Source organism: Lynx canadensis, chromosome B4 (assembly GCF_007474595.2).
Source record: "Lynx canadensis isolate LIC74 chromosome B4, mLynCan4.pri.v2, whole genome shotgun sequence".
NCBI lineage: Eukaryota > Metazoa > Chordata > Mammalia > Carnivora > Felidae > Lynx > Lynx canadensis.
In genome coordinates this window covers 85,575,483-85,647,571 of record NC_044309.1, presented here as the reverse complement: position 1 = coordinate 85,647,571, position 72,089 = coordinate 85,575,483, and the positions used below count along the sequence as shown (strand labels likewise).

At 37.5% G+C, this 72,089-nt stretch overlaps 1 pseudogene; it reads left to right on the top strand.

Moving 5' to 3' along the window:
* The first annotated feature begins 20,909 nt into the window (after positions 1-20,909).
* LOC115518743 lies at positions 20,910-60,689 on the top strand (annotated as a pseudogene).
* Positions 60,690-72,089: the final 11,400 nt, after the last annotated feature.

The window sequence follows — 72,089 nt, the reverse complement described above, 5'->3', positions numbered from 1 at the left end:
ATCTTAAAGTACATGCAGCAAGTTACTTATTGGTTATACATCAGATTTTTCTCACAGTGAAAAAGATGTAAAATAAACACCAAATGGCAAAGTGCCAATAGCAGAGGTATACTATGATTTTAACTCTTGTTTTCATATTCAAAGAAAAATTGCCAATTATATGAAACCAACTTGGAAAGCACAGCTGGATATAAAATAAAAGGGGGGAAAGCTGTTAACAGGTACTACATGAGTCCTGTAGTTAACTGCAGCTAATTCACAACAAACATCATATAAGCAATGAACATGCACCATGTTTGAATACGATTCCAGAGTGAATTTTTCAGACCTTATACTCCTATGTGGCTTCTCTCTCAATGAATAAACCATTTAGATTTTCTGTTCAGAATACATCAGATGAGTGTGTGTGTGCGTGTGTGTGTGTGAGTGTGTGAGTGTGTGTGCATGCTCGTGTGTGCTCAGGAGGGAAAGGAAGAGAGAGGTAGAAAAGAGTTTAAGAGTGTAAAATATTATGAAGAACCTAAATAAATAATGCAAATTTCATTCATGTAAATATCTTTCTATTTTCAGCAGTAGGCCATTTATTTACCAATGTATGGATATCAAGGCATCAATTAAAGTTCCAATTACAGTATGATACTTCCTTGTTAAAAAAGCACTTGTAAACTGATAATTTCCCCCAAGGAGGCTGCTCACTAAGTTTCATGAAGGACTTTCTCAGTTTTGTAAGGCATCTGAAAATTCATTAGTAAGTGAGAATAAATATCATAAAATATAACATTAATAATGTTAACTGAATTAACCTGCACTTCTGAAAAATAAATAGTATTTTGAATATTCTTCTATTCCTTAGGGGACAATGACTATGGCAAAAACATTTTTTTATATCCACTACCACGTCCTTCCCAGAACTTCTCTTGCTATTAGGCATGAAGTACGGTTAGTAAATATTTACAATGGTCATGTCAATGTCACTATGGAAATAGGCTCAAGAGTAGTTAAAGAAGACCCGATGTCTTATCAAGCTATCTGCAGGATAGGGATAACTTATGACTCTTACACTGACATCCTTTAAATATAGACTCAGCGATACTCATGTATATTTATTGTAATGAAAGAATTATATACAATATTTATTTTCCTTTTTTTTTGGTGCTGGAAACAGAGAGTGAACCATAATATAGAAATATTTCAAATTAACTGGCTAAGATAAATGATGAAAACAACCTCATATTCCAAAAATAATTGGCAATTTCTGTAGAGATAAAAAAAAAGCCATATTAAATACTTAAAAAAAACGCTTTCATATGATTATAATGAACCAAATATTCTATTCAGTTAATTCTTTAGATAACCTCTATGTCCAGGTATTATTATTAATCCCTGTTTTATTTATAAGGAAATTAAGATGAGAGGGAGTTAAGTAATTTGCCAAAGATTACACTCTTAGTGTGTGGTTGAACTGAGATTTGAATGTGGGGGATTCTGGTTCCAAAGTCAATGTCTTCAAACCTTGGTACCCTATCTTTACAGAGATACAGCATGAGGCAACTCTCTTCACAGGTCTCTGAATGCACTTATGAAGATTTACTGACTTGATGTTGTCTTTATTTTCATTCATCATTAAACATTGTTTAATTAGGGGTGCCTGGGTGGTTCAGTCGGGTAAGCATTGGATTCTCGGTTTCGGCTCAGGTCATGATCTCATGCTTTTGTGGGCTCAAGCCCGCGTTGGGCTCCTCCACATTCACAGTGAGCAGCTTGCCTGGGATTCTGTTTCTCCCTCTGCCCTTCCTCCACTCACACTGTCTCTGTCTCTCTCAAAATAAACAAATTAAAAAAAACGTTTTCAATTATTTAATAGTTCAAGCACTAAAGAGTGCTTTAGTTATTGAAACAAGGATTCCACATAGGAAATGGAACAAAAAGATCATACTTTGAAACAAAAGCCCTATTTTGATTTAAGAATGTGGTGAATCAACAGAATAATGCTTCTAATTGTATTCCTATACTTGAGATTCTCTGATTATGTCACTATTTTCTGTTCTAGAAAGCCAAGAGGGCTTTTTAGTCTAAAGGGGTGGTCTCTAAGGCTTTGTTATTTATGATATTCCCTCAGAGAGAAATACTGTTTTATTCTAAAGAAAGACCATAAAATATGAATACACAGGAGTAGTCACTTGGGCACTAGCATTTTTCACTTTGTTTGCACAGCTCACACCATTTAACCAGAAGACAAAGTAAGAAATCTTATTGTAGTGGCATAATCCGAAATATAATTATTTTTCAACTCAGTAAATGGTCATCAGATAATTAGAACAGTATATAAATTAAGATTTAGGTCAGGTAAAATGTCATTTCCCCCTTTATTTCTAAATATACTCATCTTTTTAAAAATAGGAACAAATCATTGTTTGGTTTTTAGAGCAATTTTTAATTTTTATGTTTCCTCTGATGCTTCTGTTGACCCTCACTAGTTGCTGCATAATCTCAATGATGAGATCCAGCTCAATTCCCCCCTTAAGAACAGTGTGTATGTAAATACTCGGAAATGCTACGAATAGTACTGCAACTTTTTAAAGTATGCTTGCTTGATGTTATCTATGGAAGACACCAGTTTACCTAGTTACAATTTACACAGTTTCAAATTGCATAGACATTTCGTCTGAGTTTGAACAAAAAAATTACTGGTCATAATCAGTCAGCCTCTTAATATGTCTTAATTGACTAGTCTCATATTCTAGGGGCAAGTGACATAAAAGCAAACAGACAAAGCTCATGCTTCAGTAGAATTGTACACTAGTGGGGGAAGACAGACATTCACAATTGTTTTAAATGTTTACTTATTTATTTTGAGAGAGAGAGAGAGAAGGGAGGAGAGACAGGGAGAGAGAGAATCCCAAGCAGGCTTCACACTGTCAGTGAAGAGCCCAATGCACGGCTTGACCTCACAAAGTGTGAAATCATGACCTCGGCCAAAATCAAGAGTCAGATGCCACCCAGGAGCTCCCAGACATTCACAATTTAGGTAGATATAATTTATGTTTGTGATAAAATGCAATACTTAAAAATTAAAAAAACTGGAGTTATGGGATGGCGATAATATTTTCATAGATGCAGTTATCGGAACCCTCTCTAGTAGGTGACATTTAAGCAGATTGGAATGAATGACACTGGCTCCCTGACAAGCTGGGAAATGTGGGACAAGATAAAGCCCTATGATGAGAGACGCTTAGTGTCCAAACGACAGCACAGACACCAGGTGGCTGAGTAGCATGAGGTGAGGAGTAAGTTGTAAAAGATAAGCAGAATGATTTGAAATTTCATTATCTATCTATCTATCTATCTATCTATCTAGACTACATGACGAAATTCCATATCTAGATAGATAGATAGACAGACAGATATAACTATAATGCAAAGCAACCTTTTCAGTGACCGGTAGAAGGCTAACTTTGTAGTGATGGGATTTCTAAATTGTGAATTCATATCTCTTCCCATCAAAAGACACATAAAACACCACAGAACTCACTACTGGAACATTATGATATGATATGCAGACATCATAATTAAAGTACAACATGGAGAAAAAGACCAAATGATAATAGATGGGTACTTTTGATGTCTCTATATTTTGCAGACAGAGGTAAGACATGACTGAATATTCTAATATGACCTCATTTCAGTACTGCAGTATATTTTTAACTGGTCAGCATTCCTTCATTTTCTTCCTTCTCAAAAGCCACCACACACACACCAATTCATCTTTTTAAAGTTTGCTTTGGTAATATCTTTCCTTTGTAGAGCATATAGATAGAGGTTAAGACTTAGGTGCTGGTAAATGCAAATATATTGTTACAAAATACCACTTTAAATGTAAGAAACCACAAAAATAACATTAGCAACTTTTTAATATGATCTAGACACACTTTTAAACATTCTACCTGGGACCACATCATTTAATTCCTACAAAAATCCTATGCATGTAGTTTTAAAGACTGTTTTCATATCTATTTTCTACATGAGTGAACTGAGGCAGAGAGATTATCCTTTTTCCATGATGATATAGCTGGTGAATGATTGGGCTGGAATCTGAACCCAAGTTCTCAGACTTCAGAATCTGTCTTTTAACCACTAAAACACACAAACATGCATGTATAACATACAATATATATTATCTCTATAATACCACATTGAGTAGTCTACCATTCTTAATTATTTGTGATGTTTCTAGAATTGCAAAAATATTTTGTTTCTTCATGACGGTATCTTTACTCTCTCAGAACATTATTTTGAAAAAAAAAAAAAAGAACATTATTTTGAATAGAGATTCTAGACAATGGGGCTATAGTATCTAAACATACAAACATGCTTAAGTCTCTTGATACATGTATTGTTTACATTTTTTTGGCCTAGCATTTATTGCACATAAAGCCAGATGATAAATATAGGAAATAGCTATATTTCCTAATCATTACAAAAATATATGCTGTATGCTAAGGCTCATTCCCAGGATCTGGGCCAATCTCTGAGTATTCTACCATAGGAAAACACCAAGCAGGTGGTAACATGCGAAGTCAGCATTTAAGAATGAGTAAAACATTAATAGCTTTAAGGAGAGAAGTGAATAGTATTGCAAATTGAGAATTTGGTGCCTTTCTTCTGATTGTTCTCACTTCAGAAAACATCCACAGGTATCCTACCTGTTCTTTGATTAGATATCTCTATTCTCAAACGAGCTAGATAAAAATTTTAAGATCAATGCATTCCAAAATCACAATATTTTAAACAACCTTCTTTTTCTTGGAATGATCAACATAAAAACTAACTGGAGCTATTTTATGTATTGCCAGAAATATTGTTCATCACTCAGCCTAAATATATTCGTCTCCGTTTCCTGGCATGAATGCGACAAAATGTGTGCTTTTCCAGAATGTCAAAGCAAGTTATCAGTCTTTCCATAATTTTTAATATTTAATGTCTAGTGACTCATGTTGACTGATTTTTGTCACGATATATTATTATACGTGTTAAAAATTAAGAGTGGTACTGTCGGGAAGCCATGAAGCATTGAACATATGAGCTAATGCTTTCCATAAATACATCCATGCATTCACATTCACATCTTTACTTATCTCAGATAAAAGCCTATGGAAAGAACTTCATTAAAGCATTATGAAAAAGATATTTACTGAGAGAAAGGCAAAATGATTAATGCATAGCAGTCATGAAACACATTGGAGCTGATGGCCTCGCCATTAAAAGGAGCTATAAACATCACTGCTTGAAATGGTGGTCTTCGTCAATGTAACAGCGCCCTCTATGTTCGAGAACATGCAATATGGAGAAGAGTCATACAATCTGCATAGTTAATGAAGCCTGATTTTTCCGTATCTGGAAAATTTTACCTTTAAACATAAAGGTAAAATTAACTTCTTAACTTGTTTATCAGCCAATTTTATGGTCCACCTCCATAAAGCCAAAAGGATAATATTAAGATTTTATAAGAAAAAAATGAAACAGAATTTTAAATCCATAGTTGTTAATTTCTTTGGAGAACAACCACTTACCTATCGTGCTTGAATATTAAAAGCAGAAATGATTTTGAATGGGAAAATAATACATTTTTTAATACTGAAAATGTTTAAGACTCTTAAAAGTAACAGAAAAGTATTTGACTTTGACATAAATCATAAGCATAAATTATAGGTTTCAGTTATAAGGCATCTTCTTACAAATTATAAGGAAAGCCTGGCTGAATTACATAAAAACTTTCTACAAGGAAAATTTTATCATAGAACTAATACCAGAGGAACAGGTGAAATATACTCTTTTAGAAACTACTATCCAGAAAAGAAGACTTTTTCCTTGCTACTCTTTAGTATCCATAAATATCCATTAATTTCCCAATGTAAATCTTCAGATTATTTTATAAACTTTTCCCTCAAAGTGTTAAAGGCAAGATGAAAATTAAAATAGAATAGTCCAACTTTGTAAATAGGAATAGTTTTAAATGTTTGTTTTTATTAGTAATTTAAAATATTTGATCTTTTAAGGTACTTGTTAGCTTAAATTAATTACTATAGGCTATAAATACTTGTAAAAACTGAATTGTCTGACACAAAATGAAATGCGCAAAATGGAAGTTTTGGTTGAGGATTTTTATTCTAAGTTTTCCATTTATGCAACTGTAGTGCTAAGTATATTGTTAAAAATAAGAAGAAAAGGAAGTTAGAAAAAATGGATTGGACAAATAAGGTTGGAATTTTGTATAAAGAAGTTCATCAAATTAGATATGGGAGGATGTTAGGATGTCTAAGAAATATCAAATGTTTCTGTCATACACTTTAAATGTTACACAGTTAAGATTTTTAAAGTACTATGACAATTTAAAGAAATAGTTCTCTTTTTTCCTCCAAAACTGTTCAACTTTTTCTACATGATCTTTAGTATAATGGTACTGAAATTTGAATGTATAGCATTTAAGATAGAAGCCAGGTACACGTGGGTGGCTCAGTTGGTTAAGCGTCCGACTTCAGCTCCGGTCATGATTTCACAATTCGTGGGTTTGAATCCCACATCGGGCTCTGCGCTGACCAGGCTCAGAGCCTTGAGCCTGCCTTGGATTCTGTGTCTCCCTCTCTCTGCCCTTCTCCTGCTCATGCTCACCCGCTCTCTCTCTCTCTCTCTCTCTCTCTCTCTCAAAAATAAACAAACATTAGAAGAATAGACAGCCAAACTAAAAAAAAAAAAAAAAATTAATCTGAACAAAAATTAAATACAAATATATCACAACAGAATCTTGTGATTTCCATCAGATGTATTAACAAGCTACACACAGTTAATAAAAAATTAAGTGTAGACATATTTAAAATTGTCAGGGGGCTTAAGAATAGAATTTATTCTTAAATTTCTGTCAGATCTAAATATAAAGGTGGAACCTTTCAAATTCCCAAATATCATTTTTTCCCAAAAGAATGAGGACCTGGAAACAGGAATATGAATAAAGGGTCTATGTTTTTGTTTCAAGAATCTGGTGGAAGAATGAGTTATTTTACAAATTATAATTATATCCTAACTTTAATATTTTAAAAATTATTAGATTGTTGAATATATTTCCTTTTTCAAAGCCAAAAATGTAATTTTAAAAGCATGCCCTCTATAAACTTAATATAACTTTAAAAATTAAGAAAAACAGAAAAGAAGCAAATTTATTTACTTTCTCCTTCAAGGGTAGGGGTAAAACTCAAATATCTATTTGAATATGTTGTTTTAAATACTGTGAAGGAGTACCAGCATTCACATATGAAGAACCTGCCTAGAGAAGAACAAATTGCACAGTTCAAAAAAAAAAAAAAAAAAAGCACAAATGGTTACTAAAGTATGAAGGGGCGGACCTAAAAGTCCGACCACGCCTCCTCCCCTTGAGTAACAGGACTCCGACCCTTCCCCAGCCATCGGCCAAGGCCACAACCCTTACCCAGCCAATCAGCTGAGGCCACAGCCATTATCTCACCAACTGCCCCTAGTATCTCACCGCTATGTATCTCACCGCTGTGTCAGTGCAGGTAGGGGATTGAGCTCGACCTAGCTCGAATAAAGGCTCTTTGCTTTTGCATCAGACTCGGCTCCCTGGTGGTCTTTGGGGATCACGAATTCTGGGCATAACATTTGGGGGCTCGGCCCGGGATCCCCAAGACCCCCGAGGGACCCCCGACCCGGAGAGCCTGACTGGCCACGGTTAGTGTCTGTTCATTCTGTCTTTTCTGTGTGAGCTCATTTCTGAAATTCTAGTAGTGCCCAACGCGGTCTAAGTGGACGCACTGGAGGACCAGGGGCCAGGAGTTTTGGAAGATGTTCCGATCCTCCCTTTTGGAGGGATGTAGAATCCCCTCGTTGGTTCTGGTGGGATGTGGAATCCCCTCAAAGGTCTGAGACGAGGCAGGTCGCTCCCACCAGTCGGCGTGAGGCCGTCATCTAGCTTTCGGTTTAGGAGGAACGTGGAATCCCCTCATCGGTTTTGGAGGGACGTGGAATCCCCTCAAAGGTCTGAGCTAGCTTTCTGTTTTACTTCCACAGAGTTGGAAGACTGTTTCTAACGGCCCTCTGTTTGTCTGTTTCTGTGTTTCTCTGTTTTGTTCTGTGGACTTACTGGACGGACGTTATGGGACAGACTCAGACTACCCCTCTACCCACCCTCTTGGCTTAAGCCCTTCCTAGCCCCACTCCCTCCTGAGCCAAAACCTATTCTTGCTTTGCAGGGGACAAAGAAGAAGGAAAACAAGAAAAGTCTTACCCAGCCTTCAGCACCCCTCTACCCTGTCCTACAAGGGGGGACTAAAGAAGAATTAATTTTTCCTCCCCCGTATAACCCCTAGAATGCCGGAAGAACACCATCCTCCCCCTCCAGGGGAGGCAGACGCTGTTCCGAGAGCAGGAGGTGGAAATGCTCCAGTGGGAAGCCCGCCCTTTACCAGACAAAGGGCTCAGAGGGAGCAATCCGCCTCCGCTGCTGACTCCACTATTCTGCCCCTGCAAGCCACTGGACCCCCAGACGCGGAGAGGAATCAGCCCCATCACTATTGGCCTTTCTCCACTAGTGACCTCTACAATTGGAAAGCTCAGAAGCCTAAGTTTTCCGGGAAACCGGCAGGGCTTATTGATTTATTAGACTCTGTTCTTTTTACCCATCAGCCCACGTGGGACGATTGCCAGCAGGTTTGCAGGTCCTGTTCATGACTGAAGAAAGAATCCTCAATGAGGCCCAAAAACTAGTTCCGGGCACAGACGGGAATCCCACCACCAACCAGGCTCAGATAGATGCTTCCTTCTCCTTAACTCGGCCCCAGTGGGATTTCAACACGGCAGAAGGTAAGGAGAGGCTCCAGGTCTACCGCCAGACTCTAATGGGGGGTCTCCAGATGGCTGCTAGAAAGCCAACCAATTTGGCCAAGGAAGGAAATGTACAACAGGGAAAAGATGAATCTCTGGCTGCCTTTTTAGAACGGATCATGGAGGCATTCCGTACCTATACCCCCATGGATCCAGAGGCTCCGGAAAGCAGGGCAGCTGTTATCATGGCCTTTGTAAACCAATCGGCCATAGACATTAGGAGAAAATTACAGAAAATAGATAGACTAGGAGAAAAAAGTCTGCGTGACTTACTGGTGGTAGCCGAAAAGGTATATAATAACCGGGAGCCTCCTGAGGACAAGCAGGCTCACGCCATGGCGGCTGCCAGCAGTAAGCAGACTCGAGACCTGGCCAGAATACTACTAGCTACAACTGCTGACTTCCCCCGAGGAACGAGACCGCTGTCTCTGGCAGCTGGCAGACGATGCAAGAAAAGGTAAAGGAACCACCAAGGGGGGGGAAGCAGAGGCTACAGAGAGATCAGTGCATATACTGCAAGGAGAGAGGGCATTGGGCCTGAGATTGTCCGAAAAGGGCCGGCGGGAAGGGAAGCAAGACTGATCGAGTAAAAGTCCCAGAGCTAGATGAACTGAGTGATTAGGGGATTCGGGGTTTGGACCCTCTCCCCGAACCCAGGGTAACTCTTAAAGTGGAGGAGACCCCTGTCGACTTCCTCATCGACACCAGAGCACAATATTCGGTCCTCCACACCCCACAAGGAAAACTAGCCAGCAAGAAGTCCTGGGTACAAGCGGCAACTGGTATGAGCCAGTATTCATGGACTACCCGAAGAACGGTAGACTTGGGGACGGGACGGGTATCCCACTCCTTTATGGTAATACCAGAATGCCCCTACCTGCTGTTAGGATGGGACTTACTGACCAAGATTGGCGCTCAGATAACTTCCAGACAAGGGGGGCCTCAGGTCACCGATGGCAAGGGCCACCCCATCCAGGTCCTGACCATGAAACTGGAGGATGAATACCGCCTCCACGAGGAGGCGCTCCCGAGAGAGGATAATATAGGCAGATGGCTACAAGAATTCCCCTCGGTTTGGGCAGAGACAGGGGGGATAGGACTAGCTGCTCACAGGACCCCGGTCCTGGTAGAGCTCAAGCCAGGAGAAAGTCCGGTAAGGATCAAACAATACCCCATGTCTCAGGAGGCCCGGAAGGGGATCCAGCCACACATTCGGAGACTACGAAGCCTAGGGGTACTAGTTCCTTGCCAGTCTCCCTGGAACACCCCCTTACTGCCGGTCAAAAAGCCTCACACAAATGACTACCAACCGGTACAAGACCTCCAGGAAGTAAATAAGAGGGTCACGGACATACACCCAACTGTTCCCAACCCATATACTCTCTTGAGCTCCTTGGCGCCCTCCAGGGTCTAGTATACTGTACTAGATTTAAAGGACGCCTTCTTCAGTCTGCCGCTGGCACCCCAGAGCCAAGCCTGTTCGCCTTCGAGTGGCATAATCCGGAGGAGGGCTACAGTGGGCAACTCACCTGAACACGGCTGCCTCAGGGATTCAAAAATTCGCCCACCATCTTCGACAAGGCACTACACGAGGAACTGGGTGAGTACAGAAGGGAGCACCCTGGCCTCACCCTTCTACAGTACGTAGGTGACATCCTGATTGCTGCCGACACAGACAAAGACTGTGAGCGAGGGACCCAGGACCTGCTGGTTACCCTGGGGGCCTTAGGGTACCGGGCATCCATGAAGAAGGCTCAGATATGCAGGGAGAGGGTAAGTTACCTGGGATATATCCTGGAGGGCAGACAGCAGCGGTTATCAGATGCCAGAAAAGAAACTGTCCTAAATATCCCTACTCCCACCTCCCGAAGAGAAGTAAGGGAATTCTTAGGATCAGCTGGCTACTGCCGCCTCTGGGTTCCAGGTTTTGCTGAGATCGCCAGGCCCCTATATGAAGCTACCAAAGAAGGGAAAACATTTAAATGGGCTGAAAAAGAAGAAACTGCCTTTAATCAGTTAAAAAAGGCCCTCCTTTAAAAAAAAAAAAAAAAAAAAAGGGGCGCCTGGGTGGCGCAGTCAGTTAAGCGTCCGACTTCAGCCAGGTCACGATCTCGCGGTCCGGGAGTTCGAGCCCCGCGTCAGGCTCTGGGCTGATGGCTCAGAGCCTGGAGCCTGTTTCCGATTCTGTGTCTCCCTCTCTCTCTGCCCCTCCCCGTTCATGCTCTGTCTCTCTCTGTCTCAAAAATAAATAAAAACGTTAAAAAAAAAAAAATAAAAAAAAAAAAAAAGGCCCTCCTAAGTGCCCCAGCCCTGGGCCTACCAGACATTACAAAGCCCTTCCACCTCTTTGTAGACGAACATAAGGGAATAGCAAAAGGGGTTCTAACTCAAGCCTTAGGCCCCTGGAACCACCCAGTGCCTTACCTGTCCAAGAAACTAGACCCAGTGGCTGCCAGCTGGCCGCCATGCCTAAGAATTATTGCAGCGACAGCACTCCTGGTCAAGGACGCAGACAAACTGACCCTAGGACAGGAGATCTGGATCATGACCCCACACACCATTGAAGGGGTTCTAAAACAGCCTCCTGATAGATGGATGAGCAACACACGTACCAGAGCCTCCTACTCAACCCTCCACGAGTGCGGTTCCACCCCAGTGCAGCCCTCAATCCTTCAACCCTGCTGCCGGACCCTGACCTAGGTGCTCCACTACATGACTGTGCGGGAATCCTGGAACAAATACATGGATTCCGGACGGACCTGACCGACCAGCCCCTCCCCGATAACGAGGCTACTTGGTTCACTGATGGCAGCAGCTTTGTGCGAGACGGACACAGGTATGCGGGTGCAGCGGTGGTCACCAAAACGGACACTGTATGGGCGGAGGCTCTACCCTCCGGAATGTCAGCCCAGCAAGCAGAGCTCATAGCCCTCACCAAGGCACTGATGCTGGGAGCTAGAAAAGGGCTTAACAACTATCGGACTTGGGAGACCCAGTTTTACCAGACCAGCCCAAATACTCCCAGGAGGAGTTACAGCTGATCAAGAAACTCCCCATGGCCCAGGAGATAAAGGGATGGTGGTATACACCTAACAAGGAGCTCGTGCTGCCAGACCGGCTCGGAGTCTCAATATTAGAGCAAGTTGTATCTGCCTGCAAGACCTGCCAACTCACCAATGCGAGAGCCACATCAAATATAAAAGGAACCAGGCTCAGAGGCACCAGATGGGAGCCCAATGGGAGGTCGACTTCACTGAAGTCAAACCAGGAAAGTATGGTTATAAATATCTTTTAGTATTTACAGACACCTTCTCTGGCTGGGTGGAGGCATACCCAACCAAGTATGAAACGGCTCAGACGGTGGCTAAGAAGCTACTAGAAGACATCTTACCCAGGTATGGTTTTCCTGCCATGGTAGGATCAGACAATGGACCAGCTTTTATCTCGCAGGTAACACAGGCAGTAGCCAAGGCGGTGGGGGCAAACTGGAAATTACATTGTGCTTATAGGCCCCAGAGCTCAGGACAGGTAGAAAGAATGAATAGAACCCTAAAAGAGACCCTTACCAAATTAACCATGGAGACTGGCGGGGACTGGGTGACTCTCCTACCGTATACCCTTTACCAGGTTAGGAACACTCCTTACACTAGTAGGGTTTTACTCCCTACAAGATCATGTTTAGCAGGCCACCTCCTATTATTCCCAACCTTCTTGCTAAGTTTAAAGATCAAGAAGTTTTTCTTTCCTTGAGAGGGCTCCAGAGGGCGCACGAGGACATTTGGCCATGCCTCCGTGCCATCTACGAGGCTGGCCCGACCCTGACACCTCATCAGTACAGGCCGGGAGACTGGGTCTACATCAAGAGGCACCACCGAGAGACCCTCGAGCCGCACTGGAACGGACCCTACATCGTGGTACTGACAACCCCCACTGCTCTCAAAGTAGACGGCAGCACGACCTGGGTCCATCACACCCACGTTCGGCCAGCGGACCCCTCCTCGATCCAGAAGGACTTCGTCACGCGATGGACCATCAATCGGGACCAACACAACCCTCTCAAGTTCAAGCTACAGCACATTCGACCCACCTAATATTGGTAACTCTGTTAATTCTGCTTGTCATTGCTCATGCTGCCGGGAGTCCCCACGCCCCCCAAAACATCACCTGACAGATCACAGACACCAGCTCGGGGACAATACTTAATCAGACCTCCCAGAGCCACCCCAGCGACACTCGGTTCCCAGAACTTTGCGTAAACCTCCAAACTCTGTTCCCCTTGTCACCATAAATGCAGCTGGTCCCATGATTGGGTCTGTAAGCTACATGACAAGGGGGGAATGAAGGGACGGACCTACACTGGCTGACCACACCTCCTCCCCTTGAGTAACAGGACTCCGACCCTTCCCCAGCCAATCGGCCAAGGCCACAACCCTTACCCAGCCAATCAGCTGAGGCCACAGCCATTACCTCACCAACTGCCCCTAGACCCCAATAAAACCTTTGTGCTTTTGAAACTTGCTCTCTCTCCCCGGTATCTCACCACTGTGTCGGTGCAGGTAGGGTATTGAGCTCGAGCTAGCTCGAATAAAGGCTCTTTGCTTTTGCATTGGACTCAGCTCCCTGGTGGTCTTTGGGGATCACGAATTCTGGGCATAACAAGTATATCATCAATTTGGGAAGTGATTACACTCTAACCTCTTTTTCTTTCCTTCCCCTCCCCCATGAGTTTCTGTTAAGTTTCTCAGGATCCACATAAGAGTGAAACCATATGGTATCTGTCTTTCTCTGTATGGCTTATTTCACTTAGCATAACACTCTCCAGTTCCATCCATGTTGCTACAAAGGGCCATATTTCATTCTTTCTCATTGCCACATAGTACTCCACTGTGTATATAAACCACAATTTTTTTATCCATTCATCAGTTGATTACAAATTTTTGAGTAGATTAGTAGATATTCCGGAGGAAAGAGAGATTCACTAACCACTCACTAACATGCTATGCAGTATTTAATTGAATGTGACTATGTCCCTATAATGCCCAAAAGAAAAAACGTCCAAAAAGTTAAGGTATTCATTATTCAGTAAATAGTACTCATTTGTGAATTGAAAATCAGAAAAAAATACCCCAAACCATCAAATTTTGTCCTAATGATTAAGCAAATGCTGGGCACATTCTGAAATCAAGAATGTTTAATATCAATGATGTAGCAAAGATGATGATTGAGACTCAAGGTTAAGTTAGTAGACAAGGACTGGAAATACAATGACAAAGATATATACTACCTTCCCTCCATCTCATTCTAACTTTACAAAAAGGAGTTGGGGCCTAAATGCCTCCTCCATCCAATACAGCTCCATTTCTGCCCCCAACTTCCTTGTTGCTAGATCCTGAATCCTTAGCTCAGGCAACCATTCCCGTTTGCTACCCACTGCAGCTCCTTCTATCAGGTCTTTTCTTGCTAGAGTTTATTATTTATGTTGCAGCGGAATGACCTTTCAAAACCATCAATCCAGATAATAAGCTCCATGAGGGAAAGGGCCCTGACAATGACAAATTCACTGCAGTCTAGCTCCTAACCCATGAGCCAGCACCTGGCACACAGCTCACAAAACAAGCCTTTAGTGAATATTGTTGAATGACTGAATGAACAAATAAAAAACCTACTCGTTGCATTCCCCTCAGTGGCACCACATAAATTTCAACTGTATTAACATGACCAGGAAGGTACTGCATACACAAATCTCATCCTTTTTAAATCTCTGCCTCCATGTGCTCCCTTCCCACACAATGGCCTCTAGTATCCAACAACAGTGCACTCCTTTCAGTTCCTTAAAAAAAACGAAAAAAAAAAAGCAAGATCTGCTTAATTTTCCATCCTTTTCATTTACTTTCTGTCATTTAGAATATTCCCACACTTTTGGTCTCTTTTTCCCTCTAAACTGCCCTTCTTAAGGCTAATACCTACTCATCTTTCAGCTTTAGCTCTCTGTCAATAGATCACTTCAAATCCCTGTCTCAAAGCTCCCCAAATCCCAAGGACAAATGTCATGCTGAATTTAGCATAGAATACAATGCCAGGCACATGAGGTACTCTCAATAAATGTGTTTTGAAAGAAAGAAAGGAAAACAAATGTCAACCGATTGATAATTGATTGCTTTAAAATTGTTCAGTCCATTTGTTGATCAAAGTTAACTCCCTTTTGCACTTGTTTTACCAATTTGATTATTGCCCTCATGACAGAAGTTCACACAATCCAGTCCTTCTAACAAAGTTTCCAAGATAAAATTATTGTCTAGGAAAATGATGACTGTATCTTGTTAATATTCAATAAATCTGTTACAAACACTGTGCAAATATTCAGACACATGTAAATTCATATATATTCATATATATTCATAATAATTATGAATGAATTTAATAAACAAAACATCACTGATTGACAGTATGTCACAATAGGATAAACATGGATCTTCATGTTATGCATCTACCTGGGCTGAAATCTTAGCCTTACCAATTCAATTTTTCTGACCTTGAGCTAGTTACCTAATATTTCAGAGGCTCATTTTTCTCATGTATAGAAATAAAAGTACCTTGTGGTGTGACTGGAAGGAACACAGAGGTTAAGGTGTTCAAAATGGGTGTCATTATTCCAAACTCCATACGTTAAAACATATACCATAGAATGTTTTATTTTAGTGAAAATGGTTATTAATAAATGAGAGTACCACTCAAGAATACCTTAGTAGATACCTTGAGAAGTCTGTTTTCCTTTTTAAGGAGATAATTAAGATTTGACCATGACTAATTACCTTAGAGATAGGTTTCCTGCCTCTATTGCAAATTAATTTGTGTCACATAAAGTGCACTAAAACATGCATTAAATTAAGTATTCATTGTCTGGCAATCAATTCATCTTAAAAAAAAGTTTAAACACTTGTAAATGTATCATTGGCGCCTTTACAATTTTTTAAAATGTTACCAGAGATTATATAAGATTTTTAGATGATCTCTTCAAACATTTAACCCTTAATCCTTTACTCAACTGGACTTACAGCTAAATATCTAGAGTGAGTCTATAGATGAAAACAGTCTCAAATCATTCAAAGTGTTTAGTTTAGCAGGCTAATTAGAATTATTTCTGATATGTTTCTTGCATGCCAGGCACAATTCTAGGCACCAAGGAGATAACAATAAACAAAATGGGGAAAAATAGCTCTACTCTCATAACAGCTGAACACATCACCCATTTATTATTTTGGTTCTTTAGGTGAGAAGTCTGACTGGTATTGCCTGGTACCTCTACTTAGGTTCTCACAAGGATGAAAAAAAATAAGATGTTGACAGAGGTGGGCTCTTATCTATAGTTTCTGGGAAGTAATCTGCTTCCAAGATCATTCACGCTGTTAGCAAAGTGAATCTTCTTACCCTTGTGGGACTATGTCTTCATTTCCTTATTGTCTGTCAGTCTAGGATCACGCTTAGCTCCTTGTGGCTGCTCCTTGCGCATGACCCATTCCATCTCCAAAAGCAGCAACAGCACATCAGATTCTTCTCTCAATTTGAAAATCTCTGTCTTTCCTTTCTGCTACCAGCCAGAGAAAACTCCACCTTTTTTTTTTTTTTTTAATGTTTACTTATTTTTGAGAGAGAGAGAGCATGAGAAGCGGAGGGGCAGAGAGAGGAGACACAGAATCTGAAGCAGGCTCCAGGCTCTGAGCTGTCAGCACAGAGCCCGACGTGGGGCTCAAACTCAAGGAATGTGAGATCATGACCTGATTCAAAGTCAGATGCTTAACTGAGTGAGCCACCCAGGCGCCCCATGAGAAAACTCTGCTTTTAAAGGGCTTACCTGATTGAGTCAATTCCACCTGGATAAGATGGATAATCTCTTTTATGTTAAGCTTAACTGAGTTGAGATTTTATTACATCTGTAAAATCCTTTCACAGCAGTACCTACATTAGTGTTTGATTAAATAACCAACAGACAAATCTTCGGAAGAGGGTATCTGCCTTAGAATCTGCTTATCAGGGCACCTGGTTTGCTCAGTCGGTTAAGCTTTCTGACTCTTGATTTCAGCTCAGGTCACGATCTCTCAATTCGTGAGATCAAGCCTCATGTTGGGCTCTGTGCTGACAGCATGGAGCCTGCTTGGGATTCTTTCTCTCCCTCTCTCTGTGCTGCTCCCCAGCTCAAGTGTGCTCTCTCTCTTAAAATAAATAAACTTAAAAAATAACTAAAAAATAACTAAGCTGTACCATTTTAAGAGAAGTACAAATAAAAGCTGTACCTATTCTCAATTGCATCCACAAATCTGAATGTGGTGTTTATTACTCCAATGCATGTTCTTATCCTGGACCTTGAAACAGAAACCATATTTCCAAAACTGTAAGAGGGCTCACGAAACGGATAAACTGTATACCAGCGTGACATGCTAGATAAATGATCTGAGCATAAACCTTTCAGCATCAGTTTATTTAGACACACTCAGTCCATGCTAAAACAAAGACCATCTACCCTGATAATAACTCTACAGTGACATATACTTAAAAGGCACGACTACCCATCTTCCAGTAGCTACGTATTTTACAAAATCCATTCAGTCCCTGTGAATATCACCCTGTGACTTATTTCAGCATTCAAAATGCTATCAACAACCTGCCCTGACTCCCCATTTTGAGAGTCCTCATGGTTCCTCCTAGTTTGCATTTTTCTTTGATGTAGCAAGCTAATTAACCTAACACTAGCTTATTCCTGATGGCCTCAGGCTGCTGAAGCTTGGCAAGTAGAATATCTGGCCAAGTCCCCCACTGATTCTGACAGGAAGCTCAGCCCTATAATGGTGTGCACATCTGAGATATTTGAGTCTCCCTCTACTGAGGGCCACCTTGTCCATGAGTATGAAGTTTTTTTGTTTTTTTTTTAACGTTTATTTATTTTTGAGACAGAGAGAGAGCATGAACGGGGGAGGGTCAGAGAGAGGGAGACACAGAATCTGAAACAGTCTCCAGGCTCTGAGCTGTCAGCACAGAGCCCGACTCGGGGCTCGAACTCACGGACCGTGAAATCACGACCTGAGCTGAAGCCGGCCGCTTAACCGACTGAGCCACCCAGGCGCCCCTGAAGTTACATTTTTAATCTGAGCTCCAACAATTTCACAGAGTTCTCAGTATTAGGTTTTCTTCTCTGTCCTGAGAAAAGTCCATACTTCTTGGTCATTGGACAAATTTGTATACATTTTCCCTTGTATGGACCTTCCACAACATTCATGTGCCACTAAACATCATCTTTACTTATCTATTATGTCTAAGGCTTTATGTCTCCTAACAAGGTTCAACAAATGTCTTTCTGTAAAAGGACAGAAAGTGAATATTTTAGGCTCGGTGGACCAGACAGTCTTTGCTGCAACTACTCCAATCTGTGCTGCAGCATGAAAACAACCACAGATGACATGTAATAAATGCATGAGGTTGTGTTCCAATAAAACTTTATTTTATATAAATAGATATCGGTCTGGATTTAGCATGCTCACTGCAAGTTGCTGACCCCTACATTACAAGTTGAAGTTCAGGGGCACCTGGGTGGCTCAGTCAGTTAAGCGTCAGACTCTTGGTGTCAGCTCAGGTCATGATCTCATGGTTCATGGATCCTGCTTGGGATTCTCTCCCTCTCCTTCTCTCAAAATAAATAAGTAAACTTAAAAAAAGTTCAAGTTCAAAGGGCAGGAGACTGAATTCAGAAAAACTGGCCTTTCAAGTGGATTAGAAGCTGACAGTTTCAAAATCTCATGTTACCCTAGTGCATCACACTAACGTCCTTTAGACAAATGTTACATCAATTTACCTTTCTGACACCTTATAAAGACATTCCTCAGTACTGTCCTTATGTTCTTGAAAATATTTTACTTAATTCCCTCTGCCAGGGCTAGAGGCTTCTTCAAGCTATTAGTCTTTGGCCAGGTTCTGAAGTCATGTGGTTTCACAACTATATCCTTGTTGACTATTACAGTTATCATGGAGTTTCTTAAATCTGTGTTCTTTCCAGACTAAAACCCTATTTTATCTATGTTTCATGTTACAATCCTAGCTAATATGCAAATCTCTCTAACTGGCATAGTTTTACTGAGGGCAATTTAGAATTGCAGTGACAGAGGAACAAATTTTTTTCATTTGAGAGGCTCCATAAAACAAGCATTCAATGAATCAGATTTTAAGGTTTCTTACAACCTGTTGGAGCTCAAATTTGAACTGATACATTCTTTAGGTTTATATAAATTTAAAACAAAAAATAAAGAAAAAATTTAAATGTTTAACTTTCTATGCTTTAAATATTTTCTTTCCAAATATAGCTTTTTTTTTCCCTCTCCAAAACAGCTCCATGAAAAGCTAGATAGTAAATTTCTGTTCTGTAAAAAGCATTCTAAACTTCAGTGAGTTAAGCTAATAGCCTTAATCTTGGTTAGATATAAGAAGAAAAGTGTGACACTCAGAACTTACAAACATAATTTAAAGAGTCTTTTAAAAATACGATTTGTGAATACAGGGATTCATAATGTGTGCAAACAAAAGTTAATTTAATATTTCTGATAAGTAGAAGGCTCTTTTTAAAAATTAGCATTACTAATAGGAGTTTTAAAACAACTCTGTATATCTTCTTCCTAATTGTAAATAATGTAAATGATATTCTGCTTTGTATAAGACTAATAATTGTAAGAGTTCTATGTATATTTTAGATACTAATCCCTTAGCAGCTATATGATTCATAAATATTTTTTCCCATTCTGCAGGATGTCTTTTCATTTTGTTGGTCATTTCTTTTGTTATGCAGAAGCTTTTCAGTTTGATGCAGTCCTACTTGTTTAGTCTTGCTTTTGTTGTTTAAGCTTTTGCTGTCATATCTGTGAAATCCTTGGCAAGACGAGTCAAGGACCTTTTTCCTTTTGTCTTCTTCTATGAGTTTTATGGTTTCAGGTCTTACCTGTAAGTCTTTAATCCATTTTGAGATAAATTTTGGGAGTGGTGTAAGATATGGCCCAGTCTCATTCTTTTGCATATCAATATCCACTTTTCCCAACACCATTTATCGACTAGACTCAATTTTTTCCCACTATTGTCAAATAGTAGTCAAAGATCAGTTGACCATGTATGCACGGATTCTTTCTGGGTTCTTAATTCTACTCTGTTGGTCTATGTCTTTTTTATGTCAATACCATACTTTTTTTGATTCCTATAACTTTGTAACAGTTTCAAATCAGGAAGTGTGATGCCTCCATCTTTGCTATTCTTTCCCGGGACTGCTTTCACTAGTAGGGACCTTTTTTGCTACCATACACATTTTAGAACTTTTTTCTACTTCTGTAAAAATATCATTACACTCAGTGGCAAAAAACCAAACAAACAGATAACTTGATTTAAAAATACTACGTGGCAATGAGAAAAAATGAAATATGGCCTTTTGTAGCAACGTGGATGGAACTGGAGAGTGTGATGCTAAGTGAAATAAGCCATACAGAGAAAGACAGATACCATATGGTTTCACTCTTATGTGGATCCTGAGAAACTTAACAGGAACCCATGGGGGAGGGGAAGGGAAAAAAAAAAAAAAAAGAACGTTAGAGTGGGAGAGAGCCAAAGCATAAGAGACTGTTAAAAACTGAGAACAAACTGAGGGTTGATGGGGGGTGGGAGGGAGGGGAGGGTGGGTGATGGGTATTGAGGAGGGCACCTTTTGGGATGAGCACTGGGTGTTGTATGGAAACCAATTTGTCAATAAATTTCATATATAAAAAAAAATTATGAATTGGAAAAAAAAAAAATAGGCAAAGGACCAGAAGAGACATATTTCCTAAGATAATCAAATGCCCAATAGATACGTGAAAAGGTGCTCAACATCATTAATCAACAAAACAAAACAAAACAAAAAACAAAAAAAAATGCAAATCAAAACCATAATATCACCTCACACCTATTAGAATAGCTATTATCAAAAAGACAAGAGATGTCAAGTGCTGGTAAGGATGTGGAGAACAGAGAACACTTGTACGGAGTTGGTTGGAATGCAAACCGGTGCAGCTACTGTGTAAAACAGTAAAAATGTAAACATTTTTCAAAAAATGAAAAATAGAATTGCCATGCGGTCTAGCAACCCAACTTTTGGATATGTACCTCAAAGACAATAAATCATTATTTTGAAGACATGTCTGCACTCCCATATTTACTGCAGCATTATTTACAATAGCCAAGACATGGAAACAACCTAAGTGTCATCAGTGCAAAAATGGATAAGGAAAATGTGACACACAGACACACACACACACACACACACACACACACACACACACACACACACGTACGTATATAATGAAATACTATTCAGCCATAAAAAGAAGGATAATAGAAGGATGTCAGAAGGATTTCTGATAAAATAAGTCAGAAAGAGAAGATATATTATTTCATTTATATGTGTAATCTAAATCAACAGATCTCCTAGAGAGAACAGATTGGTGGTTGTCAGAGGCAGGAGTGGCAGACAAAGTTTTCAAGGGTACAAATGTCCAGTTATAAGATGAATAAATTCTTGGGATTTAATGTACATGGTGACTACAGTTAACAACACTGTATTTTATATTCAAAAGTTGCTAAGAGAGTTTATATTAAAAACTAAAAACAATGTAAAAAAGACAATTATCTTATAATTTGTATTATAAATTTCAATATTTACTTTACATATGAATCAAAATATATTGTTTCTAAAATTTGGGTCATGTTACATAACTGTTCATTTTGAAGAAATGTAAAAAAAAATGTATGTTAGGTATCAGGGTATATAGGCAGAGGAATGGATATTCAATGGTTTATCCAGGAAAAGAAGAGATTAAAAGAGAATATTTTCTTTTAAAGGGAGACGGTGTGGTTGTTTCAAAATATAATAGAAAATAGTGAAATATATTTGAAGACATACAAGAAGTGCAAAAGGTACGAATAAAATGAATTTTCATGTGCCTGGGTTTATGGTAAGTGAAAATAATGAGACAGAAGCAATGAAATGTACTTAAAATTTAACAAAATTGGCTAGATATGATAGGCTTATTCACAAGGGATAAAAAAATGCTTGTGACTCCTTTACTATAAATTGTTCAATGTATGATTGCAAACAAAAAAAAGTAGAATTCTAGTTTTTTCCTTGTTAAATATAATTTTTATGTGTCCAAAAAACAGTTTCTTTTATCACAAATATATTTTTAATTCTCTGTACTTTTTGACACATTTGTAATTATCTTTTTTTTTTAATTTCAGGAGTAGAATTTAGTGATTCATCTCTTATATATAACACCCAGTGCTCATCCCAATAAGTGACCTTCTTAATGCCCATCACCCATTTAGCCCATTCCAACCAACACACCTCCCACAACCCTATTTTTTCTCTGTATTCAAGAGTATCTTATGGTTTGCCTCACTCTCTGTTTTTATCTTTTTTTTCCTTCCCTTCCCCTATGTTCATCTGTTTTGTTTCTTAAATTCCACATGAGTGAGTGAAGTCATATGATGTAAATTACCTTTGATAACTATTATTGAATTCTGTAAAAGTTAAAAGTTCCTAATATAGTCACTTACTGCAAAGTGTATACATACACCTGTGTGTTTGTGGAGTATATATGTGCATGTGTGTGTTTGTGTGTATTTTAAAATATTATGTGTAACTATTTCTTACCTATTGAATATTGTACCTTATGTTTGGATACCTGTGGCTTATGTTATTTATTTTTCTTTTGACAATATTTTGATTTTTACCTTTCTCAAATTTAGGTCCCAAATTCAAAATAATAAAACTTATCTTCTATACCTAAAATAGCTGTTATTTCCTAAATGGCCCTTGTTTTTTTTAGATATAATTTATTGTCAAATTGGTTTCCATACAACACCCAGTGCTCATCCCAACAAGTGTAAATGGCCATTGTTAATGAAAAGCTATGCTACTTGTTTTATTAAAGGATGGGAAATTAGAATAATTAAGTTTATCTGGCATGCTCTAAATTTTAATTAAAAATTAAGCTGAGGCTTTCGACAAGCTGAGAAACACTTCTGGAGCTTCCAAATGCATGGCTAAGACTTTGTTCTGGACATCATCACAATGAGAAAACCAACAGGCAATGGCTACCCAATGGAATGAATGGTAGCAACCAAAGAAATTGCAGAAACCATCAGCAGCTCTGGACCACAGTATTTCAATACTGTGTGGAAGAAATCCAACATCCTGTGCTGTTGATTTGGTCATCCTGGATGTAATTATAAGTGAAGACCATCAAGGAAATGTCACAAGAGTAGGGAATTATCTTACTGAGTTACTGAAGGCTAAACACACTTTCATTGGCAATATCAGCGGTGTTACCCTTTTTATTAAAATTGACTTAGTTAAGGACCATAAGAAAAGGAGTCCTGCCATAGCCAAAAGTCGACACACTGTCTACAAGATGAAAGAAAAACAAGTGGTTCCCACTGCTGATGGACCTCATAGATATGCTTGAAACCACCTACGTACTTGATTGAAGAAGATCCAAAGTTTATGGTGGATCAACCTGATGGAATTTTAACAGGTTTAGGATAAGCCATGGGAGCCAAAAATGAAAGTGTGATCTTTGAGAATACACCATGCACGACAAAGATACCTAATGAAACACATTCAGAATTGTTCAGTGATGGCACCACTGACTCTATAGAAAATCCCAGAAGGAAGAGAAATGGATAGTGCATGTGGGGCCCCTGGGTGGCTCAGTTGGTTAAGTGTCCCACTCTTGGTTTCAGCTCAGAACACGATCTCACGGTTTTGTAAGTTTGAGGCCCACATCGGGCTCTGTGCTGGCAGCATGGAGCCTGCTTGGGATTCTCTCCGTCTCCATCTCTCTCTACCCCTACCCCACTCATGCTGTCTGTGTCTCTCTCAAAAATAAATAAACTTTAACAAAAAAGAAAGAAATGGATTGTGCACAGATAAATATTCACTACTTAGTAAGAAGGTTAAATCACAAAAGATTATCATTTTAAATTTTTTTTTCAACGTTTATTTATTTTTGGGACAGAGAGAGACAGAGCATGAATGGGGGAGGGGCAGAGAGAGAGAGGGAGACACAGAACCGGAAACAGGCTCCAGGCTCTGAGCCATCAGCCCAGAGCCCGACGCGGGGCTCGAACTCACGGACCGCGAGATCGTGACCTGGCTGAAGTCGGACAGTCGGACGCTTAACCGACTGCGCCACCCAGGCGCCCCAAAGATTATCATTTTAAAGCAAGATAAATGTGCAGAGATACAACAAATAAGTGGATCTGTCTCTTCCATTCATAGCTCTATTGTAGCCTTCAAAAGTAAATTTTAATTCTATTTTGATTTGTAAATAAAAAATTAAGTAACAAGAATAAATCAAGTGATGATCAAACCATGGTAAGAGTATTGGTACAACCTCTAGCCTGTTAATTTTTTGACTTGAGATTTCTGAAGTACTTAATTTATTCTACAAACGTAAGCCTCAAATTTAATACTAAGTTGGCATCCTGACTTCTCATGTTATAATGTTTGAAATTACAGAGCAAAGTACAATAGGTACCTTAATTTGGGAGACTTGGGCGTCTTACAATCTGAATTCTGTAATGGTTTAATGTACGTAAGTATAGTCATAGACCGTAATAAAAGATGATATAAACAAGAAAATAATATGAGTCTTTTTGGTTCCTTAATTTAGGACAAATAAACAAACAAAACAAAAAGCACCTCAGTCTCTTATTTTTTTCATCATCTACTACTTATCAGTAGTTGGCAAAACTAGACATAGTATCCATTAAGTCACATGCAGATAAGGCACACTATTCATATAATCATTCAAGTATAAAACTGGCATTATGGTAAACGCTTTAAAATATAAATATCTATAGTATCAGAAGACTATGTAATTAGTGATACTTATTTGGGGGAGAAAAAGACATTTGACTTATTTGGGGGAGGTGTGTTCGGGGAACTTTGAGGAAAAAGCATTTGAACTGGTATGTCCAGAGAGCAGAAAGTGTTCCAGGTAAGAGAACAGCACTTATAGAGGCCAGGTACTGGGAGGAAATCTGGCCTGTTCAAATACTTAGAGCTTAGAAAACAAGCTTAGAAAGTAAGAGTGTTTGATCTGGAGATGTGGGTAAAGACAGACGTAGGGTTGAGATCATGTTACAAACTATTTCTTTTCACCAAAACAACAAAAGAACATTAAAGGATTTTAAGCAGGGGTGTTTGTAACAAAAAACAAAACAATAGCAAAATTGGATAATATATGCTGTGCTTTACTGTATGCCAGGGATTGTCTCGAGGGTTTCCTATCTCATTGAGGAAGCACTGATAAGCTCAGATTAGTTCATCAAAACTCTAAGAGACTAAGAAATTTTGTTTGAGTCAATATTTGTATGTGCAACTTACTTGTGATGACCACTTTTAAAAAAATAGCAGTGTGTTCCTAGTTCTTAGAGTTTCTCATTCAGTAAGAGACCCAGGAATTTGAATTTTAATAAGCATGGTCCATAATCCTGACAGACTGTCCATGGACCACGGTTGGATAAACACCTACTGTGTAACACTTCTTATTTCACACACATACCAATGATCTGATCCCCTGCGAAAGGTCACAGAGTATATAGAGTCTGATTTTTCACTACCAAATTCCTATATCCAGCCTTCAAGGATTGGCACATACAGAAGATAACAGTTTATAGATCTTCAAAAAACCAAGCACATCAAACTGAAACAATGTAACTATAATCTTAGCAAATATTATGCAAGAAAATCAAGATGATAAACAAATTTCATTAACTGGTAACCTCACCAATTACAAGATATTTCTATTAGAAGTATTGAACTTACTGAACTTTTCCTAAGACAGAAAAATTCATCTAAGTGCTGAACACAATTAGAAGAGTGGTTTCCTGACATGGGGTGGGGTGTGGGTTGGGAATGATAAAGACATGGTGTGAGCAAACTTTTACAGGCGATGAAATGTGAGTCTTGAGAACTGTTTTAGTTATACCATTATACACATTTGAACTCATTGAACTTATACTCAGGATCTGTATGCTTCACCATATCTAAGTTATACCTTAATGAAATCAATCAATCAATAGAAATATAAGTATCTGTGACATAATGTCCTATTTCATGCCCCATTCTTACAATACCTCTCAACTTCAGTCAGTTGTCCTGGCATTTTCTTTTCCTATGATCTTCCTGTGAAGAGGTCCTTGGGTACATAGCAGTTCTAGAAACACTCTGCCTTTATCCACTCTACACAAACTTGTCCATGTTACAACAACACATCATTTCAACTTACATGTTTTGACTGAGAGCAACTAACAAAACAACATTAAAATGTTGAGAGGTTGAAACAAATTTTCATGCATTCTTTCACTGAGCTTATATTTAACAACTCTGTGAGAAGTGGAAAAAGATACAATGACAGTTCAGCAGCAAAGGGGCTAGGCCAAGAATGAACAGTGCCACTGTGAGTGAATATAGTTGACAGTGACAAAAATGGAATTTTTGACCATTTCTGCTGTTTTTGAGGTAGAGAATAAATAATGTGCATATAAATTCACTTTCCCCCAGAAAAACTTCAAGTCACTTTTATTATAGAATTCAGTCTGAGGACCAACAAGGCACTATAAAGCACAAACTGAGTCACTGATGGCACACATACTCAGTATAAAGAAAAACACAAATGATGATCAAACTATATCCAATTAACTATTGAGAGATCAACTTTTCATTCTAATCCTTGACTTTTAGAAATTTTTACTTTTCCATTTATTAAGTGTAAAATAGGAACAGAATATGTATTATTTATTTAAAAGTCACATAAAGTGCAAGATAATGTAAAAAACCTAAAAACTATAAAGTTATAGAATTAATAAAATCTGTAAGAAGCTCAAATAATTCAGTTTCAAATCCTTTTTTTTTTAATTAGTATTGGAAGAAAAACAGTATGTTCATTTTAAACGTCCCAACTAAACAAAATGGGGCAGGTAACAACACACACAAAAACATACTCAAGTCCACTAATTTTGTTCAGGTTTTACTTCCTCATAATCAGTAGTGACTACCTAAGTCCAGTGGCTCCAAATAATGGCAATCAATAGTTACGTCCTTTGAAATTAAAGCTACAATGATTTATTAATCTTTTATTTATTCTTGAAGAATAAAAATCCATTTTGATGAAAAATAACTTAAGTCTCTGAAGAAAGGAGTATGTCTGGCATCTGGATATATAAATGAATAAGCATACCATAACAGGATTTCTGAGGTTTGCTTATGGATGACATAACTTATATGTTGATTATCAGATGCCAAGACAAAGACCGAAAATATAAAAACAAAGTCTCAACATTCTTATATAAAGTTATATAAATAACTTCTATAAAGTTATTGTAATAACACATTTCAAATGACAAGCAAATATGATACCTATTACAGAAGAGAAACACATCAAAAGATGAATGAAAAGGGGCATTAATAAACCAAAATGTAACTCTATTTAAAACAAAACAAAATAGGGGCACCTCGGTGCTCAGTCAGTTAAGCAACTCATTCTCGATCTCAGCTCAGGTCTTGATCTCAGGGTTGTGAGTTCAAGCCCCATGTTTGGCTCCATGCTGAGCTTGAAGCCTACTTAAAAAACAAAAACAAACAAACAAAAAACTAGGGGCAGCTGGGTGGCTCAGTAGTTTGAGAGACCAACCCTTGATTTCAGATCAGGTCATGATCTCACGGTCGTGGGATCGAGCCCCACGTCAGGCTCAGCACTGACAGTGCAGAACCTGCTTGGGACTCTCCCCCTCTCTCTCGGCACTTCCCCATGCTTACTTTCTCTCAAAATACCTAAAATAAAACCATTAAAAAAAACATTGGTACAGGGAAACTATAAAGATAAATTGGTGAGAACAACTTTACAAACATTAAATTTGAAGTAACATAGTCCATATTAATGGACTATAATGGACATGAAGAGAATAAGGAGTACACATACATAATAATAAAAAGAAAAATAATATATAAGAAGAAACCTTGAGTACGTGCATTATGATCACACACAAAAAAATTTAGACCAGAAAGAAGAATAAAGAAGAATCACTGAAATAGTTTCCTCCTTACAATTTACAAAGAACTTCCGATGATACTTTATCAAATTTCCTAACTAAAACAGCTAAAAAAGTAATCTGTGGTATTACACTTATTTTTCTCTCTTTCAATATGCCTTGGATATTTCAGATAGAGTTTATCCGAATCCCATACTTCACAAAAATATTCTTACTTCACAAAAATATCCTTACTTCACATGAGCTAAGTGGTCACGTGACTCATGAGGCTGCTTCTCTATAGAAGCAGGATGAACGTCCACCTAAAATGAGGTTAGGATGCCCAGACCATGGATGCCCCATTTGTACCAATAGACTATGAAAGTTTTTTGTTGTTGTTGTTGCTATTGTTTTTTCTCACATGAAAAATCTTTCTGGGAAGAGAAAGGCAGACTTAATAAGTTGTTCTTAAAATTATTTAAGAAAATAGAGGAAGAATATTGGTTTTCTGCTTTTATAGTCAGTAGGGAGCAGACCCAGGGTGAGCATTCCTGTACAAGTTTTGAACTTGGCATGCCCTGCTATCAATGAAGGGAGTAGCAAGGGGGCTTTCTTATCAGCTTGTTCAGATGTGGGGCAGAAAGGGAACAGGAAGGGGTAGGACTTAAAAGCTGCCAGTAGTCAAACATCAAAAATGGAATCATGGAATCAGACTATTACAGTAACAACAACAGTAAATTTTTATGCATAATTAACATTTATCAGGTCCTATGATAAAATCTTCATCTCTACTTCCTCATCTGAATATACCTGGAGAACAATGGGTGCTATTATTTTAAGTGTTAATTTCTTTGTATTAAGGCAGCCCATGATAATAATATCAACTAACATTTTCTGAGCATTTGGTATGTACTCAGGTATTATTTGAAGCTGCTTACACGGATTTTCTCATTAAATCAACAACAAATCTATAAGGGAAATAGTTCATAATCCTCATTCTACAAATGGTGATGCTGGAGAACTGAGTGGTTAAGTAGTAGGATGCGGATTAGAATTAAAGAACACAGACAGTCCTGCTCCAGAAAACAAGTTCCTAACCACAATGTTATGTTGTTTTTTGGCAGGCTTTTCAAGTTCTAGATGTCTTTCTCTTTGGAGGTCATACAAACCAGGTTTGTTTCACTCATGGTTACCCTGTATCTGGTTAGCATTACAGTTCACACCTCACCTTTATGTCAGCCTCCTAACTTCTAACCTCAAGGACAGGTTGAATGTGCCTGTTCCCTGACTATTCCCAGGAGAAATACAGTCCCACTAAAAATGATTAAAAAGTTAAACTCCTGTATAATAAACCTAAGGAATATAAAGCTATGATAAAGCAATGAAAGGAAATGTCTTGTCACTCAAAAATGAAAAACCATTCTAAAGGTGAGAGTATTTTATTTCTTTGCTCTAATTCAGGGAGTTGAATTTCTGGTACATCCTCAAAACATAGATTTTTAACAGGTAATAGAAAGGGAGTAGTACATATCCCTTTTTTTCCTGACAATGAATAAGCAGTCAGAAAAGGTAATTAGCACCCAGCTCCCACACTCCGTCCCTGTCCTTAGCACATTATGCTTAAAAAATGACTGTCCAATAAAAGATACGTTCCCAGCTATCATTTCATATACCAGCAAAAAGTTAAGTGTAAGTATATACGTATCTCCTAGGTGGAACATTTATTTTTGTCTCCTTCTTTACATGTTTACCCCAACTATATGTATGAATAGTCTTAATTTAGCAGTCATCATTTTTCAGGAAAACTTAGGAGAGTTTTTCTTCTCCCTTATGCCTTTAAGTCCTTAGATCAATGCATATACCTCCCTACCTCCCCCTTCCCCCTTTCCTTCCTCCCTTCTTTTTTCTTTTCCTTCTCTTTCTCCTTATCCTTTTTTCCCCTCTCCTTCCTCTTCTCTCCCTCTTCTTTCCTTCTTTTTTTTTTATTTCCCTTGAGGAAAAAAATTTTTTTCAAGTAAAAAATTTTGCCAACAATTCCAATATATTTAATCAAGTTACATTTCTATTAATTAGTGGGGGTCCTGGAGCCTTCGGCATGTTCCCGTTCCTTGTGCATCACACCAGGTCCTTTGACTCCATAGTAATAATGTGAAAATCACTATTCTAGATGATTGCCAAAAGCAGTCACTAGACAATCTACATAAATATCCTGATCAGAGACTTAAGCATCTCTGAGGCACTCATATTTTGGTGTCTAGGGTATTAATAATCCAGTAGAAAAATAAGTCATTTTTCTTAAATATGTCTTTTAAATGGCTTTTCTGCTTGCTTCACAAAGTTGTCATGAGGATCAACCTGTAGAATATTAGGGGAGATGCCTTAGAAGTTAGTCAATTCAATTCTCCGCCTGATGATTGGATTCCATGTGCACACCGTTTTAGATGCAGGTCGTATCAGTTTGAAAAGTTCTGTTTTTGGTAAAATTATTCTTTACATTATCAAGACTTCTTTGAAAATATTTAATAAACTGCAAAGGACTCTACAAATACAAGATATTATTACTCTATTGTGCCAGGTAACACAGTAGCTACAAAGATTGACAAGAGATAATTCCTGGGTCTAGAAGCTTATGATCTGGGGAAAGGAAGAATACGAACATGCAAATAACTAAAGAGAAAACAGAATTTCATATGTGCCATAAAAGAATAAAATATTTAATTCTGAGTACTCAAAGAGATATTTCAAATCCAGTTGAGAAAATCAGGAATGACCTTTTAAAAGTAAGGTGGGCATTATTTGGTATGTAGGGTTCTTTTAGAAAATGAAATGCAAGGCATTATTTCAGTCAGGTTATGGAGATGAGGAATAGTAAGATCTTTGAATAATAATAGGTCCTATGTCCAAATTAAAGCATATTGAGAAATCAGATGTAAGGTATTGAATGTAAGGCAGCATTAACAATGTTCAGTGCAGATCTAATACCACAGGCATTATAGAAAAATAAAGATGGGTTCAAATCCCAGCTTAGCTAATTACTATGTAACATGGACGAAGAATCTACCACTACTTTTTTCTTCTAAAAACAGGGAATAGGCTACAACTAACTCGCTGGGGAACTAAGGAATTAGCATGAGCAAACTGTTAGTTATTACTGTCAACTTTATGATTAACAATGGCATGAATTATTGTTAACAATATTTTGGTTTGAGATGAAAGTTTAGTGAAATAACAGGTTTTATTTTTTTCTGTTCAATTTTGTCTATATAACTAATGTTAATTTTACTGTTCAAGGTTCAAAAACAATAGCAGCTAATTCCTCTTTAAATTTGTCTGAGAAGCATTTATTAGAATAAAGATGACAGTTTTAACTCAATATCTGTCAAACCAAATCATTACTGTAATAACCTTATAAATACTTATAACCTAACTTTCATGTATACTTTGAGTAATATCCTCAAGAGTGAAAATTAATTTATTGACAATATTGTTTTTCCATTTATAATAAATGTACAGCTTTTTAAAGCCACATGCAATGGCAACATTCATCAGGGAGTAGCATGAGGCCTACAATCGCAAGTGGCAGTCTTGCAATTTATATAAGACTATATATTTATTCTACAAAAATATACTGAGTATACAGAATGGACCACGTGTTATGTTAAGTCCTGGAAGCTGAGAGATAAAGGCACTCTTTATCCCTGAAGATCCCAGAAAAAATAAACTGGAAGTAATGATAAAGGCTTTAATAGTAATATTAATGTGAGATGTGGATGGACATAAACAGCTACAATTAACTTCCCTAGGTTAGATAACAACTCATGTTTATTTGCACTGTATAACAAGGATGTACTTTTCAGATGAGATGACAATTATATTGAGCCTTATAAAAACTTTACTTCGACTTAGAATAAGGAGCTAAAATATATGCAGATTATATTAGTAACTGCTCTCACCTCCTACCCTCTACCATTTTTTCCTGACCCAATGAAGGTAAATCAATGAGGCAAAATATGCTCTTATGTTTATGAAAGTCCCTGTTTGAAACTGAAATGCAATTGCAATGACCCTTTCTACAGAAATGCTGGTTACCTTTATTCAAGTTTAAGACAATCTTAAAAACAGTTGTACCACTGGCTCTGATTTCAACTCAACTATTAGGAATTATTTACTATGGGCAGTATTGATTAATGTGAGGAATTCAAAGCTGAGTCAACCATAGTCCATGGTTCACAGTATGATTTATAGGCATGTCCACAACAAGAAAACTAGAAAGAACACAACATTCTACAATAAAGATAAAGATGTCCTGTGGTATATTTAGAGATAGAGGATGGTTTATTCCAAATGAGGATCCTGGAGAAATTTTCACCGAAGAGTAGACATTGAAACAGAATGAGTGGAGATAGGCTATGCACATGGCAAGAACGAGGGCAGAAATACTAAAATCTTGGGGCACCTGGGTGGCTCAGTCATTAAGTGTCCTACTTTGGCTCAGGTCATGATCTCACAATTCATGGGTTTGAGCCCTGCATCGGGCTCTGTGCTGTCAGTGTGGACCTGGAGCCTGTTTCAGATTCTGTCTCCCTCTCTCTGCGCCCCTCGCCCCCCAAAATAAACATTAAAAAATTTAAAAGAAACACTAAAATCTTACTAATAGAATTCTATACAAAGAAAACTATAAATAGAAAGAATTTAGCAATGACATCTTATTTTACTCAGAATATACATTTTCACTAGATACAAATTTATAATTTTATAGGTAAAAGTATAAATACACAAAACACACAAGTGTGTGTGTATATATATATATTATATATATATATATATATAAAATATATTATATATACACACAATAATGTTTACAATAATAAGAATGGTACCAAACAGATATGCCAAATGTGTAGCACTTAATTACATACTATCATAATAGCAAAAAAAAATATCTTCTAAGAATGCAGAAATAAGTTAAATACAGAGTAGGTATTAGATTTGAGTAACTTAATAAAGAAACACAGGCCATATTTGAAAATATTGCAAGTATTTGTTTCTGATCAACTAATTCACCTTGTATGCAAGACTAATAACAATGTTTCTTGTGGGTGTGGTTTTAATTATAACCTTAAACTTCCAAGGTATTAAAAATATACTAGCTTCTAATATATCCATCATTATAGTTGGAGAACAATAGTGTTACAGACTACATGATACTCCTAATTCTAATTTACAGTACTATGTTTGACTACAAGTTCAGATTTTTCTTTTCAGTCACCTCAAACAATGATGGGAAAATAAGATTACTAAAAGTATTTCACTCATAACATGTTATGAAGCAGTCTACCGCATAATATACATGTAAGTTAAACAGTTAAAGCCAGCTGATATCATGTAAACAGGAAAAAATAGTTTAACTGGATATTTTTCATTGAATTCAACTTTGTTGACTATCTCACAAGTGTAGGTGATGTAGACTTTTAATATATTTTTTCCACAAAAAAAGGCAAATTATTTTTTCCTCAAGTATTATACAGCCTATATTATTAGTTTTATTAAAATTAATGTTACCCCTTAGCCTGGAATCCACAGAATTTGTAGTTAATTAAGAATGTCTAGAAATTTCGCATACAAATTGCCAAGTTTCCTAGAGAATATTGCCATAAAAAATAGAAAAAATTTTGTTTTTTTCTATTTACTCAATAAATGATAAAGATTAAATAACAAAATATTTTCAGAACTCAAAAATCCATGTAAATAATTTCAATGTATAGACAATATCCTTGACTGCTTATTTTTGAGGCATTCTATAATATGGTTTAAAAGTGGAATCCAGTTGAATTCATGGTGTTTAAATGCCTAGTCATTGAAAGAACTACTGGTAATATTTTAAAATTTTTGGTTAAAGGAGATCAAAACATCTTGGGTAAACATGGAGAATTTTGAAGAGACAAGAGGTCTCCTTGGAGTTGAAGACTACCTGTTCTCAACCATTTCTCCCTGAGATCCTAGGTATTTATAATCCCACTCTGGTGGGAGGATAATAGACCCACATAATTAAGAAAAAAAATCCCCTGGGAGGAGAAAGAAGTGGAACAGGCAGGACTGCTACTGCACTGAGTAGAGAACAGGACGGTTATTTTGGGGTAGAGAGCTCACCTAATCCATTCAGCAACAGACTTTACTCTGAAAATGTGACAGTGTGAGCAAAGCCAGGTCTTTTTGGTTTTGCTTTTTGTTTTTAATATTAGGATTTAAGTCAGTTGGGCATGGGGTGTCATTTGGCTCAACATCATCCCAAAGTTGGGGGGGGGGTCTATATTATTTCACATCTTGAAACACTCCTGTAGTATGAGCAACATTTCACACTAGGGGTGGAAGAAATGCTCTGAGTGGGAAGCCTGCCCCAGGACTTCATCTTGCATTTGTGGTTGTAAGTTCCAACTGCTGCAGCAGGTATAGGACCTGACCAACAGTGCAGCAGCAAACAAATTTCTTAAGTGCTAATGGGATTCAGCTCTAGAACTTTACTACAGTGTGAGAAGTTCAATGACTCTTTGACAAAGAGGCTCATTCTAGAAGAAGCAGCTTCTGGAAAAAACTGAGGAATCCTGAGTTCCTTTCTCAAGGGACCCATACAATTAAGACTCACATAGTTAATTATGATGTTCCTTTCTCATCATGGTCAGATAAAAAACAGCAGGGATATCTTTTGGGACACAATGAAGCACCACACATCTCTGGACTTATTAGAAGAGATAAAAACAGGAAAACTGCACTGATCACTGCATTTTGGGACTCCTTGGGTGGGGGTGGAGGCATTTTCCTTACCCCAATTTGTTAACCAAAACATTCTAAACTACTAAAATATGGTTTTAGAGTTAGAACTAGTCACAGATGAAACACAAGAGTCAGTCAAGTTAATGGTAGAAAAGCCACTGTAATTATGTAGAGGAGCCCCACAAAGATAGGAGACTCCAAAAAGACAACAAGCAATTGAGCCTTATATACTATACCATCCTGAGCTAAGGAAAGGGAGAGGGGGTCTGGGCACTACAAAAGCTAAGAAGGCAGATCACAGGAAGATGAGACAAAGAAATATTTGGTAAAGAAAATTTTTCCTGCCACACAAGAAATATCACTATGAGTAGGGTAATAAAATAACCGAAGTCACAACAACAGAGAGCAAGTAACAATCTCCAGAAAAACACCTCCTGAAGGGCCAGGCCCTGGACAGTGTATGATCCTCCTTTAATACAGCAGTGCTCACAGATACAGGCACACATGAGCTTTTAAAATGCATAAGGGACATAAAACTAGACAAAATGAAGAAATGGAAGAATTCTCCTCAAAAGAAATTCCAAGAAGTAGCGACAGCTAACGAATTGATCAAAACCGATTTAAGCAATATAACTGAACAAAAAATTAGAATAATAGTCGTAAAGTTAATTGCTGGGCTTGAAAAAAAGCATAGAGGACAGCAGAGAATCCATTGCTACAAAGAACAAGGGACTAAAAATTAGTCATGATGAATTAAAAAATGCTATAAATGATGCAAAATAAAATGGAGGCGACCACAGCACAGATTGAGAGGCAGAAGGAAGAATAGGTGAATTAGAAGATAAAATTATGGAAAAAGAGGAAGCTGAGAAAAAGAGAGATAAAAAAATCCAGGAGTACGAGGGGAGAATTAGAGAACTAAGTGATGCAATCAAACAGAACAATATCCATATCTTAGGAATTTCAGAAGAAGAAGAAGAGAGAGAAAGGGGCTGGAGGTCTACTTGAAAAAATCATAGCTGAGAACTTCCCTGATCTGGGGAAGGAAACAGGCATTGAAATCCAAGAGACACAGAGAACTCCCTACAGACGTAACCTGAATCGATCTTCTGCATGATATATCATAGTCAAACTGGCAAAATACAAGGATAAAGAGAGAATTCTGAAAGCAGCTATGAATAAACGGGCCTTAACATACAAAGGGAGACACATAAGGGTAGTAGTAGACCTATCTACTGAAACTTGGCAGGCCAGAAAGGAATGGCAGGAAATCTTCAATATGATGAACAGGGAAAATATGCAGCCAAGAATCCTTTACACAGCAAGTCTATCATTCAGAATGGAAGGAGAAATAAAGGTTTTCCCAAACAAACAGAAACATAAGGAATTCGTCACCACTAAACCAGCCCTACAAGAGATCCAAAAGGGGACTCTGTAAGTGAAATGTTGCAAGGACCACAAAGTACCAGAGACATCACTACAGGCATGAAACCTACAGATAACATAATGACTCTGAACCCAGACCTTTCAATAATAACACTGAATGTAAATGGACTAAATGCTCCAATCAAAAGACAGGGGGTATCAGAATGGACAAAAAAAAAAAGACCCATCTATATGCTGTCTACAAGAGACCCATTTTAGACCTGAGGACACCTTCAGATTGAAAGTAAGGAGATGGAGAACTATCTATTATGCTACTGGAAGTCAAAAGAAAGCTGGAGTAGCCAGACTTATATCAGACAAACTATACTTTAAATTAAAGGCTGTAACAAGAGATGAAGAAGGATATTATATAGTAATTACAGGGTCTATCCATCAGGAAGAGCTAACAATTATAAACATCTATGCACTGAATTCGGTAGCACCCAAATATATAAAACAATTAATCACAAACATAAGCAACTTTATTGGTAAGAATGTGGTAATTGCAGGGGACTTTAATACTCCACTTACAACAACGGATAGATCATCTAGACACAGGATCAATAAAGAAACAAGGCGCCTGAAAGATACATTGGATCAGATGGACTTGACAGATATATTTAGAACTCTGCATCCCAAAGCAACAGAATATACTTTCTTCTCGAGTGCACTGCAACATTCTCCAAGATAGATCACATACTGGGTCACAAAACAGCCCTTCATAAGTATAGAAGAATTGAGATCATACCATGCATACTTTCCGACCACAATGCTATGAAACTTGAAATCAACCACAGGAAAAAGTCTGGAAAACCTCCAAAAGCATGGAGGTTAAAGAACACCCTCCTAAAGAATGAATGGGTCAACCAGACAATTAGAGAAGAAATTAAGAAATACATGGAAACAAATGAAAATGAAAATACAACAATCCAAACGCTTTGGGATGCAGCAAAGGCAGTCCTGAGAGAAAAATACATTGCAATCCAGGCCTATCTCAAGAAACAAGAAAAATCCCAAATACAAAATATAACAGCAAACCTAAAGGAAATAGAAGCAGAACAGCAAAGACACCCCAAACCCAGCAGAAGAAGAGAAATAATAAAGATCAGAGCAGAAATAAACAATATAGAATCTAAAACAAACTGTAGAGCAGATCAATGAAATCAAGAGTTGGTTTTTTGAAAAAATAAACAAAATTGATAAACCTCTAGCCAGGCTTCTCAAAAAGAAAAGGGAGATGACCCAAATAGATAAAATCATGATTGAAAATGGAATTATTACAACCAATCCCTCAGAAATACAAGCAATTATCAGGGAACACTACAAAAAATTATATGGCAACAAACTGGACAACCTGGAAGAAATGGAAAAATTCCTAAACACCCACACACTTCCAAAACTCAAATGGGAAAAAATAGAAAATTTGAACACACCCATAACTAGCGAAGAAATTGAATCAGTTACCAAAATCTCCCAACAAATAAGAGTCCAGGACCAGATGGCTTCCCTGGGGAATTCTACCAGACAGTTAAAGCAGAGATAATACCTATTCTTCTCAAGCTGTTCCAAAAAATAGAAAGGGAAGGAAAACTTCCAGATTCATTCTATGAAGCCAGCATTACTTTGATTCCTAAACCAGAGACCCAGCAAAAAAGAGAACTACAGGCCAATATCCACGATGAATATGGATGCAAAAATTTTCAACAAGATACTAGCAAATCAAATTCAACAGCTTATAAAAAGAATTATTCACCATGATCAAGTGGGATTCATTCCTGTGCTACAGGGCTGGTTCAATATTTGCAAATCAATCAATGTGATACATCACATTAATAAAATAAAAGATAAGAACCATATGATCCTGTCAATCAATGCAGAAAATGCATTTGACAAAATACCGCATCCTTTCTTAATAAAATCCCTTGAGAAAGTTGGGATAGAAGGAACATATTTAAACATCATAAAAGTCATTTATGAAAAGCTCACAGCCAATATCATCCTCAATGGGGAAAAACTGAGAGCTTTCCCCCTGAGATCAGGAACACAACAGGGATGTCCACTCTCACCACTGTTGTTTAAAATAGCATTGGAAGTTCTAGTATAACCCATCAGACAACAAAGGGAAATCAAAGGCATCAAAATTGGCAAAGATGAAGTCAAGCTTTCACTTTTTGCAGATGACATGATATTATACATGGAAAACTCAACAGACTCCACCAAAAGTCTGCTACAACTGAAACATGAATTCAGGAAAGTCGCAGGATACAAAATCAATGCACAGAAATCAGTTGCATTCTTATACACGAATAATGAAGCAACCCAAAGACAAATAAAGGACTGATACCATTCACAACTGCACCAAGAATCATAAAATACCTAGGAATCAACCTAACCAAAGATGTAAAAGATCTGTATGCTGAAAACTATAGAAAGCTTATGAAGGAAATCGAAGCAGATACAAAGAAATGGAAAAACATTCCATGCTCGTGGACTGGAAGAATAAATATTGTTAAAATGTCAATACTACCCAAAGCTATCTACACATTCAATGCAATCCAAATCAAAATTGCACCAGCATTCTTCTTGAAGCTAGAACAAGCAATCCTAAAATTCGAATGGAACCACAAAAGGCCCCAAATAGCCAAAGTAATATTGAAGAAGAAGACCAAAGCAGGAGGCATGACAATCCCAGACTTTAGCTTCTACTACAAAGCTGTAATCATCGAGACAGTATGGTATTGGCACATAAACATACACATAGACCAATGGAATAGAATAGAGACTCCAGAATTGGACCCACAAAAGTATGGCCAACTAATCTTTGACAAAACAGGAAAGAATATCCAATGAAAAAAGACAGTCTCTTTAACAAATGGTGCTGGGAGAACTGGACAGCAACATGCAGAAGATTGAAACTAGACCACTTTCTCACACCATTCACAAAAACAAACTCAAAATGGATGAAGGACCTGAATGTGAGACAGGAAACCATCAGAACCCTAGAGAAGAAAGCAGGAAAAACCTCTCTGACCTCAGCCGCAGCAATTTCTTACTTGACACATCTCCAAAGGCAAAAGAATTAAAAGCAAAAATGAACCATTGGGACCTCAACAAGATAAAAGCTTCTGCACTGCAAAGGAAACAATCAACAAAACTAAAAGGCAACTGACAGAATGGGAAAAGATATTTGCAAATGACATATTGCACAAAGGTCTAGTATCCCAAATCTATAAAGAACTCATCAAACTCCATACCAAAAAAACAGAAATCCAGTGAAGAAATGGACAGAAGACATGAATAGACACTTCTCTAAAGAAGACATCCAGATGGCCAAGAAGCACATGAGAAGATTCTCAATGTCACTCCTCATCAGGGAAATACAAATCAAAACCACACTGAGATACCACCTCACGCCAGTCAGAGTGGCTAAAATGAACAAATCAGGGGACTATAGATGCTGGAGAGGATTTGGAGAAAGGAGAACACTCTTGCACTGTTGGTGGGAATGCAAACTGGTGCAGCTGCTCTGGAAGACAGTGTGGAGGCTCCTGAAAAAATTAAAAATAGATCTACCCTATGACCCAGCAATAGCACTGTTAGGAATTTACCCAAGGGATACAGGAGTGCTGATGCATAGGGGCACTTGTACCCCAATGTTTATAGCAGCACTTTCAACAATAGCCAGATATGGAAAGAGCCTAAATGTCCATCAACTGACGAATGGATAAAGACGATATGGTTTATACATACAATGGAATACTACTTGGAAATGAGAAAGAATGAAATCTGGCCATTTGTAGCAATGTGGATGGAACCGGAGAGTATTATGCTAAGTGAAATAAATCAGGCAGAGAAAGACAGATATCACAGGTTTTCACTCATATGTGGATCCTGAGAAACTTAACAGAAGTACATGGCGGTGGGGGGGGGGGAGTTACAGAGAGGGAAGGAGGCAAACCATAAGAGACTTTTTAAGTACTGAGAACAAACTGAGGGCTGATGGGAGGTGGGGGAGAGGGGAAAGTGGGTCATGGGCATTGAGGAGGGCGGCTGTTGGCATGAGCACTGAGTGTTGTACGGAAACCAATTTGACAATAAATTATTTTTAATATAAAAAATAAAAGAAAAAATATGGTTTTAATCTTATAGGCTATATTGTGTTTTCACTATCATTAATAACAAAATCATCCAACTTTTTTCTTTTCTTTTTTGCTGTCATACTCTCATGGGTACCAGTTGATTAATGACTAACTGGGGAATGGAAATGTTTCTAAAGATAGACATGCAAATAATATGCTTACTTCTAAGGATCAGAAACACATTAACAGAAGCAACTGTTGTATAAATATCATTATTTGTACTCATTATAATTGGAGAGGAAAAAGTGAATGCTTACAAAATTTTGTATAATGTACTTAAAACCAAAGTAAGCATTAAAATAAAAGTTAACAATTTTCATAATGTAGAACAAGATACCAACAAACTGTTTCTTCTAAGTATATTTTTTGTGGTTCAGACAAAAACAATAACACTTTTGTTGTTGTTGTAGTCATTGTTTTTGTTATTAACTTATTTTATCTCTTTGGGCAAAAATATTTATCCACAACAGCAATCAGTTTTTCAGTGATGTGGACTGTTAGGAGTCACTAGGATAATCAGATAACCATTGTGGTTGCTGCCTTAGATATTTTTGAGGTAAGCAAATTTGATTTTTTCTCTGCATAAAGAATGACATTTGATGCACAGTATTTCCATTGTAGCCACTCCATAAAAGCAGGATAGATCACCCTAATCAAAATTTAGTTCAATGTTAGCATGCCACCAGATGCCATGTATTCACACAAATAAGGTCAAATAGGGTAAAAATAGTATTCATGACATAAATCTTTCTGGGAAAAGCAGTGTGGCATCCAAGGGTGGTCCCAAAATGATTTTGGAGAATGGGGAAAGGAAATGGGGTCCTCTTTTATGGTGGTTAAGGTGGGCTTGGCTCGATGTTTCTCACAAACCTTGCATGGCTTGCATGATTTCAACTCACCATTGGTGCCAAAGGAGAAATCATCCAGGCTACCTCATACAATTAACCAGATGTGGAGGAGAAGGTGAACAGGAGTGGTAGGGCTTGAAAGCTGTCAGTCCTAAAATATCACAAAAGGAGTTGGATTCTTTATTATAATTCACCTCAGTGCTTGATGACTAACATGTGCTAAGTTTCATTTAATTGAATTTAACCTGTTTAACACAGGTATTGTCCTATGAGATATGTATCCTAGTGCTGGCAGGGAGGTTAAAGTTCCAATATACGTATTGTTTAAGAACTTAACAACACATATTTTAAGAAGTAAAAGGAGTGCCCTGTTCACCGTCAATAATGTCTAAACTCAGGTGTTGATGAGGCCTTGCATCGTGATTTCAGTATGGGTAAAGACATGTGTGACTTTGAATTTTATTGTGCATATCTGTGAGTACAGTGTTTCCAAGAATTCTATTTCCTAAAGATAGCAACATTGGATAAAGAATTGTTATTGCTGCCACTGACTGGACCAGATGGCCAGACCATTGACAATGGCCAAAGAATCTATAAAAACATACAGATGGGGCCAATCTAGTGCTAAGATAACTGTCTGAAAATCAGTCAATGGTGCTAGCCTTTGGGTTCCATCACTGGTTAGAGATATTCTTATTAAGGGATGAAAACTAGCAGCTCCAGCAAGCTCCATCATGTATGAGAATGTTGCTGCCATACGTAAAGTATAAAATTGTCTTTGCTATACTATTCATCCATTTAATCTCAACAGGCTGCCCAGGTAGAGGGGTGGGAGAAAGACTGACTTTCCATGGCATCATGTATGTGACAATGGACTACACAAGAAGGTCATTCCTCTGCATCCAGAATATGTCAGAGGACCCAGATTTAGTTCTTCCTTGTAGGTATATTTTTCATTTCATGAGGAAGACTTTGGTGGCTGAACCAAGTCTGCTGAACCATGGCTGAACCATGGTGCTGCTTTCATGACCTAAGGCCTAATGAGCAGCTAGCTATAAGCATAGAACCTAGGTAAGCTCCGTATGCAGCCAACAACAGATGCTCTAAAGGTATGTACTGCAGACATCCATGGGAACTTTATATTCCGGAAGTCCAAAGGACATTTGTTGCCATCAGGGTCAATCCAGAATAGGCATTAGAGGATATTGCTAAAGCTTCTACAGTGAAGGAGGGCCTGGGAGACATTATGGGGAATGCCTATTGTATGGCAATTTGGATGGATTCTAGAGCCTTTAATAGTAAGATACCTCATTCAAAATGGGCTATTTGTAAGTAATGGCCTAAATGGATTTACATAAAACTTACAAAATAAGAAGGCCTGAAAGATGTTTGGCTTGTGTTAACATTGCTATACTGAGTAGATAAATATTGTTTTGTTTCTTGACAGTGTCAGTGATGAAGCAACACTTGACTGATCAATAATTTTTAGGAATTTAAACAAGATGGAAGGGCTTTGTACTATAGGTCAACAGCACATGTTTTGGTAAAACTCCTTTGTGATTTTTTGTATGCCCTGAATGAATTTGCCAAATGAATCCATGGAGAATGATGTCACTGATGTGATGTCATACCTGTGCTCCTGGAGAAATCTGAATAGCGTTCAGTTCTTTCCTATAAAGATTGTATGAGATGGCAGGGCATTGAGGTACTCCATGGGTAAGCAGGTAAGGGTGCATTGTGTTTCTCTGAACTTAAAGGCAACCTGCAGTTAATAGACTATTGAAATAGGCAGGGAACAGAAAATATTAGCCAAATCCATAACTGCAAAGTGTTCACCAGTTTCAGATTGGATGGAGTCAGTATATTCAATAATATTGGACATGAGTATCTTAATAGGGGAAACCACATTATAAAAGTGGCTATAATCCATAATGAGTCTCCATTCATTCATTCCAAGTTTGAGATCAGGTAAAATGATGCTGTAAATTGAAGAAATGGTCGGGAAAACCATCCCTTGTCAAAATTTTGTATAATGGTTTTCAATCCTTAAAGGCCTGTTTTAATTTATATTGAACCATATTAACTATTTTAACTGGGTTGGGGGTGGCAAATGGAGGTCCACGGCAGATCTCATTTTGTCAAGCTCGTTAATTAGTAACAGCTTAACTATTTAAATGTACCATTCTTTGGGTCAGAATGGTCATGCACTACCCCATGATGGGTCATTGTAGGGTAATAGGTGTTATGGCCATGGGGAATTTTAGGCAAATCAATAGTGCCAACAGTTAAGGTGAGACTTAAATTTGGTAACACCTCCAATTTAAATTTAAATTTAGTGGAAGCCCAGGTATGAATGTAACTTGAGCCCCGGTATCAGTTAAGACACTTAAGGTTTGCCAGTTGGTGCATTTCAGCCAATGTAAATTCCGAACCTACATTGTAGAGGCATAAAGGTCAATCAGTGCAATTGTATCTTTTTGTTGTTATAAATTACTTTAGTAAATTTTGGGTTTCCAAAAAGGTCAAATTTTGGACTTTTATTTTAGTTTTCTGTTGCCTTCCTCTATATATAGGCAATGATTGATTATAGCTTCTTCTCCTCCTCCTTCTTCCTGTTGTTATTGTTGTTGCTCTCTTTCTCCTCCTCATCCTCTTCCTTCTCCTCCCTTATCATCATCATCACCATAGTTGAATGGACTGCCTTTGTAGTACTGGATTTATTACAGGGGACATTCTCCCTAACCTTCCAATATTTAGAAGTTTCTTCCTCCAGAGATTGTTAAATCAGTATCATCAGGGTTAGGGGTTTCCTTCATGGCAATAATAGCTTTATAGAGCTTAAGGATCCTGAATTCCAATCAAGTTTGAATGAACCCTGTGACTGTGCCACAGGGGTGCCTTGGGTATTTTCTCTAAAACCCAAAGGATCAGAATATCTCTTTTGGTCATAGAGGCATAGGCAGTAGTAACAGCAGAAGCATTTTGTAGGGTTCTATTAGGCCATTTGCTTTTAGAAATGTGATCTCAGCAAGCCACATGCTGACTTTTCATCCACACAAGCAACCATCCAGTGTACCCATTTTTCGTCTGAGTAGTCTATCAAATGGGAGCCTATGTCTGGTTTAGACAAATAATCAGCAATCACAGGGTAAGAGTTGCTCTCATAACCCTAGCATCAATCATAACCTATACTGAATTGAGATACCCAATTCAATCAAAGACACAAAGCCAGAACATTCAACTCAAGGTCACTTTAAGGAGGGCCAAGTCCCATACTCCTGTCCTTAAATGTCCTGGTCTGGGCCAGGACAATTAACTCAGGGACACTTGAAGGAAGGCCAAGTTCCATACTCCTGTCCTAAATGTCACAGTCTGGGCCAGGACACTCAACCTAGGGCCATTTGAAAGAGGGCCAATTCCCATACTCCTGTCCTTAAATGTCATAGTCTGGGCCAGGACACTCAACTCAGGGCCACTTTAAAAAAGGCCAAGTCCCATATTCCTGTCATTAAAGGTCATGGTCTGGGCCAGGACACTCAACTCAAGGCCACTTTAAACACAGCCAAGTCCCATATTCCTGTACCTAAAGGCCATGGTCTGGGTCAGGACACTCAACTGAGGGCCACTTTAAGAAGGACAAAGTCCCATATTCCTGTCTTTAAGTGTCACAGTCTGGGCCATGACACTCAACTCAAGGCCACTTTAAAAAGCGTCAAGTCCCTTACTCCTATCCTAAATGTGTGGGCCAGGACACTCAACTCAGGACCATTTTAAGGAGGGCCAAGTCCTAAACTCCTGTCCTTAAATGTCAATTATAAAAACTTCTAACATAAGTTTATTAAGTTACAAGAAGCTCAGTAGGACTCAACTACAGAGAAGCACAGCTAAAAGATCATGTTTGCCACTGGGCATCAAATCAAACTGAAAGAATAATGATGACTAGTGGTGGTGATCATTGCGTAGACAAACTGCTTACGGTTTTAGCCATGGCAGCCAATTCACAAAGACAGGATGGACACCCCATTTAGCATTTGGTTCAGGTTGAGCTTAATGATCACACACACACACACACACACACACACACACATACACACACACCAGGAAGGTATAAAAGAGGTTATCACTTAACATATTGAGGCTCTCTGGGGTATGAAAATTTTCTAAGATAGTCCAAAGGAGACTGGCTATACTTTCACAGGGAGCAGAGCTGGGGTGAGGATACATATACGTAGGCCAGGGATTGCATGCTTTGAACTTCCCACCAGCACTAAAAGAGAAAGTATCCACTATGAAGGGGATGTGGTAGGGCTTAAAAACTGTTCGGATTCAATCACCAAAAATGAAGTAAGCACATACCACATTCCAAATGATTCCTTTGGTCTCTGTTTATTATTCAGTTTTCTCGTGAAAGGACATTAGGGAAATATTAAATACCTTTGAGGAATAAGGAAGGTAAAAATAAGTATATGCTTATGTAACATTAATACTAATATAGGACAAAAATTTTAAATTGAGGAACACTAGAAAATGAATGTCAAAAACACTTAATGATACTGAAGCTAAATTAGAAATGTATGTGAAGGAGAGTATAACTATGAAATGATATACACATGTAATTAAAGTTTCAGTTCCTTTGTAAAGAATTATTTTATGGGTTGTACCAAGCTGCCTATGATATTACCTTTCAGTGATTGTGTAATCAGATTTAATTCTGAATAGCCTAATTTGCTTAAATTATCAAGCATTAAAATTGAATTTAAATAATTTAGTTCTGAATATGGATAAACATTGAGAGGAAAGAGTAGCTATTTATTTCACCAGTAAGAAATTAAAGCCAGCTGAAATTCTAAATATCCAACAAGTTCTCCATTGACCAAAATGACAGTATTCGAGATAGAAATAGAAACATTTTACCTAAGATTTAGGTATCAATTTCATAAACAGCCTGCTAGTCTCCTCTAAGCATCTCAGATGTGCATGAGTCATGCTTCGCACTGAATAGCCTAAATAATGTGATCATTCCTAATTCTGTTACCAGCAACCTTATGTTCTAAATGCTATTTAGTGCAGACAATATTCTCTGACGTTATTTTCAGATATCCCTCTTTTTTAAGAGGAAAGTAAGTACCAAAGTTAATAAATATTTGTACGTATAAGTGTTTTTTGGGGCTATACTGAGGACAGTAGAAGGAAAAGCTCATTATTTGTATAAATTCTTTGATTTCTGCATACTGTCATCCACGTATAATTATAAATAAATTTTGACAATATTCATTGCAATTTATTTTTTTCTCTTTAGTAGATACTCTTTTAAGTGTTTTTCTTCCTACAAAAGAGAAAGTAATATAGGCAAGAGTTTAAAAACCTATGAGAAACAAAATATTATAAACTATTTATTGAAATAAGATGCTTTACTTTTGAGGGAAGCCTAGGATATTTTAATGCTAGAAAAGCTTCAGCATATACTTAGAAATTTAAATATCCAAGGTATAATTTAATCTATGGATTCATAAAGCTCTGATCAAATAACTTAAGATCAACAGCTAATTAATTGCAAAATCAGACTTCAACCCTCAAAACAGTAACTCCAACATGCCATTATAATCAGAGGCTAATGAATATCAATCCTTGAAGATTAAAGACACAATGTCTACTAAAAAATTAACAATTTAATTAGAATTGTGAATTTTCACTCTTATGTGGATCCTGAGAAACTTAACAGAAGACTGTGGGGGAGGGGAAGGCAAAAAAAAAGTTAGAGAGGGAGAGAGCCAAACCATAAGAGACACTTAAAACTGAGAATAAACTGAGGGTTGATGGGGGCTGGGGGAGAGGGGAAAGTGGGTGATGGGCATTGAGGAGGGCACCTGTTGGGATGAGCACTGGGTGTCATATGGAAACCAATTTGACAATAAATTTCATATTAAAAAAAAAAAGAAATGTGAATTTTTCCATGCAACTGGTGATCAGCACAAAATTATGGAAAATAAGCTTATAGAGACAAAAGCCACAGTATGTTAAATACTGTATGCTCTAGAAATACATTGGTAATAAAGCTATAGGGGAAATTTCATCTCTAAATAAATATTCTTGATGTTGTGTGATAGGATTATTTCACTGAGCTTCCCAAAGTTTATGTCAAAAATCCCCTCTAATAAAATAATAAATACATTTATTTTCTTTCATATGGTTTCATGCTTGCCATGTGTATTAGAAGGGAATACTTCTGGTTTCAACTAACAAAATATGTAACTAATAGTGGCTTGAAATATAAGGAAATTTATTGTTAAATTAAGGAGTATCATAGACTAGATGGTAGTTACCCAGCTGTTAAACAATATACTCAAGGAACTGAGATCTTTACATATTACTGCCCTATCATCCTTAACATATTGGCTTTTTTTATTTTTTAAAAAAATGTTTATTTATTTTGAAAAAGAGAGAGTACATGCATATGCAAGTGGGGGAGGGGCAGAGAGAGAGAGGGAGACAGAGAATCCTAAGCAGGCTCTGCACTGACAGGGATCATAGAGATCATGACCTAAGCAGAAATCAACAATGGGATGCTTAACTCACTGAGCCAGTCAGGTACCTCTGGTTTTTCTTCCCTTTTTTTTTTCTTATTTATTTTGGGGACTGTGCAAGCAGGGGAGGGGCAGACAGCAGGGGATGGAGGGTCTGAAGCAGGCTCTGCACTGACAGGCTGAGAGCGGCAAGCCCGATGTGAGACTCAAACTCACAAACATGGAGATCATGACCCGAGCAGAAGTCAGATGCTCAACCAACTGAGCCACCCAGGTGCCCTGTTTTTACTTCTTTATGCTGTCCTTCAAGTTTACAAAATGGTGGCCACAACTCCATGCATGCATTAAAAGCAATAATACAGGGAAAGGAGTAGGGCACCTGGATGGCTCAGTCGATTGAGCGTCCAACTCTCGGTTTCAGTTGAAGTCACGATCTCATGGTTTGTGGCTTTGAACCCTGAATCAGGTTCTCATGCTGGCAGGGCAGAGCCTGCTTGGGATTGTCTCTCCCTCTCTCTCTGCCCGTCCCCTGCTCACTTACACACACACTCTCATAAATAAATAAATAAATAAATAAATAAATAAATAAATGGAGAAAAAGGGAGAAGGAAAAAGAGAGGGAGTGGGAAGGAGAGAAAGAAAGAGAATGAGAGAGAGGACCTCAGTCTTCCTTAATTGGGGTAGTTGACATCTGGGAGATTCTGATGCATGTCAAGATTCTCTGTTATGTGAGCAATTCCTCAGTATGCATGTTGATGAGAAGAGCCTACCATAAAGCCTGAAAAACCTAGATATTTGCCTTCCTAGATAACCTCATGCCTGAGGCAAAAGTACTAGTCCTAGACTCCAGTAATCAGATGCCTCTCTCCCAGACACTGAATCAAGAACTGAAGAAACACGAACCGTGTACAATCCATGACTACAGTGGCTGTGGCAACAACAAATCCTGTTTCTGAGACGATGATGGCAAGGGTGCCAAGACCGGGATTCAGTATTGAATGGCAATGGTAGCAGTGGTACCAGCCTTTAAGTTTATTTTCCTTGTAGAAAAGAAACAATATTCTCACTGAACTGACACTGTCACGTCATTTTGGGCATGGTTCTGTTTGTTACGGAGCGCCCCAAGATGACTCAGTTTAAGCTAAATTATGTCGCTTAAACAAACTCGAATCTTAGAAGTCAAACACAGTAAGCATTTATTTTGGGGCTTTGCACCTTAGGAATAGTCCCTATGTGGGACATGCTGAATTTATGAGAGAGAAAAGAGAGATGGTAGAATCAAGCAATGCTTTTTAAAGCTATTTCTCAGAAGTGGTGTAAAAATATTCCAATTACATTCCTGTGCCCAAAGAAAGTCACAGAACAAAGCATGATGTTAGTGGGATGGGGAACCATGTGCTCTTTTTCATCTTTTCGTATGTGTGTATATATATATTTTTTTAAGAACTTGGCTCTTAAAGTATTTTTTGGCAATAGTGTGAACTCTGCAATATCAGAAAACTGCTTTCCTGCAAGAGTTAATTTCTGTTGCCTGCAACTTGATTGATGACTACCCCTAGTAGACAAGGACTAAACCCTGACTTTGGTGCTCTGACTACACACACATGGGAGCAGACAAAGAACCTAGTGTGAGGAAGAGAGAACAAGTTGGTAGAATCACTGGCATAAAAATGTTCCCCCCTTCTGTATAGCATAGTGGTTAAGAACTTGCCTTTGGAGCCATAATGCTTTGCTTAGGATCTCAACTTCTGTGCATATTATTTCTAATGACCTTGAGCAAAATATTAAACTGTGTCCAAGTTTCACTGTCTGCAGAAAGAGAATAAGGTACCCACTTCCCAGGGCTGTTGTGGGGATTAAATGGATTAACATATGGACATAGAACAGTATGTGGACCACAATGAACATTTACTTTTAGATATTATTACAATTATTGTTACTCCTGGAACATAGCTGAAGATGTTTAGCCTTTATTTTATGATATGTGATGGTGATCCAGGAAAATGCAGAAAATAGCTCTCCTTGTCAGAGTGAAACAAGAAGTCAGAGCAGGATGAGGTCAGTGTGAGCCTGAGTAATTATTTTAAATCACATTTCATAGAAGGTAATCTTGAATTTATACTATGGCTAGCTATATTTGCTTATCAGCCTCTTCAGTGGCTTGGGGATCCAATGAACCAGAAACACTGCATGGTACTCATGATAAGTTTCCACATAAATGTTATGCTTTCAAATATCCTCTGGAGTAAGTTTGTTGCAAAATTTACTTCCCTGGACAGAACTTAGTGCAACTTCATTTTAAAGGAGTGGCTGATAAGATTGGAGGCACTCCTCCAATCTTGGCTGAAATATTGCCTTGCTACTGTATATATATGAGCTTGATGACAACAATACCAGTGAAGAAAATATTATATTCTGAACCTTTCCACAGTCCATTGTGTCAACTACACTATGCACCAAGTAATGACACTTGCATAGAGACTTAATGTTGTCAGTTGGGTCTACAATATCAAATTGCATTCAACACAAATCTGACAGTTACAGAGAGAAAATAAGAAGGAAGGAAACTTGCTGTCATTAGGAACCCATTTATTTTTGTAGTTTAACAATGGAATTTGGGATGGAGAGCTTCAGGAGGTAAAGGACAAAGGTGGATGGTGGTCAGCACCTAAAGTTCCTAAATAGAAAAACTTCTGCTGATTGCATCTTTTAAAAAATAAAATAAAATATGGACAGAAAGGGAGAAATAAGCATATTTGTTTTCATTTTTCTTCACTCTCACTGAGAATAAAAATAAATTTCATTAGTCAATAAAAGGGGGAAAGCTAATGATCAAATAAGTTAGATGGTTTGAAATTGGAAATTGCAGAAATACGCGAAGTACAAATGTAATACATTTATTCAAACACAGCACATAGCTATTATTATAGACTGCTAAATGAACTGTTGATTATGCAGTATGTGTAATTTTAGAAAAGCAATATTATGAAAAATAACATTTGCATTTTTCTGACTTCTTATTTGGAAATTTCAGATATTCCTGTGAATTAGTTCTTTTTTTTTTTTCAATCAGCTTCTTAGGTTTTAAGAAAAAGAAGACAAAAAATAACATTAAGCAGAGAAAATGTCTATTTCAGGGTATGTCTATTTGAGGATAGTTCACAAATCTGTAATTATATTGTATTAGTTTATTTTGTCATAAAAAACTCAAATGCTTAAAAAACAGTCTTTAGAGCAAGCTAATTTCCAAGGGGCTACATTTTGGGAAACAGCCCAGCCCAAATGATCTTTGCTGGTAAACAGGCAGCCATGACAACATCTTTGAGAAGCCAAAGAACATATATTGTTAATCAGTAACATGGATGGAAAATAGTTCTTTAATTAATTTTAAATATATAAAAATGAAGGTCCTTTTCAATTAAAAATTAATACATAAGGTGTTTGACAGAAAATATAATAAGAAAGAAGTGGGTTGCAAAAGTGAATTATCTAATGATTAATAAAAGCAATTAGGCACAATGCTAGATGCTTTAGATGGATTCTCTGCACCACATTTCTCAATAGCAATGGCTTTTGGGGCACCTGGGTGACTCAGTGGGTTAAGCATCTGACTTTGGCTCAGGTCATGATCTCATGGCTTGTGAGTTCAAGCCCCGTGTCGGGCTTTGTGCTGATAGCTCAGAGCCTGGAGCCTACTTTGGATTCTGTGTCTCCCTCTCTCTCTGCCCCTCCTCTGCTTGTGCCCTGTCTCTCTCTCTCAAAAATAAAAAAACATTAAAAATTTTTTAAAATATAGTAATGACTGTTATTTATTATTATCATTTTAGTATATTTCTCCCAGAACCCTATGTTTATTATATGTGTAGATTCATGGAATATACATATGTGTATATATATACAAATAATAATAAATACACACAGTTACATGTATATGTTATGTGCATACAGTTACCTATGTACAGGCACATACAATTTTTTCTTTGAGGTTTCAAGAGCTGAAATGAAATAACATTGTATGTATTTTACCATCAGCCTTTCACATTGTATGTACTTTACATCAGCCTTTCACTCAGAATAGAGATTTTCCATGCCAATTACACAGATCTATCTTATTCTTCTAAGCATCACATTTAAGTTATTAAAGGTTTTCACTATTACAAAACACTACAGGGAACATCTGTGTAATAATTCTATAGATTAGGATCCTGAAACTGAAATTATTTGCTATGCAACTAATGAGTACGATGCAAAATATAGAAGGTACACTGAAAACCAAAACTGAATATGAGTTCCCATTCACTAAAATTCATCAATGTGTATATCATCATCTGTTTAAATGCTTTCATCTTGTTGAGGAAAAAAGTATCAGTGTATTAATTTGCAAAGCACTGTTTACTTGTGAGGTTGAATTTATTTTCATATTTTATTGGCTAACTAGGTGGTATTTTTTTTCCTGTAAAATAGTTCTTAACATTATTAGGCCATTTAAAAATTGAAGTGTTTTTTTCTTTTTTTAAGATTTAATATTTATTAAGATTTAATAATTATTAAGTTAAAAAAATTTTTTAATGTTTATTTTTTACAGAGACAGACAGAGCATGAGCGGGGAAGGGGCACAGAGAGAGAGGGAGATACAGAATCTGAAGCAGCACAGAGCCCTGAGCTGTCAGCAGCACAGAGCCCAATGCGGGGCTCGAACTCACAGACCACGAGATCATGACCTGAGCCAAAGTCAGACACTCAACCAACTGAGCCACCCAGGTGCCCCAATTATTATTAAGTTTTAAAAATGTTAAAATATTCCTCTTAGAATTGAGAATATTTCTCACCCAAACTGTCACTTGTCTTTTAACTCTGGGTATGTTGTTTAAATGCCCTACTTTTTTGATAAAGTGGTATTGACTTGAGTGAACTTGGCTCACTATCTGCAGAGTTGATAGCAAATGCACTTTCCCCTAAGTCAATTCCAGCCATTCCTGGTTACTATGCATCCCTACATTCTATCTATATTAATAAGTGACTTATTTATTCTAGTTTGTCAAATAAGTCAATGGAAAATTCATAGTATAGCTGTACCTAAAAGATGATGTACGTGTAAGTATTTTAACATCCTCGTTAAATCATTTGGTCATCTTCATCCTTCTAAAGATTTCTTTCTGTCTGTGATCTCCAAGCTAATTGCTTAAGACCAGGTATACTGATAGAAGACTCTGAATCTCCAGCTACTAAGGATGACTCAGAATTACCTTCTTAATCTCAGTTTATCTATAATTTCCTTTACAGTAATAGGCTTTAAAGAGAATTTTTTTAAACTTGACCAACAGGTGGCAGGACAGGGAAATGCTGTCATGAAAGCACAGACTTCACATAACCATACAAATGAAAAGGAGTTTATTCTGTAATCTCCTTGCATCGTTTCAGACACTGTTACCAGGTTAACCTTCATGAATCACTTTTTTTCGTGCTACCCACTACTAACATTGTAATAGTTCTCTGTTGCCTATAGGTCATTGGAAGACATACTGAAATTCAAGGCTCTGAATATTCTGGTCTTACTCTACCTGTCTCTCCTCATTTCTCATTCTTCACTCCCTCTTGACTCAATAATGAATCTTTCATGCCATCTAAGCTTGCAGTTTGGCTCTACGTGAACTGGTCATTTGCATTTTCAACTCTAAGGTCTTGAGGAAAGAGGTTGAAACAACATACTGCATTTGTTAAGACTCAGAATTTATATTAAAGGCAATAAAGGGTACTGAGAAGTTCATCTCTCATCAAGAGGAGGAATATACATCTTAAAAAGATTTATATAACACCTTTTTCTCTTTTGACTTTCTTTTAGTAATGAATAAAACATAGTCAATTTAAAAAGTTATGCTCAATAGTTAGCAGTATCAAAAAATTTGTTTTTATTAAATATCAGAATTCCAAACCAGAAAAGGCAAAATACAAGCAGGAACTTCTATATCTTTTTCTTAGCATGTTCTTCTTTCTAGGCATTTATATTTCAGTTACATAAATGATTTTCTAGCCTATAATATATTGAATGGTAGCATAATATAGCAAAAAAAATTTCATTGGCAGTAATGAGAACTAAAGTTTTAAAATTCCAATTTAATATATATGAACATATTCAATAATTTTATGAATTTTTATATTAAGCATTCTAAAATATAGATAAAAAATAGGATACAATAGCTTATTTGAATTAAATTTTAATGTGCCTTAACATTCATGTGTGTATAATGGATTTGGTTGATACTACTAGAATTCTGGTTTAGATGAATTACATTGAGTAACGCCTCTGTGTGAACATGAAAGGCTCTATAATTGGGGAAAACCTGTATTTATATTTTATTTTACTAAGAATTGAAATATACATTTTGAATGAATGGAGCACTATTCTTTATTTTCTTCTTCTGCCTTTCTATTATGGCAATCACTTGGGGTTCTAAATTTGGTTTAATCTCCATGACATCTCCAAATGAAATTTCAGGTCAAAAAAATAGAAATAGAAGTCTGGACACATGTGACTGATTTTTGATAGAATCTTCCTAAGAGTTAAGTGCATTGAGAGGACTAGAAACAGGATTTAGAGAAAAGTAATATTTATAGCCAAGACTATGACAATAAGGTAAGTATATAAAACATACAGATGACCAAATCCACCGAATTTTCCCTTTGTTCAAGTACATGATCATGAGAAAATCAAAATTTTATCAACCTGTCATAAAAATAACATTAAAGATCTTAAATAAAATTTAAAAGTTACAAATGATTTATCTACCCATGTTTATATCTTCCCTTGCTTTGATAATTGTGTAAGCACTTCGTTTGAGGATTGAACTCCCTAAACACTGCCCTTGATTGCTCCCATAGCAGCTGGTTCTCTGTTGCCTAGGGGCACATACTCAACTTCTGACCATTCTGACTTTGAACCTGAGTTTCTTTTCTTGTTGCCTTTCCTGCTTGATTCATAGCAAGCATAACAGATATTCAGATAAATAAAATAATGAGATAATTGTCTCTTCCACAATTCTGGATGTCATAAACCTACACGTTTTCCTAACTGAAAACTTGAAATTGCTAAATCTTGACACTGTGTCTTGTCTTTCTCCAACTGAACCTTGGTTCCTCAATAGGCCTATATCTCCCACTTTTGAAAAATTCTTACATGTGGTCTGACAGGACACACTCCCTGTTATTGTTTGCTCCTCATCAGGAATCTTGAGGTAAAAGTTTATATTTTCTTCTTGAAGGCTACGTATATTTTTAATCACTTTCTGTAAAACACCTATAAAGAGGCATATTTGTCTCAAGGTATCAGAAAATGAGCACGTAGTAGATAGTAGATATGATATTGCTATAGTATCCAAAGAGTAGAAGATCACATTCAGAATCTGAGATGAAGCTACTACTGAATTTTCAGTTATGACTCATAACTTAGGAATTTATCTCTTAGGAGATGTTACTTTATTCTATTAAATTATCTATCTACACTAAGAAAATATGACCATGAGGAAATACGTCAAAAATAATAATTATTATTATTACCCGTGGTTTAGTATTTGAATATTTATAGCAATGCTTTATGTTCAGAAAAAAAAATAGGACACAATTTTTGTCAACAACTGTCTTCTATTCTAGAATGGAGAGGAAGACATAAAAGTCAAAACTTCAGGGGCGCCTGGGTGGTTCAGTAGGTTGAGTGTCCGACTTCGCTCAGGTCATGATCTCGTGGTCTCTGAGTTTGAGCCCCGCGTCGGGCTCTGTGCTGACACCCCAGAGCCTGGAGTCTGCTTCCGATTCTGTGTCTCCCTCTCTCTCTGCCCCTCCCCGACACATGCTCTGTCTCTCTCTGCCTCTCAAAAATAAAGAAAACTATTAAAAAAAATTTTTTAAGTCAAAACTTTGTAAAAAATTGTGTTTATTTATAATAAATTATTTTATAAAGCATTACAATAAAAAATAAGAGTATCAACTTAGAGATATATATATTACAAAAGAATATATTTTTTTTCATTCTTTATTCTTCTCTTTAAACTTTATAACTTAATTGGAGTTACACTACACCTATATGTAAATCTGAAAAAAAAAATTACCTCATCTGTAATAATGCCTCTTTACAATTATCTAAATCTACTTTTGATCTCAAATATGAACATAACACAGATATCTTCAATATGCATCGAGTCAAGAAATGTACTCTCCTTGCTGAAGATATTACTTGAGGATAAGCTCTAACAAAATGAGAGCGCTGGATAAAATTACAGGAGGTTTCCCATAAGAGAGGCATGTAGGCTAAGCAGGGTTGGGTATTGAAGATTAGCCTTGGAAGAGTAGAGGGGTAAAATGTGTACATTCTGGATTAAGAAACTAGTATGTAAAGAACTATAAGGCAATAGCTGTGGCTGATACATGGGCTATGAGATGGAATCAAAGGAGATGAGGCTCTGGATACCAGCTTTGGTCAAATCGCAGAAGACCTTACACGCTTCACTAAGAAATGTCAGTTTTATCCTATGGATAATGAAATTTCCTATCAAATAAAAACACACATTTAATAAGAATTCATATGTATTAGAGATGAGACAAGGAAATCTAAGTAGGAAACTAGGTAGATATATAAGTTAAACAGTATGAACGATGTATCTAGTTCAACATAAGATATAGGAATCACAGGGAAATACAGATTGATCAAACACATGGCTTGACACTAAATTCTAGGCACCAGAGAAATAAGAAACTACTATGACTGGTGATGTATATTTACACAGACCTTGGAGGATCTGAGTAGTATTAGTTCTCTTCCTTCAAGCAGGGTATGATAGGAAGAAAGCAAGGAATGACTTCAAAGTTCTGAGAAAGTAAATCAAATAGTATAAACCTGAAATTCATATCATTGCAAAAGACAGTATTATTCTCAGAATTTTACTCAAACAAAAAAATCTGTATGACTTAATATTAACTTAATAAAAATTGCCCCCTTGGCTTTTTGTTTAATGACATAAAACTCAGAATTACTTCCTGTCTCCCTTATCGGTTATTAAAAATTACTTAGATATTAAAAATAAGAGCCATAGTTATACATTATGAGTAAATAGCTCACTAACACCAAATGTGTAATTTTGGGGTGCCTGGGTGGCTCAGTCGGTAAGCAACTGACTTTTGATTTCATGGTCGTGAGATTGAACCCCAACCATGTCCCTCATCAGGCTCAGTGCAGAGCATGGAGCCTACTTGGGCTTTGTTCTCTCTCCTCTCTCTCTCTGCCCCTCCCCCACTTGTTCTATTTCTCTCTCTCTCTCTTTTTTTCTATCTCAAATAAACTTTTAAAAATGGAATTTTAATGCTTAAATTAGACTAGTTTCAAACTTAAATCAGAGTTGGTGATTGTATTTTCTCACAAAACAGTTTCTCAGTCATAACGATAACTGTCTACAAAAATATGTATAATAAGCCTGACAAACAGAGGCAAGGTTACTCATCCTCAGTTTGATTTTCAGTAGCCTTGATGCAAATATTGCTTTGTGGTTATCCACCTATTCTCAGTATTTAGGTTATCTTTCCCACTCAGAGTAGAAGGTTAACAAGGATGACAGCACAGATGGTGACTTTTTCTTCTTCACAAGTCAAAGTGATGAGCCTTATAAAAGACTGTCACCTGCACCCTCTCACCTGTCTGGTCCCTTCTGTGCCCCCATCTGCACAGAGTTAATCGGATGACTTGTACTTCCTTGACCTCTTGAAAACCAGGCTTTCAGGATCAGCTCAGAAAATGCTCAAATTACTGGCTTAGGTTTTCTTTTTAATTGTATATATATATATATATATATATATATATATATATATATATTATTAGCAAATATATATATATATTATATTAGCAAATCAGTTTGATGATGCAAGGTCAAAATGGGCTATATATTTTTTACACTTAAAATTCAAATACTTTTAACTTTCATGATCTGTAGCTACTTTAATGTAAAGTCTAATGCTCCTTTTGAGTCAATACATATTATCTTTCTCCCCCAGTTTTATTGAGATGTAATTGACATATAATATTGTGTAAGTTTAAGGTGTACAGCCTGTTGAGTTGACACACTTTTCTATGGCAATATGATTACCATCATACCATTATCTAACCATCCATCGCATCACACAATTACCATTTCTTTTTTTGTAAGTGAGAACAAGAAATAAGATTTACTCTCTTAGCAACTTTCAAATACAAATACATAATTGTTAATGATGATCACCATGCTATGCATGAGGTCTCCAGAACTTACTCATCTTCTAACTGTAAGTCTGTCTGTACCATTTGACCAACATCTCCTCATTTCTCCCCATCCCCCGGACCTTGGTAACCATTATTCTACTCAGTTTCTATGAGTTTGGCTTTTCTAGATTTCACATATAAGTGATATCATATAGTATTTGTCTCTCTCTGTCTGACTTTATTTCAGCATTAGCATTATTTTAGCATAATGCCCTCAAGGTCTGTCCATGTCACAAGTGGCAGGATTTTCTTCTTTCTCATGGCTGAACATTCCAATGTGTGTGTGTGTGTGTTTGTGTATGTGTGTACTACATACATATATATACCTATATGTATATACATATTATACACATTGTATGTGTTATATGTATATTGTACACATATTACATACACTATATATGTGTATATACTTATACATACATTTTTATTATCAAGTTAAAATAAAAACCAAACCAATAATGTACTATTTGAACTAAAAACAATCCTTTTCCCTATGCTGCTGAATAAATGCACCCACTATTACATCATTGTCAATTCTACTCCTCCAGGTGAGTACTGTTTGTCATATTTTTTCAAAAATTTGCTATAATGCGGTATTTCTGGTGAGATTCAAGAGTTGTGTATTTTTTCACAGCTTCAATAGTCTGTTCGCATTTAAACCTCAAGTAGGCAGACATTTTATTCCGTTCCTAACTCTGAATGGATCACATATTGCCTTCTTTTCCAAAACTGCCAATCTTTTTTTCCCTTTATCCTTCAAGTAAATGCCTTCAAATATATGCAGGTCTGCCTTGGTCCTGACTGTAAAAATGAACAAAAGTAAATGAATAAAAAACCTTCACTAGAAAACTAATAACTGTTTTGTTCTTTCCTCCGTTCTTTTTAAACAAAGATTTCAAAATGTTTGTCTGTTGATGGTAGCCTCTAAATATTTGTAATTAATTTTCTTTCTCTTGTCTTCCATTCTGACTACTAGATTTACTGTTTAGCTGAAATAATTTACTTCAGGGCATCTTCCGGGTTAAATTTTGATAGATCTAACTATCCCCACACAGAGCCTCTGTTAAGCCAGAGTTCTAGAATGTGTTTTACCAAGTTTGACTGTTGATTGGAGGACTATAATCAGGAAACTAAGCCAACTGAAGATTATTTTTAGATTAGGTAGAAACCAATGAAGTTGCTAGAAGCAAAAGACCAGCTAGCCCATGAATGTAACAACAGGGGCCAGGCCAATTTGTCAGGTCCTTATGACAGATTTTCTCCAGAACATATGGAGACAACGAACTCATTTTATGGCAAAAGAATGAAAAAGACACTCAGAAAGAAACAGAAAATCATATAGACCTTAAGATTCAAATTATTTTTGCTAGAGTTTCCTTATGTCTTAGGGATGTTTGGGTCCCGTCAACGCATATCCCCAGGAAGGTGAACACGGACAATATTGAGTAAAATCCAGTCTTGGGAGTGGGGGTGGGGAAAGGAGCAAATATGCTATTTTTATAAATGTAAGTGAATGTGATTGTGACTATAGGAAAAAAAAAAAAAACACAAAGTAACAAACACAGCTGAAATTGACTTTGTCCCTATTCATCACCTGAGAAGAGTTTTATCTTGCAGCAGCAACTCAGGCTCTAAATCCAGAGGATGTGGAGACTTAGGTAAATTTTAATAACACGACTAGGCTTTTATTTTGATAATTTTTATAGTTACCTTCTATTTATGGTAAGTTAAACTAGTGTCCTCTTTATGGTAGGATGATATTTAAGATGGATTTAAGGGCCAAATTTCGAGGTTTGGAGGGGTTAAAATCATTACAGGAATAGAAACAAGGTTCTCCTGTAAAATGGAAATAGGTCAGGATGTAGCAGGACTCAGTGCAAATGCTTCTTCCCAGCTGCAGCAAACTGAATCGCAGGGAGGTGGCAGGTTCTTTGGCAAGCTGTAACCAGAGTTCTGGAAATGGATGTCAAATGATACAACTGGCCATTTCCATTTACAGATTCACTTAGGAAGAGTGAATATAACCAGCCACCATTTAGATATTCGGAGACAGGTTCCCCTCCCCATACCAAGGTCGGATTGGCTTCACCAACTACCAAGTGGTAATGTCAGGAGTCTGAGAGGCAGTGAAGAAGCCAGAAGGCTGAGATACCCTCAGGCAGCAGCTTTTAAAGTATACAAATCTAGGGGTGCCTGGATTTGGTGCCATGACTTGGGCTCAGGTCATGATCTCAGGTCAGAGAGTTCAAGTCCCACATTGGGCTGTCACTGTAGAGCTGCTTGAGATCCTCTGTCACCCCCTTTCTCTCTGCCCCTACCTGGCTGGCACTGGATCTCTTTCAAAAATAAATATTTTTTAAAAAGCATGCAAAGACATAGTCTTCTGGGGGCCCTCAGAGTTAGTCCTGCATGTCCCTAGAGCCAGCCACCAAAGAGCAGGCCACGCATCCAAAGTCCCAAGGACGGGTCACCAAGAGTAAAACTTCGACCCAGACTCAATCCAGGGCTGGAAGTAAAACCGGGATCCAGACGCAAACCGAGACGCCTAACGCAAACCCGGGCCTCAGGCGCAAAACAGGGTTCCAGACACACCCAGAAGGCCAAGCAGAGAGTCCTGAGTAAAAACCACCCTGACGTAAACCAGGTGAACAGTGCAAGGACTCTGCGGGGGACACAGCCCTGGAGCAGGGACAACAAGGACGACAACGTGAACTGAGCCCAGGCCAGCGGAAGCCGCCCCATCTCAGCTGAGTCTGTCTAGGAGCCAAGCTCTCCGTCCGCGTTGGGGTAGACGCGAGGGAGGGTTTGCAAGTGAGAGGTTTGCAAACCTCCCTCAGGAGCACATCTGAAAAGCTTGGGTTCCCGACATGGCTTCAAAACCTCCCCCCTCTCGGGGTCTCAGTTCCCTCCCCTCAAGCTCACGGCGACACCTGGCTGGCCCTCCTACCTGCTTCCAGGAGCCCTCAGCCAGGTGCAGGTGCTCCAGGCGACCTCGTTCCGCGTGGAGCAGTGGCCTCATGCGTCCCAGGGAGGTCCCCCTGCGTCTCCGTCTTGAGCTGCGCAGCTGCACCAAGTGGGTCAAGGCCCTGGCCAGCGCTCGAGGCGGCAGCTGCACCAAGTGGGTCAAGGCCCTGGCCAGCACGCGAGGCGGCCCGCAGGGAGGGCGGCAGGTGACCAGGACTCTGTTCCTCTCCAGCGACGGCCCCTGGGGAACGCTGGCCCGCTCCTACTCCGGGTGCTCAGACTGTCCTCTCTGGCTCCCCCTGTCACGTAGATGAGTTAATAAACCTGGAACCAAACACATGCCTGAACTTGAGCGCGAAGGCAGCTGCGGGCCTGGGCGGATCGTGTTTCCCCCCAGAAACCAAGGGCTGGCATCGCTGTGCACACTTCTAGGGCGAAATAATCCCGAGGGAGAGAAATGTCTCTCTGAAAAGTTGATTGATGATATGATCACAATATCATAGTTTCATCGAGTGAAAACTGTATCTTGCAATAGAAGATGAATCTTTTCCTGAAGGTTTTTAGATTATCCAAAGAATATTTTTAATCTAGATTTCTTCGAACAGGGACCACTACTTCTGCTTACTGGTAAGAGAGCAGGACTCACGTAGTAAGGACCACCAGTATGCTAGCTGGTGGAGAGCAGGAGTCTGGCTGCTTTTTCACAGCTGTATCTTCAGCAGGAATACTACCAGTAAACAAATCAGTGACTGATTTGGGTATTTACTATGGGCCAGCATGCCGACTTAACAAACATCCCTACCCCTGTACATTTTCACAGCCGCCTAGGAAGTAGACGTTGGCCTGCATTTAAAATCATGAGGGGGAAAAAGGCAGTTTTTATTTCTCTTACACCATTTTTCATCTCTATAATTTTTTATTCTTTCTTAGGATTTCCACCTTTCTGCTTACATTTCCCATCTGTTCTTACATTGCCCTTGTTATCCATTAGAGACTTTAGCATATTTATCATAGGTGTTTTAAATTTTCACCTGGTAATTCCAATGTCCCTGCCACGTCTGGTTCTGATGCCTTTTCTGTCTCTTCAAATTGTGTGTGTGTGTGTGTGTGTGTGTGTGTGTGTGTGTGTCTTTTAGAAAGTCTTGTAATTTTCTTCCTGAGAGCCAATATGATGCACTGAATAAAAGCAATTGCTATAAATACATCTTGAAGGTGTAGGGGAAGAGGAAGCATACCATAGTCCTATGATTAGGTCCCCAGTCTTCTAATGAGCATATGCCTCTGGACTGTGAATTGTACAAGTGTTTCTCAGTTTTTTTCTCACCCCTTAGGTGGGAGAAGATTAGAGCCGTCTGGATTTGGGTATTTCCCTTCTCCTTTATGGTAGGCTGCAGCTGGCTGGAGTTGGTGTTTCCCCTCCCCAGGTCAGTTAGGCTCTGATAACACCTCTGCAGGTTAGCTCTGGCTAACTAGCTTCTGCTGAGGTCAGACTCTGTTTAGAGTGCTCTGGTGTATTTCAAAATGTTTTCCTTCTCCATCCCCCTGCTGAAAGCAGGAAGGGATTTTCTCTGATATTTACTGTGGGAACCTGGTCAAGCTCCTGAAGGTAAATCTCAGGGTTTTGTGGATGCCAACATCCCCCCCGACCCACACTGATAACTGGGTTCCCTGGAGTTTTTAGCCTTCAGACTTCTCCATGCTGAGCTTCCAGCAATTCATGGATTAGAGTTCAGGTTTTCCTACCCAGGCACTGATTCTTGAAGCAGTTTCTGCTTGTGAGTCTGTTTTGTGAGCCCTTTACTCACCTGTCTCTTCAATCTAGTGATTTACATTATGACTTCTCCCCTCCTATGAAACCAGGAAGAGTTGTTGATTTTTCAGGCTGTTCAGCTTTTTTCTTGTTGTTAGATCGAAATTGTGACTTCCGAGATCCTTACCTGCAGAACTGAAAACCCAGTTTCCATTTGTTTGTGATTGTTTTGTGTACAAAACCATAATCAGATTTGATTGGGATTGATTCATAGATTCAAATATTGTCAGCTGTGGTAGGCAGAATTCTAAAGATGCCACTCAAGTTCCTGGGCTTAGTTACTCAATCAAACACTAACCTAGGTACTGCTGTAAAGGAACCTTGCCAATCTAATGATGATGAAGACGTTATCCTGGATTCCATGAAATTGGATCTTGGATCCAGTTTAATCACCTGAGTCCTTGAAAGCAGAGAATTTTCTCAGGCTGGGGTCAGAGAGAAGAGGTAGCAGGAGAGATGACAGAAGGGGAGTCAGAGATATCACAGTGTAAGACAGACTTGCTGTTGCTGACTGTGCAGATGGAGGAAGGAGACCAGAAGCTAAGGAACAGAAGGGGCCTCTAGAAACCGAGTATGACCTCTAGCCAAAAGCCAGCAAGTAAATGGGACCTCAGTCCTACAACCATATGGAATTGAGTTCTGCCAAGAATCTGAATGAACTTACAAGTAGATTCAACCCCAGAACCTCCATAAAAAAAATAATAATAATAAAAAGGTAGTCCTTGCTGACAAACTGATTTCTGATGTGTGAAATTTAGGTAAGAGAACTGAGCTATGCTGTACTTAGCCTTCTGATCTACAGAACTGTGAGAAAATAAATTTCTGTTGTTTTAAGCCACTAAATTTGTGGTAATTTATTATGACAGCAATAGAAATCTAATACATCAGATTTATTTCTCTTTTATAAATTTCCCCATCAACCTTCCACCAAATGCTTTTAGCATTCACTATTGATCATTTCCCAGATCCATTATTTCATTAGAGACTGCAAAATAGTAATATAAAAATTCTATCATTCTTCCAGCATTTATTACCTGTGTATTTTCTTTTTATGAAGAAGATTTTGCCTTATTAACTATTGGTTATCCAACAGTATAAACAGAGCAAAACCAATGCCTCTCTTTTCACTTTATTTACCACTTTTAAGAAGATAGTGTTTTAGTTGGTGCCTAAATTTATTTGAATATTTGAAAGATTATGAATTCTGGATTTGTACATATTTGATATGTTTGGATCACTGCATTAAAAATTCTCCAGTCTTTGTCAGCTTATAAACTGTCTCTTGTTTCCTTGGACATGAGTCGGTTATTTTATACATCATCCTTTTTTTTTTCTGGAACTGCAAGATAATTTTAAGTTACCTTTGCATATTTTCTTCTCCAGGCCTGGAATTTCCCCCCATCATACCCCACCTCCCAGAACTCCCTTATTTGTTTGTAGGAAATTATATTTAGAGATTATCATCTGGGTGATAGGTGAGTTAGTTACAACTGAGTTGTTACTGCTTCTTGGACTTTAAACTGCACAGAGCAGAGAAATGCTATTCTATTGAAAAAAGTCATGAGTTCATACTGGTATTTCCATTTCAAATATAAGACTACAGATGTTTTATTTATTTTTTGAAATTTATTTTGACTTAAATACATCAACATAAATATTTTTTATTATTATTTTTAATTTTTTTAATGTTTATCTTAGAGAGAGAGAGAGAGAGCAAGTGGGGAAGGGGCAGAAGGAGAGGGAGACACAGAATCCAAAGCAGGCTCCAGGCTTTGACCTGTCAGCATAGAGCCCGACGTGGGGCTCAAACCCACAAACCACGAGATCATGACCTGACCCCAAGTTGGATGCTTAATTGACTGAACCACCCAAACGCCTCTCAGCATAATTATTTAATATATCTTACAATATATACATTATAGTTCCAAATATATATGTATATACACATGTAACCAATAAAAATAAAAACACTCTGAATAGACTTTAGACTTCCTTTACATTCTTTTTGTTCTTAGAATACATTCCACTGGAAATGTAAATACATACCGTGTTTTAAAATGTTTCGAGGGGCACCTGGGTGGCCCAGTCGGTTAAGCATCCAACTTCAGCTCAGGTCATGATGTCACGGTTTGTGAGTTCAAGCTCTGTGTTGGGCTCCATGCTAACAGCTCAGAGACTGGAGCCTGCTTCAGAGTCTGTGTCTCCCTCTCTCTCTGTCTCTCTCTGTCTCGGCCTCTCTCTCAAAAATAAATAAACACTAAAAAATAATAATAAAGTGTTTTGAAACACGTTTCATCTGTGCAGTTTTTATAGTATGTCATCCACATTGTCATCAAATTATAATGATTTTTTTGTTTTTTTGTTTTTGTTTTTTGTTTTTTGGTTTTTTTTTTCTGATTTAACAGTTTTTGAGAAAAACCTAGACAACATTAAGTGGTTCTAATTTAAAAATTATGGACAAATGACATTCAGAGAAGTTAAACTTTAATTGTAGCCCTGTTATTCTGTTGCCTATTTTCTTACAGAAAACCATTTTTTTATGTTTTATTTATTTTTGAGAGAGAGAGAGAGAGAGAAAGCACGGGAGGGACAGAGAGAGGGAGACACAGAATCCAAAGCAGGCTCCAGGCTCTGAGCTGTCACCACAGGGCCTGACACGGAGCTTGAACCCACAAACCATAGATCATGACCTGAGCCGAAGTCGTATGCTTAACTGACTGAGCCACCCAGGCACCCCACAGAAAACCATTTTTTTAAATTTTTATTTATTTATTTTGAGAGAGAGAGAGAGAGAGAGAGAGAACGAGTGGGGGAGGGGCAGAAAGAGAGAATCCCAAGCAGGCTCCACACTGTCAGCATAGAGCCCGACAAGGGGCTCTAACCCATGAACTGTGAGATCATACCTGAGCCGAAATCAAGACTCAGATGCCTAACCAAATAAGCCACGCTGGCACCCCTAGAAAGCCATTTTTAATAACATTTTCTTTATCCTTGCAGTAGTTCCCTTTGAATACAGGTACACAACGTGTTCTGTCAGATAACAAGGAGAGCCAGGGATCCTGAGTTCCACATATGCACATCTGTCCCCCCAGTTACCAGTCTTCCCTGGAGAACTGTGAATGAGGATCTTGAAAGAGACCAGTACTTTAGGCTAGCTCAAATCCTTCCAAAAACAACCAGGAGTCTGTACATCCTTTGTAATATGTATTTTTCCTCTCGCCTAAAGTCAAGTTAGATAGACTGTCTCTGCCACAAAATTATTCTTAAACTTTCCAATCCACATTGTTTTTGCTAAAATCTTAAACTCCTCTTGTAACCAGTATGTGAAAAAGACTCTTTTGAACGTTTGAGTAATAATTCATAATCTTATTTTTATAGGCAAATAATTGACTTTAGTTAATAGGTTTAAAAATTGAAAAGTGAAACTTCAAATTTGAAAGATTGAGATAAAGGAAAAATGGCTTCATGTAACTTTTTCCTTCACTTAATATCGTCTCCAGCTTCTGATCATTCAAATCTAATGGAGTCTAATCTAATGAATCGTATCACCTTTTGTGGCCAGAATGAATATCCTTAATAAGACTTCGAAAACTTATACAAACAGTAAGTGCCAAGCCTCATTTTACTTTAATAAAAATCCATTCCTTTTTGAAAATATTTGTGATAGGATTCTCATGTGGAGAAACTATTATTTTTTTCCCCTTATGTTTATTTACTAGAAAACAATTGACTGATCAAGGACATTGAGATTTTTTTAATATAAAAATGTCTCTATATATATCTGAAATATCACCAAAACTACCTGAACAATTTTTATGGCTTTTACATATTTTCAAAATTGATACCAATATTGACCGTAGATTACTCCATATAGTCTGCTGCTGAAACACAAACTGCTATCCTGAATGAGCTGATGTGAAGTCTCCCAGATTTGTTTCAAAACATCTTTCAAGATGCATAACTCATGTGGTAGAGAATATCATCTATATTTATTTTTAATATTACCTTTTTCCTTCTTAAATCATCAGATATTTCTGACTCCTCAAATTCTGGAGGCATTCACATCTTGATTCTAAGCATCACTGTATTTTGGAAATCTATCAATAGATTTTAGTTGTTTGTGGAATAGGCAAGCCCTATATGCTTATTATAAGATAGGCTGGTGTATACTGAAAATAATTTAGCATCACTAATAATCCAATTACCAATATAAAACCACTAAGAACATTTTGAGAGATTTCTTTCTATTGGTTCCTTTCTGTATGTAATAGATGAGCATGCACACCAAATGTTAAATATTTTTCACCTATTTTGAGCATTTCCCAATAAGTTCTTCAAAAATTTTTATCAATGATTATTGAATCACTATATTGTACACCTGAAACTAATATAACACTGTACATCAATTATATTGGAATTAAAAAATAAAGAAAAAAACCCAAAAAAACAAAAAACAAAACAAGCAAACAACAACAACCCCAAAACAAAACTGGAGCTCATAGGCACAGAGGGAGAACTGATTGGTGGTTGACAGAGACAGACAGGGGGCTGGGGTGGGGCACAAAATGCATGATGGGGGGTCAAAACGTACAAATTTCCAGTTATAAAAACCATGGGATTGCAATGTACAGCATAATGACTATAATTAATAGTATTGTACTGCATGTTTGAAAGTTGCTAGGAGAGAAAATCTTGAAAGTCCTTATCATGAGAAAAAAAATTGTATCCATGTCTGGTAACAGATGTTAATTAGACTTATTCTGGTGATCCTTTATGCAGTACATACAAATATTGAATCATTATGTTGTACACCTAAAACTAATATAATGTCATATATCAATTATACCTCAATAAAAAAAAATGTTCAGAAAGAAAATTCACCAGAAGCTAGAAAAGAGTATAATACCCAGCAATCACCAGATATTACCTGGACTTAAAAACCTTCTATACAATGGTCTTAAGGTACAGCACTTCCTTGTGCACACACACACACACAAAATGTCATATACTATATAATCACATATGTATGTGTGTTTTTCTTACATTTACAAGAACTCAGAGCAATATATTAAAAAAGAAAAAGAACATAAGGCCTGCTTGGAGAAGTGTATTAACCTCTCTAGGCTTCAGTTTATTATCTGGAAATGGGGATAATAATAGTAGATATCTCATAAGATTGTTGTGAATAATAAATAAATGAATGCATGCAAAGCACTTAGTGTTCAATAAATGTCTACCACATAGTAAGTGTTCGTTAAATATTAGACGTAATTATTACCATCATGAAACACAAAACTTGGGTTAGTTATAACTATACTCAGTTTTTGATGAAGAATAGCTTAACTTTTGAGAGAAGTTAAGTTTATATAACCTTAGCGGTTAAGCTTGTTTTTAAACTCACATCTGTATTTCATAGGCTTTCTATTCACCATGTGAAATTGGAAAATTTTCTACTGCTTGTTGCATGATTACTTATAATTTTCTTGTCTGCCCATTTAGTAAAGTCATTAACATTTTTTGGTTAATATAAGTAATGCTCTCTTTCTCATATATTGAATAGTTGATATAAAAGGAATGGGTCCTGGAAAATACCTCAGAATATCACCTTCCGTTCACTTGGTCAGGGTGGAATGACTTTCATAATGAATTGCAGTAGGGCGACCGACTGACACTAGAGTTTCCCAAAGAGTGGGATCCTCGCTTCTGGTAGAAAGAGGGACAAATTTAGATGTATGGAGGAATAACATTAAATCACACTGAGGTGCCATTGAGAAAGTTCCTCTTTTCAAGTCTGTCTGTCTGTCTCTCTCTCTGAGAAATTTTGTTGCTCACATTTCATTAATGTCTGTCTAGCATTACATCATTTTCCTTTTCAAAAAGAGAAAACAGACCTCAGTCTCAGATTTTGGCAGGCAATAGTATTCAAATGAATGCTAATATCACTATTTACTATTTGTTTTGCTTATATTTATGTCACCTTCTCTTTAAGGTAAAGTAAGTTTTCTACGTATAGTAGCAATGTAATTTTTTCTACTATGACAACAGAGGTGTCAGATATACCAGGAAAGTTGGCCACATGGTGAGATTTTAATATATTAATTGCCTATCAAACTTAGTTCTCAATTCCTAAATTTACTCTCCACTAGGAAAATGTGAACGAGGAATTTCCCATCAGCCAATAATGAAATGTTGTCTCTTGTTTGTTATTAAGCATGAGTTTATTTGTAACATTCTCTTCATTTGAATTCCTAAATTAGGAGAAACCCAAATTAGAGATACTCTCTATGTGTAAACTAGTCATTTGTTCTCACTCAGCAGTGACCAACAAACTTCTTAGTAGAATTTTGTGTAAATCAGCGTTTTTTTTAATGTTTTTATTTTTGAGAGACAGAGTGCAAGAGGGGGAGGGGCAGAGACAGGAGGAGACACAGAATCTGAAGCAGGCTCCAGGCTCAGACCTGTCAACACAAAGCTGGAGGCGGGGCTCAAACCCAGGAACCATGAAATCATGACCTGAGCCAAAGTCTGACGCTCAACTGACTGAGCCACCCAGGAGCCCCTTGTGTAAATCAGTTCTGAAGCCAAACACCAAAATTTCTCTTCTGGTGATTGCTGTTCTCCCTTGTTCCAAATGAGAAACAAAAATTGGGATGAGATGTGGTAGGTGTAAGAGACCATTATCTCTTCTCTGTGGTCAGTAAGATACATTGTAGGTGGTCTTTCAAATCAAATAGGAAAAAATACAAATGACAGAAGGTGGTTCCATTTGCCTAGGCCCTGAGTCCAAGTAGTACTAGGAAAAGAAGAATGAATAATGGATATTATACAAAGGTCACTGACAAATACACATGTGTAAATTATAAAATGAGTAAATGGAATTATTTTGTGAAGTAATATATAATATTTTGCTTCAGTGAGTAATGAAGCTTTCCAGGCTTTTCCATGGTACACACAAAAGAGGTAGAATTGGAAAGACATTTCAATGGCAAGGGGCTTTGTTATTTTGCTTTCCATGTTGACTAGGGAAGTCTTGATGTTAAACAGCATACTACATCATGCTACAGAACCTAAATAAACTAAATAAACTAAACTAAATAAACTAAAATGTAAATATTACAAAATATTAAAAATACAATCTATAGCTTTCAAACCAATAGAGAAACATTAATGGTAATTGTTGACACATATATCAATTTTAACAGAAGACAAAGAGGATGAAAGGAAGAAGCAAAGAAGTTTCTCTGAACAGAAAACACAAAATAAGAGCATTTTAAACAAAATAAGATCATTTAAGCATATCAAAAACAAAATTAAAAAGAACACTTAATAATCAAGATATGGAAAATATATACCCCCAAAGACTTGATGAAAGAAAATTGTTGTTAGCAGTATTGCCAATAGATAAAGTAGGATTTCCATAGAAAGCGTTGGTAGAGAAGGAAGTTAGGATTATATAATAAAATAAATAATTGGCTAATGATATATTAAAATAATTGGCATCTTCATAAATACATGAAGCAAACAACCCATTAATCATAGTGGTAACTCTATAATAGTCCATCAGAAAATTGTGATCAAGCAGATAAAAAATGTTAACAAGAATATAGAATATTTCAAAAAAAACTAATCTTTTTTTGCATTCTGTGTATACCATCTACAATTAAATATAGTACATTATTATCAAGTACACATTAAACTATTATAAAAATTGATGATATACTAGGTCACTCCTCAGCCTCAACACATTTCGAAGAATGGATGTCATACAGTCCATGTTGTCTGACCACAAAAAATGTAAAAACTAAATCGGCCACTATAATTTATGTTTGTTGTTGTTGTTGTATAAGAGAGAATAGAGATGGTATTAAGCCATCATTTCTGAAAGCTGAAAAAGTTAGTCTGACCTAATACTGTTGGAAAGTCAATCGAAACAATAAATTGTGCTGCCAAGGGAAAATCAAACATTTTCTAAAATAAACTAAGATTTAGGTTGCAAATGCCTCTGTGGTTTCCAGTATCAATGTTGGGTAATCACAGTGAAGAATTGTATGAAGTGTTTTATCCACGGGTTGAAACTATTGCTGAGTAGAGATATTTAAAGAGGGAGGGAATAAACAGTATTCGCTGTTGGTTGAATTAGTCTTTCTTTCTTTTTTTTTTTTTTAATTTTTTTTTTCAACGTTTATTTATTTTTGGGACAGAGAGAGAGACAGAGCATGAACGGGGGAGGGGCAGAAAGAGAGGGAGACACAGAATCGGAAACAGGCTCCGGGCTCCGAGCCGTCAGCCCAGAGCCCGACGCGGGGCTCGAACTCGCGGACCGCGAGATCGTGACCTGGCTGAAGTCGGACGCTTAACCGACTGCGCCACCCAGGCGCCCCTGCATTAGTCTTTCTATACCATGATTAAGAAATTAGAACCTTGTTTGAACTGTGGATTAAAAATCCTAGGAGGATTCTTAGTCTCCCTGTAACTGATGTTATCTTTTATCTTTTTCTCTCCCATTAAAAATGATTTTGCTTTTGTAGCATCGGAGAGTATTTTTGCTTTGTAGCGTAGGAATAACCTTGAAATCCCATGGCATAAATGCTCTTTCTGTATTAGAAGAAAATATGAAATACCAGGAGGAATGCAATATCATGAAAAATTGAGAAGAGAAATAAGAAGGAAACAATAAGAGGGAATCTGATTCCTTCTTGGACAGGAAAAAGAAAAAGTTTGAGAGTGCACCCTCACGTTCTAACAGATAAATGGCAATCAGAGAATGCATGTTAGGAGGATTTTTATCCTTAGGGTAGAAAAAAAAATCCCTGCAGTTTTGAAAAGCAGAAGTCTCCCTGCTGCTAATTTGTCTGGTGGCACTTTCTTAGTTAGAAGTGACAACACACTTACATGCGGAGATGACTGGGAGCTGCTTTTCTGACTGTGAATAGAAGAGCTTATTTTCTGTTCCCTCCACTGAACCAATTATACTTTTAACATCAACTCCCCACAGAGACAGTTAATACATGACAACCTTTCTTGGTCAAGCATGCCTTATTTAAACAGAGGTTTCTCTGGAGAGATTAAATGGTTTGGCACGGAAATAAATTAGCTGGTGACAGGTCTGTTCCATTTTATAGACCAGCATTAAGAAATGAACGTGGCATGTACCCAGCTATGAAGGTAATGCTTGATTCCTCCAAAAAAAAAAAGTTATTTTAGGCTCCCATTGAAGATGTAATGAAGAGACATATTAATAAATATTATGGGTAATTTAACAATAATAAAAAATTTTATGCACCTGTGGGGTAAATTAGATAACTGCTTGATCTTGACAAACATAATAACGGTTAGGCTCAC